The 72,089-nt window shown below is 40.9% G+C and overlaps 1 protein-coding gene and 1 pseudogene across 1 annotated transcript; one reads left to right on the top strand and one right to left on the bottom strand.

Annotated features, from left to right (window-relative positions):
- Positions 1 to 5,139: 5,139 nt before the first annotated feature.
- Positions 5,140 to 12,379, bottom strand: LOC145418722 (uncharacterized; annotated as a pseudogene).
- Positions 12,380 to 23,162: 10,783 nt separating this feature from the next.
- LOC145418721 (uncharacterized) lies at positions 23,163 to 47,083 on the top strand. The gene is made up of 4 exons (XM_080287057.1): positions 23,163 to 23,237; positions 24,588 to 24,789; positions 38,864 to 39,016; positions 46,881 to 47,083. Exons 1-4 carry the CDS (start codon positions 23,163 to 23,165, stop codon positions 47,081 to 47,083), a joined length of 633 nt encoding a protein of 210 aa, XP_080143183.1.
- Positions 47,084 to 72,089: the final 25,006 nt, after the last annotated feature.

Raw genomic sequence — 72,089 nt, 5'->3', positions numbered from 1 at the left:
GAGGAGAAGGGGTGCGGGTGGGGTGAGGCTCTGGGGTTTAAAGAGGGGGTAAGAGGGTTGGAATGGGGGTTGGGGCAGGTGTGGTGAGGAATGGGGGTGGGGTGGGATAAGATTATGGGTTTGGGAGTTTTGGTGTGGGGTTTAAAGATGAGGTAGGAGGTAGGGATGAAGGGTTAGGGTTAGGGTGTGGGTGGGTGGGGGGAGTGGGGGTGCAGAAGAAGAGGCGGGCACCTGGACATATTGCACTTCTATTGCATAATGAATCATCATTTGCAGAGCATGAAGCTTGGTATTAATTCACTTAAACTTTCGTGCCACTGAAAATGAAGGGGTGCTTGTGTGTGAGGGGAAGGTGAGAGGAATTTGTGTGTATGAATTTTTTCTTATAGTGTACATAAAAACATGGGTGCATTTGTAATCTGTGCTTATGTCAACGTGCGTTTTCTTTCTTTATGCAGGAAGAAGGAACCAAAGGCCAGGAGCCCACAAATGTTCCATCCAAAAGAAACAAAAACAATACCAAAGACAATAGCCAAATTCAAGATCCAATTATTTCCGAGATGCCTGGACACACTGCGTTTGAAAGACCGGAGATCATAGGAAGCGATACAGCCAGACAGAGGGAGACAGTTCCAGAGTTGACCCATTGCATAAATGAAGGACTGGGAGTAATGGTTAACTCATCCATTAGAGAGTTGGACAGAAAAGGGATGAGAGTTTGTTCCTAGATGGGTGCTATGAATCCTTCGTAGAGATGGAGGGATGCAAACAGACAGTTCACTGAAGACAGTGACCATTGAAGGTAGCAATAGAAAAGAGGTAAAGATGCAACACTGTGCCAAAGAGACAGGTTGAAGGGAGCCAGTAAGAGGAGGAGAGTTAATGAGACGAAAAGCCTTTGACTCCACCCTATTGAGAAGAGCTGTATGAGGGGAGCCTTCCCACACATGAGAGTTGTATTCCACACAGGGGCGAATAAAACCCATGTATAAGGTCAACAACTGTGCGGGGGTGAAGAAGGTACAGAGTCTGTTTAGCACACCTAATCTCTTGGAAGCAAATTTCACAAGAGATGTAATATGATCTTTCCAAAATAAGTCGCGAGTGAATGAAACCTCAAGCATGTTCAAGGATGATGCAAGACCGAGCTGGATATTATTAAACATTAGTGGGTACTCTTGTGGAACATTTTGTCGGGTTGATAGGTGGAAGAACTGAGTCTTTGGTGCATTAAAAACCATAAGATTATTTTTACCCCAGTCAGAGATACGAGCCAAGTCAGAAAGCCATAGCCTAAGCCCTTGTTTTTGGAGAAGTAACTCCTGAGATGGACGTTGCAGAAACCGAATGGAAAGGTGAAGGGTGGAATCATCAGCATTCAAGTGGATAGGATTAGATGTACAGCTTAGAAGGTCATTGATGAATAAAAGGAAGAGAGTTGGTGATAGGGCAGAGCCCTGAGGAACACCACTGTTGATAGATCTAGGAGAAGAACGATGGCTGTTTACAACAGCAGCTATAGAAATACCAGAAAGGAAACTATAGATGAAGGCACAGATAGAAGGATAGAAACTGTAAGAGGGAAGTTTGAAAAATAAAGATTTATGCCAGACTTGATCGAAATCTTTTGAGATGTCGAGGTGCTATGGCGAAACCTTTCACCAAAGTCCCGAAAGGAGGATGACCAGGAGTCTGAAAGGTAGGTGAGAAGATCGCCAGTGGAGCATCCCTGACGGAGCCCATACTGACGATCAGAAAGAAGGTTGTGATATTGCTTTAATTTTTTCTTGTTAAGAATTGACTTGAAAACTTTAGAGACACAGGATGTTAAAGCATTTGGACGATAGTCAGAGGGTTGGAAATGGTCACCCTTCTTTGGGACTGGCTGAATGAGAGCAAACTCCCAGCAAGAAAGTAAGGTACAAGTTGATAGACAAAGATGAAAGGGTTTACCTTGGCAGGGTGTAAGCACAGAAGCACAGTTCTTGAGGGCAGTAGGAGGGACTCCATCAGGCCCATATGCCTTGTTAGGACTGAGGCCAGTGATGGCGGGAAATACATCAGCTGAAGAAATTTTGATGTCAGCCATGAGGACGTCAGAGGGGAAAGTGATGGAGGAACAGCACTGGGGGGATTGTCTAAGGTGGGGGTGGAGGAGAAAGTCTGAGCAAAGAGATCTGGCTTTATCAGTAGAAGAAATAGCTACAGAGCCATCAGAGTAGAGAAGAGAAGGGAAGGATGATAAGGGGAAAGTTGTTAAATAGGTTTTTGGCAAGGTGCCAGAAGGAGTGAGAAGAATTCCGAGTTGGAAGTTGAGAGCATTTAGTACGGATGAAATTATTTTTAGCAGAGCAAAGAACAGACTTGGCACGATTCAGGGCAGAACCATAAAAAAGATGTGTGATTCAGGGGGTGGGTTGGCTCTGGTACCTTTTATAGAGCTTTCTCCTTGTTGTGAGCAGCATTAGAACATGCGTGATTAACCCCTTACCCGACCCGGAGCTGTCACTACCGTGAAGCTCACTGCATAAGTTACCATGCCGCAGGGCATCACTTTTTGAGACCCAGGGATTTTTTAAATCGCCTGGGCTTTCAAGTGCTGTCTTTTTTATCATCCATCAGTACTGCCAGTGTGTGGCTATGGTTAGGCACTGCTACTATACCTCTAGTACTCGCATCCAGTGTTACCAGATTTAGCCATTTTTTCTGTGTTCGCTAGCCTAGCCCCACCTCCTCTCCCTTACCCCCTCCCCTGCCTTGCTACAGTTTGGCTGCGCTTAACGCAATCCAGGCCGTTTTTCCATTCGCTTTTTTTCCATTGAAATGTACCCTATCCCCTATTTTCATTCTAAAAAATATATATAAATAAGGGAAAAGGCTAAATGATACTGCCAGAATTGGCCATGATAGTGGCAATTTATCACGTTGGCAGCACCCCCACATGCACTTGGTAGCTAATTTTTCCTTGTTCATTACCCATTGAAATGTCCCTTATGACCTATGCTCATACTAGGAAATATATAAAAAGGGTAAAGGCTAAGTGATAATTTCCATTAACCTAGAAGTAGCTAATTTATTGTGTGTTGTCTAGATTTCTTGCCAATCATTTAATAGCATATAAATAAGCAGTTGTCACCACATAGACATTGTCAACACTTGTCTGCCCATATCCCCACGCTAGTTCATTGTTGTCTATCGAGGTGACAGTATGTCTGACCCACATACCCGTCCACTTCCAAGCCCCACTACAAAGTAAGTCAGAGAGCTGCTATCCCCCGGCGGGAAAACTGGCACGGTGTGGTCCAGCCATCCACGCAGGTAAAGGAGTTAAAAACAAGGCTTTCTTGCATTAGTCAAAGGATATGGAAGGAAGAAATATATGCTTCCATGCCAGAGAGAATAACCTCTGTAAATGTGCACAAGACATACTCAGATGGTTCCTGGCCATGGAAACAATAATCATTCCAGGGAAAATCAAAGAAGTACTGCCTGAGGGCCTCCCAAATCAGCACGCTCCCAAAGTGCCACAGACAACGTTTTTTTGGAGAGTCCACAGGCCATACAGAAGTGATAGGACAGGTTAAGGCAATAAGGTTGTGATCAGAGGAGCCCATTGGAGAGGAAAAAAGATTAACAGTGTAAACAAAGGATTAGTTGTAAGGGAAAAGGTCAAATATGTTGGAGCTCTCTCCAAAGTGGTCAGGGATATGGGTAGGGTGCTGTACAAGAGGCTGCTCTAGGTCATTGCCAAGAATAGAAAAGATGTAGGCTTGTTCACCAGGAGTAGATCACTGAAAGGGAGAGGAGAGCCAGATTCAGTGAGTGAACATTGAGATCTCCTAGAAAGGAGATTTTAGAGAGAAAGGAGAAATGGATAGAATGTGTTCCATTGCAGGGAAGTAAAGTAGTCAAAGATTTTTTCTTAGTTAGTAGAGTTAAGGGATAAGTAAACAGCACAGATATATTTAGTCAGAGAATGACAGGAAAGCCCGAGAAGCCAGAGAGTAGGAATATTCAAGAAGAATCAAGTTCAGGAAACATGAGAGCAAGATAAGTCGTTGCGTACATTTACACAACAGCCACCTTTGGCTCTGAAGTGAGTATAGAGAGAAAGTAGGAGGTACAGAAAAGGGTTTGCCTATCAGTTGCCTAAGACAGCTGAGTGTCAGTTAAGAAGAGAAGGGTGAGGTTTAGAGGAGGATAGATCGTCCTCAACAGCAAAAGGATTAAGAGTGAAAGGCCGCGAATGATCCAGAAAATAAGAAGTGAGTCAGAGCAGTGGTTCAAGCAGTTCCTTGAGTCGTCACTGGGAGAGAGGGGCGGATATTGGGGGTATTTATGGTTTCCCCCCCCTGGGGACACCGAGGCTTGAGATTTACTGGTCGCCATTTTTCTAATAATTTTGAAAAGAGGTGCAGTGTGTGCTGTGCATGTACAGTAGTTTGGTGTTGACAGAGAAACTTGTGTTGGAGAGCATGTTTGCCTACTCTCTGTGTTACTGAAACACTGAAAAAAAGTTCCAGCAAAGGAAGATGGTCAGGAACTAGTCCCGAGGGGCTGATCAAAACGAGAGCTCCAGCTCTCCCTATCATCAGCTCTCCATCCACCTTGGGAGTATCTGCCATGCTGGGCTGGTGCACAGCAGTCTACTCCTTCAAGTGTGTGTGTGTGTGTGTGTGTGTGTGTGTGTGGGTGGGTGGGTGTCGGTATCTTTAATTTATCTAAATTTACTTTTCCCATGGTGGGCATCTAATCCTGTTCAGCAAGCTCCTCGCCCCCGTCTCACCCTGCCTCACTCTACCTTGCCTTACTCTGCCCACTGCCTCACCCTGCCCTGCCACTGTCCCACCCCGTCCTGCCTATCCCACCCTATCCTGCCTCACTCGACTGCCTCAAATTTCCCTCCTTTAGTCTCTGCATCAGTCTGCCTTGCTTCCCCTTCCCTGCTTCACCTTACTCTGCCCTGACAAGCCTTCCCTGCCTAACTCGCCTTGCCTCACCCTACTTTGCCTTACCCTACCCTGACTTGCCCTACTCCTGGCATCCCTATCCTGCCTGCGCCCCTGTTTTGCTCTACCGTACTCCACCCCTGCCCTGTCTCTCTCTATCCTTCCTTACCCTACTCAACCTCACCTTAACCTAGTCCACCCTTCCTTCCCAAATCCTACCCTGCTCTGTCTCACTCATAGCTTTGCCTCATCCTGCCATGCTTCCACTTACCTTGCATCACACTTCCCATCCTACCCTGCCTGCCTACCCTGCACTGCCTCATCCTAACCTGCCACACCCTCCACTGTCTCTTCTTACTCTACCTCACCCTACCCTGTCTCACCCTGCCCTTACCCTACCCTGCCTAGCCCTGCCTTACCCTACTCGGCCTCACTCCTGCCTTACCTTACCCCCGTATCTCATCCTACCCTGCCTCACCCTCCCTCCAGCGGTCGACTATTATCTGAGTGTCGCTTTTGTGCTCTTTTCCCCTGTTTTCAGTCCCATACAATATTTTTTAATGTCCCCCTGCATTTTAAGTCCCTCTGTATTCAGCATTCCTCCCGTGTTTTCTTTTAGTACTGGTTTTTTTGCATCGGTCTTTGTTTACACACACACACACACACACACACACACAGATAGGTAGTAAGATAGGTAGATACAGTAGGAACAATTCTTCTTGAAGGTATGTCTAGAGAGGGAGGATTGTTTGGATTGAATATGTGTGTGTGTGTGTGTGTGTGTGTGTGTGTGTGTGTGTGTGTGTGTGTGTGTGTGTGTGTGTGTGTGAGAGAGAGAGAGAGAGTCGTAGGATTTTGAAGTGTTAATAATTATAACTTCGACTCAGACCCATATTCGTCGGTTAAGGAAGTTCCCCAAACACCTCTTGAGTTTTTTACGTTTTGTTATTCCACACTCGCTTCCTATGATGTGGAATCTTGGATTAGGTATCATGTCCATGTCCGTCCGTCCATTACGTCCGTACGGCAAGTGAGTCCGTTCCACGCTGGATCTCAGAACCCATTTGCTGGAATTTTCTTACTTACTTTTGTATGATTGTAGGACCATATAGGAAGTTGATGACCGTCTTTTTTGAAATTTTGGAAAAATCCAAGATGGCCAACATACAAGATCACATTTTCTATTTTTGAAACGTTATGTGAACCTATTGGTTTACCTTTTGGTTTACCTAAATAGGAAGTCATGTATAAAGTGAGTCTAATATATGCCTTATTTGATTTGTGACCTTCAGGGTCATTTTTGGTTGAATGTCACCCTGTTGCACAAATGATATGAGTCGCTCCAATATTACTTCCATCATATTTACTGGGGATTTTCATACATGTGGCATTGACAGACTCCGTCAGGTTGAATCCATTTTCCAGTCTATGGGGTATGGGGTGGGGTGAACCAGTTTATAAGCAAGCCAACACAGATATCAGCAGGAATAGTTGATCTGCTATTCACCAGTATCAAAGGTCCTCACGTTGCTACTGTACCACTGTATTTTACTGATCACTCAGCATATGATTTGTTTAGTATTTTTAAACTGTTGATGAATATTATATTTAGATTTGTACGAAACAGTTTACGAACTGTGTATAAATTTGTTTGCATAATTACATTCTGACTATTAAAAAAGGCATGAACTACATAAGAAAATGTCAAGAATATTTAAAATATGATAAAATAATAAAAAATAAGAAGCGAATAAATAGAAGAAAATCAGTAACAATATAAAATATACAGAGAAACAAACGTAGATGTTCAACGAGGTGATCGTTTATAATGGATCATTAGCACAAGTAGTGGCGGAAGGTCCAGCACAAGTAGTGGCGGTGGGGGCCAGCAATAAAGTAGGTGGCGTAGGGCCCGCACAAGGAGTGGCGGGGGCGGGGCCAGCACAAGTAGTGGCGGGGTGGGGGCCAGCACAAGTAGTGGCGGCAGGGCCAGCACAAGTAGTGGCAGGGTGGAGGCCAGCACAGAAGTAGTGGCAGGGTGGGGGCCAATAGCACAATGTGGCAGGTGGCGGGGTAAATGGGGGCCAGCACAAGTAGTGAGGGGTGGGGCCAGCACAAGTAGTGGCCAGCAATGTTAAGTAGTGGCGGTAAATAGCACAAGTAGTGGCGGGGTGGGGCCAGCACAAGTAGTGGCGGTGGGGGCCAGCAGCAAGTGAGTGGCGGGTGGGGGCCAGCACAAGTAGTGGCGGGTAGGGAGGCCAGCACAAGTAGTGGCGGGGTTGGGGCCAGCACAAGTAGTGGCGGGGTAGGGACCAGCACAAGTAGTGGCAGGGTGGGGGCCAGTACAAGTAGCGGCGGGGTACGGGCCAGCACAAGTAGTGGCGGGGTAGTGGCCAGCACAAGTAGTGGCGGTAAAATGTTGGCCACGTAGTGGTATGTAGGCCGCATTAAGTAAAGTATGAGGTAGGGGCCAGCACATGTAGTGGCGGGGTAGGGGCCAGCACAAGTAGTGGCGAGGAAGTGGCCAGCACAAGTAGTGGTGGGCTAGCACAAGTAGTGGCAGGGTAGTGGCCAGCACAAGTAGTGGCGGGGTAGGGGCTAGCACAAGTAGTGGCGGGGTAGTGGCCAGCACAAGTAGTGGCGGGGTAGTGGCCAGCACAAGTAGTGGGGCCAGCACAAGTAGTGGCGGGTAGTGACAGCACAAGTAGTGGCGGGGTGGGGGCCAGCACAAGTAGTGGCGGGGTAGTGGCCAGCACAAGTAGTGGCAGAGGTGGGGGCCAGCACAAGTAGTGGCAAAGGGCCGCCACAAAACAACAACAAGTGGCGGGGTGGGGGCCAGCACAATTAGTAGCGGGGAAGAGGCACTACCACATCTGCATATGAAGCATTATTATTATTTTTTTTTTTAACCAAATGTACCTACACCTATCTTAAAGTCCTAATTATAAACATCAAATTCATTTAAGTTTACTGGTAGATTGAAAGACAGATATGTAAGAACAGCAACTCTAACAACAACACAGCATGAGTAAAACAACTGTACAAGCCTGTTTAACTGTTCTCCATATAATTGATTTTGTTGCACTAGCCAATACAATAAGTGATTCATCAGTTTTTTTTTCTTCCTCGAAGTGGAATATAGTCTCTCTGGCACTTGTTTATTACACAACACTGTCCTCTTCTGTATGTTGTATAAACCCTTCCAATATCGCCACACTCCGCATAAATTATGTACAGAGGGATATTAATAACAAGCCTTATCAAAAACTAAATCACCAAGGAAGAGGTGTTACTGAGACTTCTTAACTGACAAGAAGACGGGCCAGTGTCTTGACAAGAAGACGGCCCAGTGTCTTGTACAATGTCTCCTTAGCAAAATATGAAGAGCTACTTATTTCCACATTTCTCTCTCTCTCTCTCTCTCTCTCTCTATTGTTTTTTTTGTTTTTGTTTTTTACACTTTCGCTCACTCTGTTTTGAGGAGGTGACATTACATTTCTTTTTTCTTCGTCTTCTCCGGACAGGCTGTGATGGCTGCCCGGTGGCTATGGGCGGCCCTTTCTACCCTGCTGGTCACACTGGCACTACTACTAACACCGGGTAAGAAAAGAAAAAAAAGATAAAAAAGAATTCTTAGGCTTCTGTGATTCTCTCTCTCTCTCTCTCTCCAGATAGGCTACTCTTTTCATCTTAACTTGGCCCAGATTTTCGTCCATTTGCAGCTTATATCACGAGGATCACGGGCTTGAGAAGGACACTGATACCTCTTTTCTTCGTGACCAGCATCGTTGTCCAGGCTAGAAAACCTTAGGCCTTGTCTTTTAACATATTGTAGTTTTCATGACTGTTTCTAGACTACTTTTTGTGCTGAATCCAGATATGATGAGTGCCAGACGTAAAACTTTGAGTTTTTTTTTGTAAAAACGCAAAAATCCAAGATTACTGCAAGGAATCCTATGAAACGCTGAGATTGAATCTAAATGGTTGTTAAAGGTGTAATTTGTTATATTTTATATTTTTGTTGAGAAAACAATCAGATAATATTACTAGAAATATGGCAATAATGATTTATCCATACATGAAAAAGTACACAAACACACACAAGGGATGAGGCTATGGCACACCTAATGTCTGACTAGGCTCGTGTCTCTGAGTGGCAAAATAATCTTGTTTTTAATGCATCAAAGACTCAGTTTTACACTTATCAACCCGTAAAAATCTTCCACAGGAATACCCACTAATGTTTAATAATATCCAGCTCAATCCTGCATCATCCTTGAACATGCTTGGGGTTTCATTTACACGGAACTTATCTTGGAAAAATCATATTGCATCTCTTGTTAAATCTGCTTCCAAGAGATTAGGTGTGCTCAGCCGACTCCGTGCCTTCTTTATTCCTGCACAGTTGTTGATTTTATACAGGGGTTTTATTTGTCCCTGTTTAGAGTACAACTCTCTTGTGTGGGGAGACTCCCCACATACTGCTTTTCTCAATAGGATGGAGTCAAAGGCTATTCGTCTCATCAACTCTCCTCCTCTTACTGGCTCCCTTCAACCTTTGTCTCTTCGCAGCGCTGTTGCCTCTTTATCTTTTTTCTATCGCTACTTCAGTGATGACTGCTCCTCTGAACTGTCTGCTTGCATCCCTCCACCTCTATGACGGGCTTTTAGCATCTAGCAACAAACTCTCATCCGTTTGTTGTCCAACTCTCTAATGCAAGAGTTAACTGTTAATCTCAGTCCTTCATTTACGCAACGGGTCAACTCTGGAACTGTCTCCCTCTGTCTGTATTTCCTACTTCCTATGATCTCCTGTCTTTCAAATGCAGTGTGTCCAGGCATCTCGAAATGTATGGATCTTTAATTTGGCTCTCTTTTGTATTGTTTTTGTTTCTTTCTTGGAAGGAACGTTAATGCAGGCTCGGCCTTTGGTTCCTTCTTCCTCTCATAAAAAAAATAAGTATAACGGGTTATGATTGTTCAGCTCTAGAAATCAATTCACGAAATTAATTCTGACGAAATACAATATTTATTATAATATATTCACACAATTTTTATTCAGACTTATCTCCACTGTTATCACTGCTGTCCATGTTCAGTTTGAACGGATTATGACAGCTTGCTTGGCCCCTGCATTTACAGAAGTCTGAGCATGGAAGTGTAATTTTTGTGCATGGACAGTGTGTCGTTTTGCAGCCACTTTTGCAGCCACAGCTGACGAAATTTAGCACTTCATCTGGTGCAGCTAACTGTCCAGGCAGAGCATACTTTGGTCGCAATTCTTGTCCATTCATTTCCCAGCCATGCTGCAGAGGGTCCAAGTCAAGAGGCGAAACCATGCCTGCTGATATCCACAAAGCTGTTTGGAAATGGGCTCGCTCACAATGTAGCTTAAATGCACCTTGAGTAGGTGGAAGGCTGCTCAGCTTTGGTGGTACATTGTTTACCAGGAAGTTTTCTCTTGAAAATATTAGCAAGCATGTGGCATAGTGATATCTCTGGCTCCTGCCCATATAACTAGGCTACAAATTTCAAACAAGAGCTAGTGACGTCATCTGGTGATGCTGCAACATCACCTAGAAGAAGCAAACCAGTGAACTTTTCAAGTGTTCTGAACACAGTTGCCTCGCCAATACCAGCAAATGATGAGACTGCATCACATCCAGTTAGGGCATGAGCTCCAAGAAGGTTATGGATGACTGTAGCATGCTTATTGACCACCTCATTGAAACTGATGACAGTGTACTTTCCAGAACATGACTCCATGGTTACCTTAGCTGTAGTTGGCAAGCCATTGGTTCGTGAATGCAGGTGATGTGCAAGGATAAGAAGCACATCAGCATCATCAGATACAACCCGAATTGGTGAAAAGCCTGCAGAAGCTTCATGAATCATGTGATATGCCATGATGACATCTGCCTCCTCATGTGTTACTGCTGTCTGCTGTGGACCAATCCCAACTTCTATTGGATGTGGATCAGGGCCAGTCACGATGATGCATTTTCCTTGTGGGACCTGAATGGAGCACAACTTTTTTACAATCATATGGACGACCTGTTCTTTGTTTGCACTTACATTCAACACGATGGCCTGTTTGGGTAAAGGCGATTTGTCTGTCAGCTTGAGCACACTACTCAGTCCTTTTTGTCGTGAGGATCGACAGCATGACTTTGTGCTCAGCTTATAGTATCTGTCAAACACCACATGAAGGACTGATGCTGTCTCACTGTATCGCATGATTCTGGACACTGCAGTGCTGATGAACGTTGAAAGCTTTGCAGGTAATGCTGGTCAAGGAATTGTCCACAACAAAGCACAGCCATCTAGGATTACTGCCACTGGATGTTGACAGTGCCGTATTCCATATACCATCTGAAGTTTATTCTTGAGTACAGACTTGCTGCTTGTCCTCATTTCACCATTCTCCTTAAAGAGAGAAGTTGGGTGTGGAGCCAGTTCATGAGAGAATAATCTCTCTATGGCAATGGTCTCTGTTGATGATGCCATTATTGCAATGATGCATGCATAGATAAATTCAGTATCAACAATGGTGTGACTTTGCCCAACCTTAGTAGTACGTGTCGTTGCAGCTGCTATGGTCTTGAAATTTCTTTTCAACTTGCTCTGGAAGCCTGATGGCCATTGGCTCTCATATTCTAACCATTGGGCAGTTCCGATTTCGAGGCAACAATGAACATTAACTATAAGATCATCAACAAATCACCCAGAAAATATATCAACAAGACCAGAGAGTGGATGCTTATCATTGTCAAATGTGTCAGTGCATGTTGAATGAGCATCATGTATGTTCATTCTATCAGTCACATCTGCCGTGATGCATGTCATTTGCTCCTCCTTGTGGGATGTTTTGTTTGTTAAATATTTGCCCCACAAGTGGGGCACAGGCAAACAAGAGCCCGTCAGAGACAAGCATTATAATTTAAGCACAGAAGCAAAAAAAAAAAAAAAGTCGAATAGATCAGTGGCTGAGTGCCAGTTAACGAGGCGGAGGGTAATCCCTGACAGTTTGTATGAGGACTGGGAGGGATGTGTCGCCCACAACCTTGGTGCATCCACAATGTCGTCACGGGAGCGAGCAAATCTCCCGTCTAACTGAGCACGGAGCAGAGTGGTGACCGGGCATTCGAGAATGTAGGGGCAGAGTGGCTCAGCTGACTGTGTCAGGCAATGGGGACATGGATCAGCCTCCACACCAGCAATCTGCCCGTAGCACAAGAACCCCAAGCGCAATCGCCGGATCCTCACAAGTAGATAATTAGGCATGCCCGGGGGAATCGAAAGCGGGGAGTAGGCCGAAGCCGCAGCATACCATGCGGCTGAGCGAGAGCCCTCAGTGACACATTGTTGATGATCATCCCTGGTGCGCCTGCCAGTGGTTTGGGCCACACCCAAGAGAACACGTGAGACATTAGGACGGAGTTGGAAAGTCACCTCTGGGAGCAGGGTAGCCGCTCGTGCAGCTGCATCGGCAAGCTCATTGCCCGCGATGCCAGCATGCCCGGGAACCTAATGAAAAGTCACTGAGCCTCCTTGCTGCTGGATTAGAAAGGACACAGTGTAAATGTCAGTAAGTAAGACAGTATGTTCCATGATGGAAAATGAATGCAATCGCTGAAGGGAAGAGAGGGAGTCAGTATGTATTGTCACACTCAGAAACCCGTGCTGATGGGCATGCCACACGTTGCTACCAGCTCTGCCTGAAAAGCGGAGATTCCCGAGGAGATATGCCAGGATTTCATAATGTTTCCACAGACGAACGCCGCTCCTGAAGAGCCATCTGTGTCAACTGACCCGTCAGTGTAGTATGCCGTCGAAGCAGGAGAGTGCAATGCAGCAATCCTACTGAGCTCCTCCTGCCGGAGGATGGATGGAAAGGAACGGCGAGGTGGCATCGCTGCGGGAAACAAAATGGTAAAAGGAGGAGACGTCCAGGGAGATGGAGTAGAAAATCCCAGGCATGGCTGGTCAGGTTCTTGACAAACCTCTGGGGCAGCACCAAAATCGTGTATGGTCACAGCGGTGGCCTGAGCTCAATCATGGTGGGGCAGTGGGTTGGGGGGCCGACCTGGTAGCTGCCATAAGAGGACAGAGACTGGTATAAGGGGCCGGCAGTGCACAGGTTGTAAAGTTATGGCTGTAGTTCGCAATGCGACCTGATGGACAAGGGATGGAAATCCACTTTCCACACACAAGTTCACTAGGCATGTCCAGCGGGAAGCGCCCAACATAACACACTTCCAGAGAATGAGCTACCTGGGGGACAAGAGTGGTAAGGCAGATCGCACTGTAGTCAACCAGAGAGAGGATAGCATGTGTGTAAAAAGTGCGCAAGACTGCATAGGAAGCCCCTAGGCTGCGTTTAGATAGGTAACTCTGTGCAGAATTGCATGTGGCAGCTCACTCCCCCTTTGCTGAACTTTTTCAGTGTCTCAGTTACACGGAGAGTAGGCCAGCATGCTCTCCAGTACAAATTTCTCTAACTATCTACACCAAACTTCATGCACAGTACACACTACACTTCCTTTTCCAAAATTCAAAAAATGGCGTCTCATCACCAAGCCTCGGAGTCCCCAGGGGGGGGGGACCATAAATGCCCCCACCATCCGCCCCTCTCCTGGTGATGACTTTTCCAAAATTCAAAAAATGGCGTCTCATCACCAAGCCTCGGAGTCCCCAGGGGGGGGGGACCATAAATGCCCCCACCATCCGCCCCTCTCCTGGTGATGACTCGAGGTGCCTGGAACCACTGTCTGACTCACTTCTTCTTCATTTCTGCAACATTTGCGGCCTTTCCTCTAACTTTTGCTCTGTTGAGTACCATCTCTCCTCCTCTAAACCTCACCTTCTTTTTCTGAGACTCAGTGTGGTAGGTCTCCATATTATAATTGCAAACCATAATAGATAGATAGATAGAGAGACAGATAGAAGCAGGAAGTCAAATGATGAGAAGGTGTTGTGTCTGCGAGAATCCAGCAGTGCTAAACATGCTTACACACTCTTAACACTGAGGAAAGCTGACGACAGCGGCCAGTAAGGAGATGATGCAGTTAGCTGTCAGCAGTCCTCTCGTGAGAAAGATCTGGTAACCATGAGGAACATACGTGACACACCCCTGCTACACCAGATTTTAGGAAAGAGAGTTTAGAAGGAGACAAGCGACCCTAGAGAGAGGTCGAGACGGAGATTAGCCTTAGAACAGAAAGAGAGAGAGATAGCGAGACAGGGAGGTAGCTACCCGGGACTTATACTCTTATACCTGTTTAATATTTCCAAGACAAATAAAAATAGTCCCATACTATTCTTTACCCCTCCCGTCACTACATGACATCTGGTGGGGAAACTACTACAAGATATAAAAGCCGCTCGACCACAAGTCTAAAATATACTTCTCTACAAGTAACTACAAAGTCTTTATGACATTTGGTGGCAGCGGTGGGATACGAACCTTGTCTACGAATCAACATTAAATTCCTACAAAATATCAAGATTGAAAACAACCAACAACATCAGCTCCTGACAGTATTCTCTCCATCCAGCCCCCTCCGTCTCCCAGATCATTACGCTGATGCAGAGGTCAAGAGATCACTTGACGCCTTGCAAGTAGCTTAACGACAAACCAGCAAATCTGCGGACATCGTCTCCGAATTAAAAGCAAATTTCTACAAAAGCAACCGAGACTACAAGATTAGCTTCAGTTCTACATTGAATCCTACAAAATACAGCCTACAGTGCAAATAGTCTACAAGTCTACGACGAATAAGCGAACTACAGCCATCTACATTCAACTACAATTAACAACTCTACGTCGTCTGTATAATCTTCTACACGCACCTACAAGAAGCGGCAGTCTTCATCCCACAACGAGTAAATCACAAGAAAAAAGGACCAAGAATACATCAAGAAAAGAAAGAAAACAAACAAACAAACAAACAAACAAACGGAGAGTGAGAGACGACTCACAACTCATAACCACCAGACCTCACCCTCCTCTCTCTGCTACATCCACCCAACCCCCACCGCTTATGCAGGTGTGAAGAGGTCAGGACGACGAAGCAAACACCAAGTCCATATTCACAACTCGTCTTACTCACTCGTCTTCACTCAAGTTACTCATCGCTACTCATTCACTCACCACAGCTACCAGTGTGGGAAGCCGACGTCACCATGTGCTGAGACGACAACACGTCAATCAACCCGTGAAGGACAACGCTATCACCACGTGCAACACCACTCACACCATTCTCACCACGGTAAAAATTAGTGAGTTACATAGTTACTTCATTTATACAATACACAGTGATAGACAATAAGCTTCTGCACAAACATATAAAACGTGTTGTATAGTTACAACTTAAATTCATATACCTACTTCAATTATCTTCATAATTCAATCATTAAATACTTGCACCAACAATAAATATTCTACACTGTATATATTCATTCATTTATTATAACATTTATTTACTACCAACGAGTGTTACCATTTATACCTACGTAAAATACGTGTTTCATACATACAACTATACATCATTACATCTACAAAGTGATAAAGAAAATATACAATCACAGTTACTCAGTGAGCAATTAAAAGAACTGTATTAAACATTAATTAATTAAAGCTACCTAGTGGAAACATATAAATTAAGTTACAAGGTAAACTAGAGAAAAGAAAAAAATGGCCAACACAAATGCCGTTAGCAAGAGTGAACATCAACACAATCGTGAAGACAATGATTTCCACACAGTGCTGACACACATATTACTCACGATAGGTACAGGTGAACAACGAGTCAGTGTATATAGTTAATACTGTTTATATGTATATATTTTTTATATAAAATAATAAAATATGGGACTATATAATATCATTTTATAGTATCTGTGTAATATAAACTAAACTTTAACAAAGTATCTCAAGGAACTTAGTCAGCAATTATGCAACCATGAACAACATGGAAAAAATCGTACACAAGCGAAGAAAGGCAAACTATAGAAAATCAATACATACACACAAAAAAAAGAAAGAAAGAAAAAAGAGAAATAGAGTAAGATCACATAACAAACAAATGAAAATAAGTGTAAATGTTAATACATAAGTCAAAATACCACATAAACTACAAACAAAAAAGCAAATTGTTGTCTCCACATACAAGTGGCACGAAACATCATCACTATCATCGACCGCAGCATATGTTAGGACTGCAGTTATTACAATTATGTTACTCCATATTACAATTATGTACCTACAAACGATATGTAACAATTATGTAACGACAAACGATTGCATTATGTTACACTTTGCCAATTATGTAACAGATGCATTAACAAGATGTAACTTTTATGTAACTTTAAATACAATTATGTAACTACAATCGATATGTAACAATTATGTAACGACAAACGATTGCATTATGTTACAATTATTACAATTATGTACCTACAAATGATATGTAACAATTATGTAACGACAAACGATTGCATTATGTTACACTTTGCCAATTAACAGTTGCATTCACAAAATGTAACTACAATTATAAGGCCAACACAAAAATGCATTAACACAATATAAGTCATACAATTATAGCACAATTCTGTATTACCAGTATCATCATACAAGTTAGGTGAAATATTAGACATTACTAAAGCGATAACTCAAATATGTAATGTATAACTTAGCAGTATTACCATTGCACAATTATATGCGTACGTCTGTTGTACATGCACGTCTTACAAGTGTTATACAACAACCATTGCATTTATTCAAATATGTATACAACTTATTTAAAATGTAATATTACTGAATAATCACTATTTACTATGAATAATATATGTATACAATATTCATACAATTATGTTACTTTACAATATTATGTATTTCACTTAATTAGCTTATAAGTTCATTATAATGTATATATAATATGTATTAATATGTTATGACTATTAAATGTCGATGGTACGCCATTTTTGCGCGGCCAAGCAATGTGGTAGGTCTCCATATTATAATTGCAAACCATAATAGATAGATAGATAGAGAGACAGATAGAAGCAGGAAGTCAAATGATGAGAAGGTGTTGTGTCTGCGAGAATCCAGCAGTGCTAAACATGCTTACACACTCTTAACACTGAGGAAAGCTGACGACAGCGGCCAGTAAGGAGATGATGCAGTTAGCTGTCAGCAGTCCTCTCGTGAGAAAGATCTGGTAACCATGAGGAACATACGTGACACACCCCTGCTACACCAGATTTTAGGAAAGAGAGTTTAGAAGGAGACAAGCGACCCTAGAGAGAGGTCGAGACGGAGATTAGCCTTAGAACAGAAAGAGAGAGAGATAGCGAGACAGGGAGGTAGCTACCCGGGACTTATACTCTTATACCTGTTTAATATTTCCAAGACAAATAAAAATAGTCCCATACTATTCTTTACCTCTCCCGTCACTACATGACATCTGGTGGGGAAACTACTACAAGATATGAAAGCCGCTCGACCACAAGTCTAAAATATACTTCTCTACAAGTAACTACAAAGTCTTTATGACATCAGCTGTCTGAGGCAACTGACAGCAAACCCTTTTCTGTATCCTCCTACTTTCTCTATATTCATTTCAAAGCCAAAGGTGGCTGTTGTGTATATTTACGCAATGACTTATCTTGCTCTCATGTTCCTGAACTCGATTCTTCTGAATTCTCTACACTCTGGCTTCGGCTTTCCTGTCATTCTCTGACTAAATATATCTGTGCTCTTTACTTATCCCCTAATTCTACTATCAAAAATTCTTCGACTATCTTACTTCTACGATGGAACACATTCTATCCATTTCTCCTTTCTCTGAAATCTCCATTCTAGGAGAATTCAATGTTCACCACCACCTTTGGCTCTCCTCTCCTTTCGCTGATCCACCTGGTGAACAAGCCTACATCTTTTCTATCCTTAATGACCTAGAGCAGCTTGTACAGCACCGTACCCATATCCCTGACCGACTTGGAGAGAGCTCCAACATACTTGACCTCTTCCTCACAACTAATCCTTCTGCTTACTCTGTTAATCTTTTCTCTCCGTTGGGCTCCTCCGATCACAACCTTATCACCTTAACCTGTCCTATCACTCCGGTACGGCCTGTGGACCCTCCAGGGAAACGTCGTCTGTGGCATTTTGGAGCCACGGACTGGGAGGCCCTCAGGCAGTACTTCTTTGATTTTACCTGGAATGATTATTGCTTCCATGGCCGTGAGCCATCTGAGTGTGCCTTGCGTATTACGGAGGTTATTCTCTCGGGCATGGAAGCATACATTCCTTTCTCATATCCTTTAACTAAAGCAAGAAAGCCTTGGTTTAATCACGCTTGTTCTAATGCTGTCCGCAACAAGGAGAGGGCCTACAAAAGGTACCGGTGCCAAACCACCCCTGAATCACATCATCTTTACGTTTCTGCCCGGAATCGTGCTAAGTCTGTTCTTCGCTCTGCTAAAAATAATTTCATCCATACTAAATGCTCTCAACTCTCCAACTCGAATTCTTCCCGCTCCTTCTGGCACCTTACCAAAAACCTTTCTAACAACTTTACCTCATCATTCTTCCCTCCTCTTTTCTACTCTGATGGTTCTGTAGCTATTTCTTCTACTGATAAAGCAGATCTCTTCGCACAGACTTTCTCCTCCAATTCCACCTTAGATAACTCCGGTGCTGTTCCTCCATCACTTCCCCCCTCTGACTTCCTCATGGCTGACATTAAAATTTCTTCAGTTGATGTATTTTCTGCCATCACTGGCCTCAGTACTAACAAGGCATATGGGCCTGATGGGGTCCCTCCTGTTGTTCTCAAGAACTGTGCTTCTGTGCTTACACCCTGCCTAGGCAAACTCTTTCGCCTTTGTCTGTCAACTTGTACCTTTCCTTCTTGCTGGAAGTTTGCTCTCATTCAGCCAGTCCCAAAGAAGGGTGACCACTCCCAACTCTCCAACTATCGTCCAATTGCTTTAATGTCCTGTATTTCAAAAGTTTTTGAGTCAATTCTCAATAGGAAAATTTTAAGGCATCTTTCCTATCACAACCTACTTTCTGATCGTCAGTACAGGTTCCGTCAGGGACGCTCCACTGGCGATCTTCTCACCTACTTTTCGGACTCCTGGTCATCCTCCTTTCGGGACTTTGGCTAAAGCTTTGCCATTGCACTTGACATCTCAAAGGCTTTCGATCGAGTCTGGCATAAATCTTTAATCTCCAAACTGCCCTCCTACGGTTTCTATCCTTCTATCTGTGCCTTCATCGCTAGCTTCCTTTCTGGTCGTTCTATAGCTGCTGTTGTAGACGGCCATCGTTCTTCTCCTAGATCTATCAACAGTGGTGTTCCTCAGGGCTCTCTCCTATCACCAACTCTCTTCCTTTTATTCATCAATGATCTTCTAAGCTGTACATCTAACCCTATCCACTCATATGCTGATGACTCCACCCTTCACCTTTCCATTCGGTTCCCGCAACGCCCATCTCAACAGTTACTTCAACAAACAAGGGATGAGGCTGTGGCACACATAATGTCTGACTTGGCTTGTATCTCTGACTGGGGTAAAAATAATATGGTTGCTTTTAATGCATCTAAGACTCAGTTCTTACACCTATCAACCCGACAAAATCTTCCACAGGTATACCCACTAATGTTTAATAATATTCAGCTCAGTCCTACATCATCCTTGAACATGCTTGGGGTTTCATTTACTCGGGACTTATCTTGGAAAGATCATATTACATCTCTTGTAAAATCTGTTTCCAAGAGATTGGGTGTGCTAAGCCGACTCCACCCTTTCTTTACCCCTGCACAATTGTTGACTCTATACAGGGGTTTTATCCGCCCCTGTGTGGAGTCCAACTCTCATGTGTGGGGAGGCTCCCCACATACAGCTCTTCTCAATAGGGTGGAGTCAAAGGCTTTTCGTCTCATTAACTCTCTTCCTCTTACTGACTCCCTTCAACCTCTGTCTCTTCGCTGCACTGTTGCATCTTTATCTCTCTTCTATCGCTACTTTAATGGTCACTGCTCCTCTGAACTCTCTGCTTGCATTCCTCCACCTCTATGACGTGCGCGTAGCACCCGTCTGGCAGCAAACTCTCATCTCTTTTCTGTCCAACTCCCTAATGCAAGAGTTAACCGTTACTCCCAGTCTTTCATTTATGCAACAGGTCAACTCTGGAACTGTCTCCCTTTGTCTGTATTTCCTGCTGCCTATGATCTCCAGTCTTTCAAACACAGTGTGTCCAGGCATCTCAAAATGATAGGATCTTGAATTTGGCTCTCTATTGTATTTTGTTTGTCTCTTGGAGGGAACTGTTACTGCGTGCTCATGGCCTTTGGTTCCTTCTGCCTCGCATTAAAAAAAAAAAAAAACCTGACATACACTGCGAAGGAGAGTCTGCTGTTGAAAAAGACCCGCTAGCTACTGGTGGAGTGTTACAATTTCAAGTTCATGGCCACCATTCCTCAGAGGGAATTCCGGAGGGCAGAGACCAAAAGGGAGGCACTTGGTCTTCTCAAGGTTGACCTTCAAACCAAATGCGCTACACCTAGCATGCAGCATGGAAAGAGCAGTAGGAGCTTGAGTGAAGCAGTCCCTCCTCGAGAAGACCAGTACCAGGTCGTCTGCATAACACAGTAGTGTTGTGCCCAGACCATAGTCTGTGTGTAATAACCCTTCCACTAGTATATTAAAAAGTAGTGGGCTTAGCACACTCCCCCGGGGGGGTGCCATTACTGTGGTGATAAAAGGGGGAAATATGCCCCTGAAACCTGACCCCCGCCTTACAATTAACAAAAATCTCACCCACCCATGGCAACAGCCGGCCTCCAATTCCCCGGGCAGCAAGGGCTGCCTGAACGGCAAGTGGGTTAGCCAGTTCAAACGCTTTCTCCAGGTTGAGGAAGACAGCCATCCCCCGTCGACCCCGAAGCACCCCGAGGAAGGATGCAAGGCAGTGGGTCACACTCCTGCCCTGATGGTAGGCAAAAATCCTTGGGTGCAGTGGTCCGAGACGCCAGGCAAGGCGAGCGCGCACAACCCTCTCTGCCATCTTAGCAACACAACTAAGAAGGGAGATAGGGCGCATGGCGGTGGGATTGCGGGGCTTGGGAATTGGGTGGATGACAGCTGTTTTCCACGACCCAGGCAATCGGCCCTCAGACCACGAGAGATTAAGGAAATCAAGTAGCCTCTGCCACAATCTCCTGCATGAGTGAGAAGAGAGTAGGTTAGCCCATCGAGCCCGGGCGCACTGTCCCCCCTGTGGCTTAGCGCTTTGTAAAGTTCCCCACTGGTGATCGACAATCAGCGGGGTCAGATCTAGCACAGGCGGCCTGGATTGCCGTGAGGTGAGAAGGAGACAGCTGTTCCTGAAGGGCACATACAGGCTGTGGGAGATTGTGGGATGTGGAGAGATCTGCGAAGTGCCGTGCAAGGCGACTGGCTTCAGCAACAGCATCAGGATGAGACGGCGGGCGAGGAGGACAGGGATCGGAAATGGACCGGATTCTCTTCTACATCTTACAGAGAGTGGAGTTAGAATCCAAGGTTCTACACCACCGTATCCACACCTCCTCCTGTATGCAGTGCTTCTCCAATGTAAAGTGGCGCGTAACTGCAACCAGGTACCGACAGTGCAGGGATGTTCGGTGCAGTCGGTACTGCTTGCAAGCCACGCTGAGCCGGTTGTTCAATTCCCTGACCCTGTCACAATAAATCCAGCCATCTCAATAGCACTTCTCCAATTGGCTCCGCAACGGAATAGTGAGGGAGGCAGCCTAAGAGAAGGCTTGGGCTACTTGATCTGCCCTGCTCTCGAGGTCCAGGGCAATAGGAGATGCCTCAAAAGCCACAGCTAAAGTGCAGCCAAATGCCATCCAGTCAGCCCTACTGAGGTCCCACCGTGGTGGAGGAGGTGATGGAGGCGGTAGTGGGGCCGCTGGCAGAGTGACCTCCAGGGCAGAATGGTCACTTGCAAGGTGAGGGTGCAGCGACCATGTTGCAAGGCCTGCAAGGGGGGAGGACACAAACGCCAAGTCCAGACGCCACCCAGCAATGTGTGTGGCCTCGGCAGTGTCATTCAGTAGGGAAACACCACCCATCTCCTCCAGTACTAAAGAGATGTGCCGTCCTGCATCGTTGGACCGAAGAGGCGAAGAAAGAAGTACGTGGTGGGCGATGAAGTCGCCCCCAATATACACAGCTCCCCTGGCAGCCTGGGAGAACAGTTCCCCCAACTCCAGGGTGCTTCTGTGGCTCCAGCATACATTGTATACCATGAGGGGCGACGTCTCCAGGTGGAGAACCACACCCTGTACCTCCACATCAGGCCCACAGAAAGGAGGAGGGTCACAATCTGTGCACACGATTTGCTCCTGAACCACAGTGTGACGCCACGAACATACAGGAGGAGATGGGTGGTGTAGCCCGAGAGAGAAAAAATGGAATTATCTGGGAGCAGGGTCTCCCGCAGGAGAATAACATGAGGGCAGTCTCCCCTTGTGGGAGGTGACAACATGTTGAGCTTCTCCATTTTCATTACTTCCAGGTCATTCATCAGCTGTGCACATGTGCTGTGAGGTAGTGCCCAAATGGCTAGAGTGGATTCATTCAATGTAGATCCTATGATGCCAGATGATCCTTTGCCATATGTAGGTGGTCTCAATGAAGAGATCTGACCATATAGCATTCCATAGGCCATCTTGGTGATGCATGACATGCCCTCCAGACACAAACCTCTTCAGAAGTTCGGGACCAAGACGTTGCATAGACCTTAAATAATAGAGCCCATTGCGCGCATAATTGACATGACCTGATGAAAAAAAAAATGGGAGCATCTTTTCCACTGCAAACAAATGGAGTGACCAGTCACTTTCCCTCTCTGCTCGAACAAATGTCACCATGATCAATAGATGTTTGATGAGGCTGTCCACTTATAGCTTGGTTGTGTTACTTTCCTGGCTTTTGGCATCAAGGTATTCATTGAGCTTCATTACTGTGTGAAGTTCCTGACTGACCAGTATTGGACGCAAAAGGCCCTCTACAACAAGGCGCAGTGCTCTTACATTTTGGGGGAACTTTTTGCTAGAAAGCAGTTTAGGCACTCCGGCAAATATAGACTTTAGAATAGCTTCAAGGCCCCTTCCTGCCATCAGTACACCTACAGCACCTACAATGCTCATTAGCATGTGCATACCGCCAACCCTTGGGACAAATTTACTAAAGAGGTTGCGGTCCACCCAGGTTATGCTAGAGCTGCTGGTCAGTGGTGAATATGGTCCATTTTTGTCCAGTTAATGATGTGAGGTGTTGACTTTTAATAATAGCAGTTTTCATAGCGTCTGGTTCAGTTGGTATAATGTCCAAAAAAGGTGCATAAGCAACGCTTGTTTTTTGGCCAGGTTTTTTACCTCTTTCCCTAGCAATTTTGATTGCAACTATAAATTACAGCATCTTTAGTTTTTTTTTAATAATATGCAATAATGACCAATTTGGTAATAATAAGTAATAATGAAGTGTAAAATTAAATTAATTTTACAAAACTCCATACAAATTTGTTAGTCTTGGCAGAGTTCTTGCTCTAGATAGGTATAAAAGGAGATAGCCAATGCCTTTTTCTTTGATTTTATATTCCTGCTTTAAAGAGATGTCTACAAAAACGCTCAACTTTTATCGTCTGGCACTCATCGCATTTGAAATCAGCAGGTCGAAATTGTCCAAAACCAGTGTAAAAAAAAAAAAAAAAACTTTATGTCCAAGTGCAAGGCTCACTCAAAAATCGTACTTTCTTGCCTGGACAATCACATTCTAACGTTGCAATTTAACGTAGCGTTTAAGATGGAGGGATTGCAGTTCTAGATAAAGTTAAAGTAAAAACAGTGCCTATAGAAGCATAGCAATGATAAAGGTTCTCTCAAAATATTTATCCATACACATGCACACTTACACACACACACACACACACACACACACACACACACACACACACACACACACACAGTATATAGACACACATACACTTATATATGCATAGTGCATAAACACACACACACACACACACACACACACACACACACATACACATACTGCATATAGACACACATACATTTACATACTCACAGTGCACACACACACACACACACACACACACACACACACACACACACACACACACACAGCAAAAATATGGGATGCAGGCTAACCACAGCTAACAGGTACAATTGTTCCTTAAATTTCCTCCATCGATTTAGTTTTTCATGCATTCGCTCACTCTCTTTTTCGCACAGGCTGTGATGGCACATCGGTGGCTATGGGCGGCCTTTTCTACGCTACTGGTCACACTGGCAACACTACTAACGCCGGGTAAGGAAAAAAGAAAACAAAAATCCTAGGTCTCTCTCTCTCTCTCTCTCTCTCTCTCACTTGCGTCCAAGTGCCAGGTTGATGGGAGGAACGTGAGCTGGATTTGTTCTTGTTCTGGATTTTGTTTTTGTTAGTAAAGAACTTTGGCAAATAACACTCAAGTACTTAACCCTAGAACACAAACCCTGGGTGAATTCCACCTGACCCACATGACGTCATTGCCGTTGTGTATGGTTCCCGTGCTCCCAGGGTTACCAGTCCTCCAGTAGCCTCATTTGGCAGCCAGTTATGGTAGAGGAAGGATACATCATCACTGTCTGCACGTGGGTCTCTGCTGTAGGCCTTGGTTTGTATGTGCAAAGGCTGAAAACCAAAGTGAACATCGGGTTTCCACTACAGGAGCAGGGGCATGGCAACCCCTTCATTGGTGTCCCAAAGGACCTGGGAGGACGTGAGTGGTTTCCCAAAGGCACATGCTGAATTTTGGGGGGAGGTGATTTTTTTCGTGAAATAAGCCAAAATTTCCCTACGTTTAGTCACTATTTTTATTACTCAGTTTCCATAACAAAGTGATGTGATTTTCATTCCTTTGTAATATTAAATTAAAGTACAAAGCCTAAAGTTCCTTCTTGTACATTTATTTTATCTAAACTCTATTTAGTAGTTTTTTCCAATTTTCCAATTTTGGGTGAAAAGCACCCGGGCTTTGTGATAGCGTTACTAGAAAGAAGGGTTTGTGTTCTAGGGTTAATAATAACAACACGTATTTTCAGGGGTTATACTCTCCTGGACCCACCCTACCACACCCCCACCTGGCCCTACCCCACCCAACCCTACCCCACCCCAATCATGCACCAGCTCGAGGTGTTCCAGGCTTAGATTCGCATCCCAAAGAGTTTGAGGGTAATGGAGTAGAAGTAAAGATTCTCTCTCTCTCTCTCTCTCTCTCTCTCTCTCTCTCCCTTTCTCTCTCTCTCTCTCTCTCTCTCTCTCTCTCTCAGCTGAATAAAATCATCAGGCGTTAGCATGAGAGGACTAAGACCCGTCTTCTCGTCAGGTAAGGAGGCTTCCCTAACACCTTTTCCTTAGCGATGTATTTTAGTTTGAGGCTGGTTAATATCCTTTTATACGTTACTTATGCAGAGTATGACGATATTGGAAAAGGTTTATATAACATAGAGAAGGGCAGTAAGGCGTAATAAGCAAAACGAATCGCTTAGGAAAAGGTGTTTGGTGAGTAATATGTAGTAAGCAAAATAAATCACTTAGGAAAAGATGAAAGGAACTTCATTATCCAGAGGAGGACAGTAAGGTGTAATGTACAAACCAAATTGCTTAGGAAAAGGTGTTGGGGAATATGGGCTTTAAGTATTAATATTCATCAGCATCTTAGCAATTATTCATGCTAGGAAATGAAGGAGATTATTCCGAGTGTGAATAACTTATGCCTGGTGAATAATGAATGTGTGTGTGTGTGTGTGTGTGTGTGTGTGTGTGTGTGTGTGTGTGTGTGTGTGATGAGGGAGCCCAGTGGAATGTTGTTAGTCATCATCATCATCACTACCACAACCATCATCAACATAATTATCGTCTTCATCACTACTATCACTATCATTATCATCACTACCACTACCACTATCATCTTCATCATTATTACCACGAGCACTATCATCATCACTACCACTACCACTATCATCATCATCATCATCACTACCACTACCATCATCATCATCATCATCATCATCATCACCTTATAACTCTTTAATATCGACATAGACTGCACGAATAACACACAAGACTATAGTAACGGAGCAGAATCAGAAATAAATCGTTATGGAAGAAGAGTTAGGGAGCTGCTATCCACACGAGAATACCGTCAATGGTTTTCCCCTTCCTTTCTTCATCATCACTTACTATTTTCATGAATCCTCAACACTTGTTTACAACTGACTAGTTTACTTCATTTACTCTCATGATATCCCTCAACTCTTTTTTACAACATTTTTTTTTTTAATTAATACGTTTAATATCTTCATGTTCCCCAATTCTTTTTTACAACCGACTTAATTTTTCATTTATCAATACAGTTCCTACCTGACTGTCATTCGTCTGGCAATCCCCAACAGCAGGTTTATTGGCTATTTATTTTCTTGTTTTGGCTAATAATAATTCTCTTGTCACATTGATCAGGTTTGCCTCTATAAGTGGTTTTTTATTTTTGCATTATTTTTTTTATCTTTTATTAGGATTTTTTATCTGTCGTGAGTCCTTCTGTCATATTTCTCTATTTAAACTATGGTCAAAAAAAATTTTTCTGGATTTAGAGAAGATGGCACTCTTCCTCACTCTCTCTCATAATAGATCATTAAGAAACTGGGTGCTGAGTTATTCAATATATTTTCTTGATTTTATTTTAATTCACTGCAGCGTCAAAGGCTTAACAGTACAATAGGTTTCTGAGCACTACAATGGCATTAATTGAAATTCTCTCTCTCTCTCTCTCTCTCTCTCTCTCTCTCTCTCTCTCTCTCTCTCTCTCAACAGTTTTTTTTTTAGGTAATTGGGTGGTGAGTTAATATTTTTTCTTGATTTTGTTTTAATTTACTGCAGTGTCAAAGGCTTAACAGTACAATTGATTTCATTACACGATAAGGCATTGATTAAAATTCTCTCTCTCTCTCTCTCTCTCTCTGATCTAAAACTTTCTTAATTAGAGAACAAGTCTTCTTATTATTATCAAAGCCAGACCACGTTCAAAGAAAGTCTCTCTCTCTCTCTCTCTCTCTCTCTCTCTGATCTAAAACTTTCTTAATTAGAGAACAAGTCTTCTTATTATTTTCAAAGCCAGACCACGTTCAAAGAAAGTCTCTCTCTCTCTCTCTCTCTCTCTCTCTCTCTCTCTCATACGTACTGCACACATTAATTACATCCCTCTACTGATATAAACAGACATTATTTTCCGAGTTGGTAATCAGGTCTACTAATATCAAAGCGAACGAACCAGAAAATGATACTGACCTGAGCTGAAATGACCCCACCTCTCACCTCCCTGTCGTGAGTTCCCGGTTACTGAGTTTTATCTGATTCTGCTGCATTTTTTTTTCTGTTTTTCTTTTTGACACCACCAGACATTTATATTAAACAAGAATAATTTTTGACTATATGTAGTGCTTTACGATGTCACCTCTCACCTCTCTATGTCGTACGTTCGCCGTCTTTCTGAATTTTATATGATTTTGCTATAGGGCTAGCGGTGCAGGGTCCGCCCGGTCGCTGTCAAGCGACTGTGGTGGCAGCGACTGTTACGAATTCCATTCATGCTCGTCAGCGGAGAAGTGCAGGCATATATATGTGATGTCTATCGCTCCCCCAATGTTTCTTCAGAACCCAGTGCATTTGACTTCATATCCACACAGTTGAGTAACCTTAACTTTGCTCTTAGCACCGGAATTGCCAATTTTTCGTGATTTTAACGTAAATTGTTTAGCATGGTTATTGCACTCTGCCGGAACTGATGATACTGATCTAGAATGCGAGCTGTTTGCAGAATCATTTAATTTCAAGCAGTTGGTAAAGCGACCAACCAGAATACCAGATAATCCTGACTATAATGCCCATCTCTTGGACCTATTCCTGACAAATAATCCATATCAGTACAGAAGTATTGTCACCACTTGGATCCTCCTACCAAAATCGCATCAAAACCTCACTACTTAGCCCCCCAAACCTCCCTGTTCTAAACCTCTCAGGGTGATCCGATGGCACCTTCATAGGGCAAACTGGGATGGATTTAGAAATCATCTCACTGACATACCATGGCAGTATTTCTTCTCTAGTGATGTAAGTTCTACCCAGTCCCACACAAATGACAATACTAGCTGGTATGGATTTATTCATACCAAGTCAACAGCTCACTAAAGGATCGAACTCTCCAAAATGGTTTGACAGCAATTGTGCCAGAGCAAAGGCCCAAAAGTCATTAGAATATAACTCTTACTTAAAATAAAAACGTCTGAATCACTCTGTCAATTTAAAATTGCTAGAAACCTTGCAAAAGCAGTAATAAATCTCACTAAATCAAACTTTCTTCCATGCCAAGCATTAAAAAAACATAACAGTCCTAATGACAATAAAATATTCTGGTCAACTCTCCATTCTTTCAGTAACAACTTTAACAAGTCATCACCCATTCCCCCACTTAAATCTTCAGATGGCAACATTACAAATGACATGCATGGTAATGCAAATATCCTTGCCAGTACATTTGCCAGAAATTCTACCAAAGAGGATGTCAGCCAGAATGTCCCTGCACTAGACCTTGACTCTCCCGAAATTGTTTCACTTAAAATTTAGACGAGCTATCGGTACATAAAATCCATCCTAGACAATTTACCTACCAACACAGCTCCAGGTCTAGATGAAATTCCTCCAGTTCTTTTGAAAAAGTGCATCATAGAACTCACCACTGTTCAAGCTAAATTATTCAAAATATACATACGTACTTCTTCAGTCCCTAATTCATGGAAAAAAGCCAATATCCATCCAATTCCAAAGAAAGGAAGTTCCTCTGACCCCTCTGATTACATACCAGTAGCTATCACGTCATTTCTTGGTAAAGTATTTCAAATTGTAATTAACCCGCGCCGTCCCGGGGACGTGAATTAACGTCCGCACATGATGTGCACTCATGTCCCGGCGACGTGAATTAACGCGGCAACATTGCAAGTTGCATAATTTTCACATTTTTCAAAATTTGCGCCTGATTTTTGTTTCGCCCGCCTACGCAAGCCTCACCTACTCGCCACCAGGCGGATAATCCCCTAGACCCAGATTAACCCCACCTGACCCTGTGATCTTCCACTTACCTGTCAGCAGTCACCCAGGTTGGACATGGCGCATCGTGAGCTATCAGACAAGGAGATACAAGTCGCCCTGGATACCTTTACAGGGGATAGTGATTCACCCTGGACGACGACACCCTCGATGTCAATTACGTGCAGCCTGAGGAGGTTACCAGCAGCAGTGATGAGGAGGTCCCTTCCCCAAGGAAGGTCAAATATATAACATATAGGAGGGCAGGGGACGGCCAGCCTGCACCACATGCTGCATCTAGGCAGCAACACATACCATCAGATGAGGATGAGGACAAGGACAAGGAAGCAGTACATGGTGGCATATTTTCCTGGCTGGGGAAGGAAAAGATATCGCCACGTGCGACTGGGACAGACGTCACATCGCGACTGTTCCACAGGTATGTTCCTTCTATGTGTTCTGTGGCAGGAAGTAGTGGTGTGGGGATGGTTAGGGCAGCAGAAAGTGAAAGTGTTGGGGCAGGAAAGCGCAGACAGATTCGTGAAAGCGAGAGTGATGTGGGGGAGGCAACACGTCCACGTGGTGTTCGTGTTAGGCGTAATGTGAGTTAGCGGAAGGTGAAAGCACTTGTCTAACATGTAAAGGGGTAATATGTTATATTGGAAGTATTATAAAAGGTGAATAATTAGATTTCGAGTGACCTGAACTCACGTGGTTACGTTATTGCTATGCTCATTCTTTTCGTAAAGCATGTACATCTATAAAAGCAATTGTATAACATGTAAAGGGGTAATATGTTACATTGGAAGTATTATAAAAGGTGAATAATTAGATTTCGAGTGACCTGAACTCATGTGGTTACGCTATTGCTATGCTCATTCATTTCGTAAAGCATGTACATCTATAAAAGCAATTGTATAACATGTAAAGGGGTAATATGTTATATTGGAAATATTATAAAAGGTGTGTGGAGTGCAACGTTGCTCTCTGCCTGCAACCGTGCTTCCGTGAGTATCATAATAACAGCCACTATTGAAAGTGTGTGCAATGTGGTAAGGCCTGTACACACGCGATAAAGTGTCGCTCAGTATCATAATAGTGCCATGTTATCTTATGTGATACTAATCATAGGAGGTTGTATAGTTACTGTAAAGTTAGTATGTAAGTTGAAAAATAGTCTAAGTTGAAAGTCACAAAACATACAGTCAGTAGATAAATAAGCGCTAGGAAGAATTCTGTTCATGGTGTAAGAGGAGTGGGAAATTCCCCAAGGGCTCTAAATTTAGCCACCAATTATGGGATAAGCTGACTCCCAGTGTACCACCATCCCACCTCACTCTCTCTCTCTCTCTCTCTCTCTCTCTGTATATATATATATATATATATATATATATATATATTAGGATAAGGCTTACTGTAAATCGTGTACTACTGTGAAAGCAAATGTCTAACATGGAAAAGACCAGAATGTAATGTGAGAAGTACTATAAAGGGGGAGAAAATAAATTCAGAGGTGAAAAAATAATGACATGACATGATTTACCTACGTAAATTAGCGCTACTTCTATGCTAATTCTTTTCATAAAGCATGTACTTCTGTAAAAGCAATTGTCTAACATGTAAATGGGTAATATGTTATGTTATAAGTAATCAAAAAGGTGAAAAAATAGACTCTTAGTTGAAAAAAGCATGAAAGACCAAGTTGTCACTTGGTAAATAAGCGCTATTCTTATGCTAATTCTTTTCGTAAAGCAAGTACATCTATAAAACTAATTGTATAACATGTAAGTGGGTTATATATTATGTTATAAGTAATCTAAAAGGTGAAAAAATAGAATCTGAGTTGAAAAAAGCATGAAATAAAATGATCTCACTTGGTAAATATGCACTACTTTTATGCTAATTCTTGTCATAATGCCTCAAAATATGTACAGACAATTATGTAAAGTTGAAAATGGTATGATGTTATTGTGGAAGTAATATGGAACATGGAAAAATACAATAGCTGATGAAATAACGATGTTTGATATCCATCGGTGACATAATCGACCGATTTCGCTAGGGTCGCTTAATGGTACATACCTTATTTCTCATTTTTTTCTGTATAAAACCCAATATACTTCTGGTAAACATATTTCCAACATATGAATACATGATAATAAACGTATACTGCATCAGTTCAGAGTACCCGTGCCATCATAGAAAACGTACGGCGAAAAGACTACTCATAGAACATGGCAGTACCTGTCAAACTTAGGTGCTCCAGGTAAGCCATTTCTGGACCCAAGTCTTTGTGATTTTCCTTAGTTTCTGACCAAAAGCGAATATTTGAGCAAAAAAAAAAAAAGGTCCAAAAAAGCCGGGACTGGGGCGGACCAAAGCTCAGAAAATGTCGGGATTGGGTGGGTTAATAAGCAGATACTTAAACACCTTAAATCCAACAACGTAGCCTAATTAGCGATAGATGATATGGCTTTCGCCATTAAAGATCCACCATTGATATAATCAATCTCCTGACCCACACTATCCATCAGTCAGTTGAGAAACTCATGCAGTAGCCCTTGATATTTCTAAAGCTTTCGACAGATTGTAGCACCGTCCCCTTGCCATGGACTAACTTGTTTTGTTCCTCATCCTTCCTCATATCTCAGTGATAAAAAAAAAAAAAAAAAATAGATGATGTATATTCCAATATCCACTCAGTTAACGCCACCATGCTACATGGATCAGTTCTGGTGCCAACCATATTCCTAATTCATATTAATGATCTCGTATGTCACTTACAATCCCATTCATTCATATGCAGATGACTCAACATTTCACAGTTCATTCACGCTCAAACACCCATTCACAAAGTTAAACCAGCCACATTTCAGCAAAATTTTCACCAATGACCCCCCCCCCCCCAATCCCAGCGGATTTTTGATTTTTTTTTCTTGGCTAAAACCTTCGCTTTTTATGAGAAATATCGAAAATTCAGAGAGAAAGTGCTCAGTTTTGTTTAGAAATACCATACAGGTAAGAGTACCATTACCTTGGTACCGTGTTCTCTCAGGCCAGGCTCTAGAGAAAACGGTTTCTATGCGAGGGGTAACTATTCCAAACCATTCATAACTTTTTTTTTTTTTTTTTATGTGTCCGACTCTGGGCATAGGCTTCACAGCCTGCTATCAAGGCCCAGCAGTCCTCCTACATACCATACACCTCTACATGTCACCACTTTGGTGCCAACACCCACCATCCATATTGAATACATGCTAGGGCTGTCTCATACAGGACTGGTGTATTGGTGTTAGCGGGGGTATTTTTACGACATGTCGGCGGGTCTTCTGGTGGATCAGTAAAGTCTGATTTAATGAAATTCAAATCCATAAACTGTTCCCTGCTCCAACGGGATTTGAACCCGGGTCCATTAGGACTACAAGCCAACTCTCTACCAATTGAGCCACGAATTTATATGTAGTACAAGATTATACTGGTTTTCAGACAGTACTATAGGTGATATAAGCATTGTTCACTCACCAAACACATCAACATATGGCACCTTCTTTTACGACATTACTGCCTCATCACTTCTGCTTGTTTCTTCCTCTGGCATATTTCTTCCTTTGTCCTCCACCTCAGGAATCACTCTCACCTTGAATTTCGTCATTGGAAAGACCATGGTGCGACATGTCTTTACTGGTCAGGTCACTGCTAACAGATGAATTGCCTAGAAAATGGTGTGCGGGGGGGGAGGTGGGTCAGGTGGGGCCAGGCATTATCTCCGCCAGGCGTTAGGTAGAGGAAGGTCTCCCACATATGCCTACCAAAAATCACCCATGAAACTTGAAAAATATGCAAATGACGGACCTCGCAATTGCAAAATGTATGGCTACGTTGTTGGGTGTCACCGTGACAAAATGTGGCAACGTATCCATATGTTGTCGGGACGCCTCGAGTTAATATCTCTGTATCTCAAATCAGTGCAACCATCTCCATAAATCAAGACTTATCAAAGATCACTGAATGGGGACAAAAATAACCGTGTATCATTTAATGCTAGTAAAACCAAATATATACAGTTTACTAATGCACAGATATTGCCAGATTCATATAGCAGCTTCAATACTTCTAATACTCCTATCTCTAAAATATTGAAATTCTCGGTGTTTCACTTAACAATACCCACAGGTGGATTTCTCCTGGCAGATCACTTGCTAAAACTGTCTCAAAGAAACATGGAATACTGTACAGGGTCGGTAACTTCTTCATAGACAAGCAGTTTGCTATTATTTGTAAGAGTCATGTGCGCATTCAGCAAGAATATTGCTCACTCTTGTGGAATGGATGCGGAGAGTTGCACTAAAACAACTAGACAATATTCAGAAGAAAGCTGTTGGAATTATTAATAATCCTGCTATTACAAAAAAATTGCCTCCCCTACAAGTAAGAAGGATTGTTGCCTCCCTTGCATTATTTTACAGATACTTTTCTGGCAAATGCTCAGACGAAGTTGCGTCCATTGTGCCACGTCTCCATGCCTTCCTTCATGCTACATGGGCATCTGGTAGCACTCATGACCGAAATGTCACAAAGATATGTGCAGAACTTCTGCCTATCAGAAGCCTTTTATTCCCTGAACTGCATCTCTCTGGAACCCACTTCCCAGGAGCTCTTTCCCCTCAAACTTCAACTTACACCTGTTCAAGTCCAAGTGTTCCAGATTTTTTATGAATGGAGGACGCCAGTAATCTATTGTATGGATTATGTTTTTATTCATTTCTTTTTCATTCCTCTGTTCTGTTATTTATATTAAAAAAATCGCTTTTTGTGTGCTTTTATACAGGGTAACCCAAAATGAACGCAACCCATAAAAGTGTGTCATTTATACAACTGATAAGAGATTTTAGATTTGCATTCATGTTAAGCTGAGTTGATAACAAAACGGTCCTGAAAGTTTGGGTTCTGCAGTTCCTATGGTCTGTTTTTTATGACGTTTCCAAAATGTGTTCCAAATGACCACCTTGACATCGCAGGAGCTCCTGAATGCAAAGTTGTCAGTTACACAGACACACTCCTCTCTTGAGTTAGCTCTGATGTTGGCCTTGATTTCTGTTTTCAGGTCTCTGATTGTCTGGGGATGGTTTTCACAAACGTGATTCTTCAGATAAACCTACAGATAAAAACCTCGGGGATTCAGGTCAGCTGAGTGTGGGTCCCACTCAGGGTCACACCTCCTTCTGATCAGTCGATCCTTTGAATCGTTGCCGCAGCCACATCAACGTTTGGTTTGCGGTGTGTGGGGTGGCCCCATCCTGCTGGAACCACTTCTCCCCATGAATGATTCCCCTACGTCTTCCTAGTATTATGGCTTGCATTCATTTTGGGTCACCCTGTACCACAAGATGGTTGTATTAAACTAGAATATTTTTTTACGCTGCCCAATGCTTTACGACGCCACCTTTCACCTCTGTATGTAGCACGTTCCCCATTTTTCTAGGATTATGTGATTTTGCTGTTTTTTATGTGTGTGTGTGTGTGTGTTTTTTAACTCCAGGCGATAATACTGAAACAGAATAATTTCTTGACTGACCAGTGCTTTGACGACGACGCCACTCACCTTTGTTTGTCCTACTTTCCCCGCCTTTCTGAATTTTGCTGTATTTATTCTCGTTTTTATGTTTTTTTTTTTTCCACCAGACGAATTTATTATAACTAGATTTTTTTTTTGACGATGCCCAGTGCTTTAACTATGCTACCTCTCACCTCTCTGTCTCGACCGTTCCCCGTCGTTCTGAGTTTATGTTGAATTCACAGCATTTTTTTATATTTTTCTTGTTTTTTTTTTGGTTTTAATATTACCAGACGAATTTATTATAAGGAGAATATTTCTTGACAATGGCCAGCGCTTTACAATGTCACACCTCACTTCTGTATGTACAGGGTGGGACAGAAACATCTGACGGTTTTTAAAATGTTGATTTCGTTACAGGTTTGGTTCGTTGGTGACTTTTTGAGTCTCACAGTTCACTACTTGGAGTTTAGTCAGCATGGATCGTTGGTCTATACAGGAGCGTGTTGTTCCAGTAGAAAAGTTCATCAAAAAAACTTGGCAACGGCTATACAGCGGGCGTTTCAGAGACATTTTAATACACGAATCTCACCTTCTCGGAACACTGTGTCATTGTGGGTAAGGAAATGGCGTGAAGATGGTTCTGTGCGAAATTCAAATCATCCTGCCCGCCGTTGATCATCCTGTACACATGAGAACGTGATCCGTGTCCCAGACGCCATCCACAGAAGCCCAAGATCAGCTCGATGCCATTCCCTGGCACTCGGGATTAGTCCTCGGAACCTACGTCGGATCCTGCATTGTGATTTAAAACTAACATATCAGCTTAAGCACAATATATTTCTGAATCTTTCTGTGACTATAATAAAATTGTTTAACTAACGCACTGGTTTAATAAAAAAAATAGAAACCGTCAGGTGTTTCTGCCCCACCCTATAGTATGTTTTCCGCTGCTCTGATCTGATACGAATTTGTTGCATTTTTACTTCTTTTCGTTTTTGAATGTGAATAAAAATCGTGTTGAGATAGAGTCCTGAACGATGCAACTTCTCTCCTCTATTTGCAGTGTGTTTTCCGCCGCTCTGACTTTATTTGAATTTGCTGTGTTTGTTTTTGCCTTGTGTGTGTGTGTGTGTGTGTGTGTGTGTGTGTGTGTGTGTGTGTGTGTGTGTGTGTGTGTGTGTGTGTGTGTGTGTGTGTGTGTGTGTGTGTGTGTTCTAGTTCGTGCATTTTCATGTATTTTTGTATGAAACATTCCCAGTGACGAATTTGGATACAACCCTGGGGAGTCGTAGTCTTGCCTCTTCCACCTATCATCAGCTCCCCTGCAGAAGGACCGTGCCAGATCCATTTTCCCTACAGCTCAAAGGACAATAAGGACAAGGCAGGGGATTATGACCGTGACATTACCTCGCCCATCGACCATATAATCCCTTGTTTCGACACCCCTGATCCTAATGATATCTCAACCAAGTCTCCCTCATCTTAGCCAGCAGAGGAATGTGAGAAGCAGAGGAGGTGAAATACTAGGCGAACATTTGTATCTATGGGCAAGGAAATATATCAAGCCTCTCTTTTTTGTCTGCATTTGTACCTTGGATGTGATCTCTCTCTCTCTCTCTCTCTCTCTCTCTCTCTCTAAGCCGCTTTATGTCTCATTTCCTTTTCCCCAAATTAACGGAAAAGAGACTCGTTATTCTTTTTTCCTAGCTTTCTCTCTCTCGACACACACAACATCGTGTCACATAATAAAGCAGCCAAATGTACTCAGTGACTTAATTATTTGCCTTCCATTTTGTGACCTCGCGTTGCAAGGAACTGAAGCGGATGATGGTCATTTGCAACTCTCAACTAATCTGCATTTCGCCCCAGCGCACGCACACCGAGCACAAGCGAGCACACACACGTACACACTGAGTTACTCCCCCCCCCACACACACACGCAGCCGTACAAAGCTCCTTTAAAACTCCTTTGCGCAGTTACTTCGAAAATTGTCTTTTAGTAGCACAGGAAAAATATGAACGTCATCATCATCATCATCATCATCATAATCATCATTGTCATCATCATCATCAGGCTGAGTCAGTCTAATGCAGAACAAAGACCTCTCCCACTTATTTATTATTTACTTTTCTTCACTGTCCGCCTGTTTCATCCAGTCCCAGCGAATCACCGAATTATATATAGGTTTCATTAGTTATTTCCTACGAGGCTTTTACCATCTGACAACAGCAAGAATTTGTAACCAAGGTGACGCTCCGCCATGTTTATGTGGGTAAATTAATCTAAACAAATTGGAATATTTTTACCTCTAAGTATAATCCCAAAATCCATGCAGTAGTAGTAGCTGTAATCCCAGGCATATCTGAACATGAACTCGGTGGGCTGCATACTTAAGTTCCCCTCCTCTTGCGGTCCACCATCCCCTTTCAGTGGGCATGGAGAGCGGGAGTTGAGGGATGTTTTTATAACCAAGCAGCAGAGCCAACAATACTCGTTTTACTCTAACTTGGCCTAAAACTGCCATTTCTCCATCTTGAATTCCAACTTGTGGCACCATATTAACACTAGATTATGGTGCTAGTCACGAAGATGTGTTGTGGATAGGATGTAAAGTCGTAGTATTGTCTTTTCCAGTTACTGACCTTAGCGAAATAAGCTACGATAGGACGAAAATCTGGGCCAAGTTAGTGTGAAAGAAATATAGTCATACGGATGCCACCGCAAGAAGGCTCCCACTCCAGCACCAGACACGCCATGCAGTAAATCAGGGTGTTTATTATTTTGTACATTTAAATCCTTTTATTCTAAATTGTTCTAATCTTCTCTTTTAATCCCCAAATTCTGAGGAGAATAAACCCGTGCAACCTGGGCGTGTGTTGCAGAGCCTTGCGTGTGTTGCAGAAGGCGGAATCTCCTTTTCTCTGCCAGGTGCTTAATTCCTCCCTTTGTCCTTTACAACGAGGTAAAGGGCCCAGCTTTCTCGACCAGCAGTTTACATTAAACTGAGCCTTGTGATTGTCTGGGCAAGGGATGAAACTGCTGTTTAGACGAAGGCAGTTTTTATAATGTGTGAGATGGGGGTGGGGGTGGGGGGATAGGGAGAGGGGTGGGGGGATAGGGAGGGGGATATGGAAGTGAAGGGGTAAGGGTGGGAATGTGTGTGTGTGTGTGTGTGTGTGTGTGTGTGTGTGTGTGTGTGTGTGTGTGTGTGTCTGTGTGTGTGTGTGTGTGTGTGTGATGCGCGCCAGTGTGAGATGAAGCGACAGTTCATCATCATCATCACCACCCCCACATTTTACCTGATATCCTACCCAATTTTCCTACCCAACATTCTTACCACATTTTCCTCCTCCTCAGGCCTCAGCGTGGAGGGTTTCCTTTGCAGTTACTTTCCTCGAATCATCATCATCATCATCATCACCTTTCCTGATTTTCCTGCCTCATTTTCCTACCCCTCCAGGCTTCAGCGTGGAGTGTTTCCTCTGCAGCTACTTTCCTCGAACAATCATCATCATCACCACCACCACATTTTTCCTGGTCCTACCCAATTTTCTTACTATATTTTCCCGATTTCATACCCAGTTTTTATTTCCATATTTTCCTGATTTCCCAGCCATTTTTTTTACTATATTTTCCTGATGTCCTACCCAATTTTCTTACCATATTTTCCTGATTTCCTACCCAAATATCTTACCTGATTTTCCTGATTTTTCTCTCCCTCAGGCCTCAACGTGGAATGTATCTTCTGCGGCAATTTGCCCCAAATAATCACCTTCATCACATTTTTCCTGATTTCCTACTCAATTTCCCTACCCAATTTTCCTACCAGATTATGCTCATTTTCCTACCCCTCCAGGCCTCAGCGTGGAATGTTTCCTCTGCAGCTACTCTCCACAAATCACCATCATCATCATCAGCATCATCATCGTCATCGTCATCACATTTTTCCTGATTTCCTACTCAATTTCCCTGCCCCATTTTCCTAGCTGATTTTCCTCATTTTCCTCCCCCACAGGCCTCAGCGTGGAGTGTTTCCTCTGCAGCAACTTGCCCCAAGTCATCATCATCATCATCATCACATTTTATCTTGATTTCCTACTCAATATTCCAACCCAATTTTCCTACCATATTTTCCTCCTTTTCCTGCCCGTCCAGGCCTCAGCGTGGAGTGTTTCCTCTGCAGCTACTCTCCTCGAAGCAACAGCTCGAGGATAGACGGCTGCATGGACGCCAACTTCACTGAGGAGCAGATCGAGTCCGGATCCTGCGACTTGGGCTGTGAATCGGTGACCGTCTACGATATTAATGGTGAGAGTGTAAGCTAGCTCTAATTTCTCACACAAGGGATTCTCTCTCTCTCTCTCTCTCTCTCTCTCTCTCTCTCTCTCTCATTACCACTCGATGCATCATATCCATTCACTACCCTCATTCTGTTTACATCATCTCACCAAAAAAGAAACATCCTTAAACTTTTTTTCCTTTCTCATGTTTTCTTTCTCTTTTTTTTTTTTTTTCTGCATTTCTAAGTTATGAGTTTAATTAACCACTCTCGCTTCAGGTTTATAGGTCAATGAAAACCTTTAAAAATGCGTGAACGACCAGTGGACTTTAATTTTCTTTTGTTATATGCAAAGGGTTGGTTATTGAAGACGATGTGATAAAGGTAATAATAATGATACTAGTACGTATAGTAATAATAATAATAATAATAATAATAATAATCTATTTATCTATTGCCAGAAAATTAATCCAGTAAGGGGTGGCCACAAACAAATCGCCTCCATGTCGCCCTATCCCCCGCCATTTCATTGCCATGCTCCCAGCTCACACTCCTCTTTCTCATATTCCTATCCACTCCATCCCTCCATCTCATTTTTGGCCTCCCCTCTGCCCCTCCCCCTCCACCTCACTCACACACTCTCCTCGTTAGACTCTCACTCTCCATCCTCTCCATATGGCCAAACCACCTCAATGTGTTTCTCCTAACGCTTCCTGTCACATCCACATCCACACCACAAGGATGCTTCACTTCCTCGTTTGTCAGTCTATCTCTCCATGTGACTACACATGCACCTCTCAAATAACTCATTTCCACTGCTCTCACTCTTGACTTCTGTCTCTCCAACATGGTCCAAGCTTCACTTCCATACATTACAATTGGTAACACAATACTGTCAGATATTAACTTTTTAACTTCCATGCTCACTTCCCTGTTTCTTATCACTGCTTTCAAGGAACCAGCAACCTTTCTTCCTTGTTGTACCCTTTCCAGCACTTCACCCTCTAAATTTCCATCCTTACTCATCACACTACCCAAGTACGTAAACACACTCACATTTTCCATTTCCTCCTCATCTAACTTCACTGTACATTCACTGACTTCACTTCTCTCGAAGACCATAACTTTACTCTTCCCTACATTCACCTTTAGATTCTGTTTCTTACATACTCTCCCAAATTCACCCACCAAGCCTTGCAGCTCCTCTTCGTCTTCACTTAACAACACAGTATCATCTGCAAACTATAGTACAGGGAGTTTCCAAACACTGCCCTCTCTCATTAGGGCCACTACAACATCCGCTGCCCAGCCTTGTATCTCTTTTATAACCCCATCCATATACAGATTGAAAAACCATGGGGACATGACACATCCCTGTTTCAGTCCAACTTTCAAATAGAAAAATTCACTCTGTTCACTATCCATACACACTGCAGCCTTAGCACCCTTATACATACTCTTCACGGTATTCAGCTACTTCCCATCTTTTCCATATATTCTTAATACTTTCCACAATCCGTGACTATCCACCCTGTCATATGCATTCTCAAAGTCCATGAAGGCTGCATACAACTTCTTTCCCTTCTCTAGAAACATTTCCACTATAGGTCTAAGAATGAATATCTGATCTACACAGCCTCTTCCCGTCCTAAAACCTCCCTGTTCTTCTCCAATTAATTCCTTTGTTATTTCCCTAACTCTGTTAATAAGTATCCTACCATATATTTTTCCCATTACACTAAGAAGACAAATACCCCTGTGATTATCACATACTTCTTTTTCCCCTTTTCCTTTGTACAGGGAAGTAATTATACCTGACTTCCAGTCCTCCGGGACTCTACCCTCCTCCCAGGCCAATCTGCACATCTTCCACATCCATTCTACTACTATCTCTCCACCATGCTTCAGGATTTCACCACACACTCCATCAATTCCTGAGGCTTCCCTATTTTAACTTTCTTTATTGCTTCCACATCTTCCATCCTACTGATTTCTTCCTCTCTTCTCACATCTCTCTGTTTCCCAGCCATTCCCCAGCCACTTCTACTCGCATTACTTTCATTCTCTATGTTCAACAATTCGTTAAAGTGTTCTCACCATCTACTCACTTTTTCTCCCTTCTCCACTAGTAATCTACCATTTTTATCTTTCCCCAGCTAACTTCTTTGGCACCCTGTCTAGCTCTCTTTACCTCTTTCAAGAACATTTTCTTACATTCCCTCCACTTTACTCTGAAATTCCTTCCAAATTCCTCATCGACTTTCTTCTTTCTCTTATAAATATTTTCACCTTTGTCCTCCTCTCTACATACAACTCTCTCTTCCGTCTCTCAACTTCTTCCACACCCCTGTTTCTCATCCACTCACTACATGCTTTCTTCTTTTGTGCACAGCCTGTCTCACCACTTCATTCTGCCATGCTGTTCCCTGCATCCCCTTCCGTCTTCTCTTCACCCCACACACCACCTCACATGTTGCACAGATTTCTTCTGTGAATATCCTGCATACACCTTCCACTTCCCCCATCACATCCAATCCATATTTACCCAATCGCTCCTCGACTTCTCTCTTATATTCTGCCTTTTTCTCAACCTCTTGTAACCTTTCCACCTTCCTTGCATACACTACTTCCTCCTGTCCTTCCCTTCTTCTACTTCTCCATTTCGTTTGAACACTGATTCTGACCACCACTTGGTGGTGGTCAGAAAGTCCACTCCTCCAACCTCTATATACTCTAGCATCCATTACACACCTTCTCATCCTGTCATCCACACACACATAATCAATCATAATGATGGTAATACTGCTACAGTACTGCCAACACTGCTGTTGCTTCTTCTACTGCTATTACTACTACTACTACTAAATTTAATTCAGTAATTAGAAAATTTAAGAACGTTAATGCACAGACGTTACTGTATTTGTTTAAAGCATACTGTGTCCCTGACTATGGTTTAAGTCTTTGGAATATGAAAGATATGCTTAGAAGCAATGTATTCAGAAGCTTTGAAAGTGCATTTGCAAATGCTCCTAAGAAAATATATAATGTCCCAAGATTAATAAGTAATCATAGTATATCCAAGGCAGCAGGACTCCTTTTACTTAGACACCATGTTGCCCTAGTGCAAGCTAGGTATTGTAAAGCCCTAAGTAGAAAGAATAATGCGGTTTTTAGGTTATTTTATCAGTCCTCTGGCCACCATGTTCCTCGTTTATTGAAATATTTTTATGATAAATTTGAGATAGATATATTGGATAACTCTGTGGACATTATAAATGCCAGAATTCAGTGGGTGCAAAATCATGAGGAAATAATTGGCGTGGAGTTAATGTAAATTTTGAAAAAGATGTATAACAGTTGATACTGAGTGTGTTGGTATGCAAATTGTATATATTGGATTTATTTTTATTTTTATTTTTTTTTAATCATTGAAATTGGATCAACTCCTCGATCTGATTGTTAAGGATTTATTTATTGTAAATATTTTATTAAATTCAGTTGTAAAGGAGTATCTATAGTATTTATGATGATGAAATATATTATAATTTATGTATCACGAGATACGAAATAAAGACGATTGATGGATTGATTGATTGACTAGTACTACTACTACTACCACTGCTACTACTACTACTGCTGCTGCTGCTGTTTCTGCTACTACTACTACCACTACTACTACTACTATTACTACTACTACTATTACTACTACTACTATTACTACTACTACTACTATTATTACTACTACTACTACTACTACTACTTACTACTGCTGCTACTACTACTACTACTACTACTACTACTAATAATAATAATAATAATAATAATAATGATAGGAATGATGATGATGATGATGGTGATGATGAAGAAGAAGGAGAAGAATGATGATGATGATGATGATGATGAAGAAAAAGAAGAATAAGAAGCCTAATACCCCAATAAAAACCTTTCATAAATCATAAACGAGTAAAGGTAACAAATTCATCTTTATTATACCTCTTAGATAAAGTATTTAAGCTTTCCAAATTCGTCTCTTGCTACAGTCATTTGAGATTTTAACGTACTCGGCTTGAATAAGGTTTTTCGTTTGTCATTTTTGTTAAGGAGAGAGAATAAATTTTGGCATGGTAAGAGAGGAATGGAGAGGATTATAATTAAGGATCACATGGAGAGATAAAGGTGTCACATGGAGAGATAAAGGTGTCACATGGAGAGATAAAGGTGTCACATGGAGAGACAAAGGTGTCACATGGAGAGCTAATGGTGTTACATGGAGAGTTGATGGTCTCACATGGAGAGACAAAGGTGTTACATGGGGAGATAAAGGTCTCATATGGAGAGATAAAGGCCTCACATATGGAGAGATGATGGTCTCACATGGAGAGATAAAAGTGTCATATGGAGAGATGATGGTGTCACATGGAGAGATAAAGGTGTCACATGGAGAGACAAAGGTGTCACATGGAGAGACAAAGGTGTCACATATAAAGATAAAAGGGAGCTTCCTGGATAAGGGAATAGAGGAAAGTAGAGGATATAATCAGTACAGTCCAAAAGCATAAATGGATGTGGGCAGGTCACACCCTTTGTAAAAGAGATAACAGATGAACAACCAGGTAACTGAGTGGCAGCCCAGAGATGGAGTGAGAGGAAGAGGCAGACTGAGAACGAGATGGAGAGATGGAGTGAGAGGAAATGGCAGACAGGGAACAAGATGGAGAGATGGAGTGAGAGGAAGAGGTAGACAGGGAACAAGCTGGTGAGATGGAGTGAGAGGAAGTGGCAGACAGAGGACAAGATGGAGAGATGGAGTGAGAGGAAGAGGCAAACAGAGAACAAGATGGAGAGATGGAGTGAGAGGAAGTGGCAGACAGAGAACAAGATGGAGAGATGGAGTGAGAAGAAGTGGCAGACAGAGAACAAGATGGAAAGATGAGATGCGGAGATTTGCTGGGATTGGATGGAACAGGCTGACAGTAAATAGGTCAGAGTGGAGAAAAGTGAGAGGCTTTCGTCCTGTTTAGAATAATGGTGATGATGATGATGATGATGATAATGATGATAATAACGAAGCCGATGACGATGATGATGACGATGATGATAGTGGTGGTGATAGTAATGATGACGATGATGATGATGATGATGATGGTGGTGGTGGTGGTGGTGGTGGTGATCATGGAGATGGTGATGATCATGATGGTTGTGATGACGATGATCATGATGATGACGATGGTGATGGTGATGATGTTAATGGTGATGATGATAATGACGATGATGGTGATGATGGTGGTAATGGTAATGGTGGTGATGATGATAATGATTATAATGATGATTATGATGATGAAGATGATGATGATGGTGGTAATGGTAATGGTGGTGATGATGATAATGATTATAATGATGATTATGATGAAGATGATGATGATGATGGTGATGGTGAAGTTGGTCAGTGTGGAAGGGAAATACACATAAATATAACAACCGTAAGTAGTTCTATATGTAAGTACTGATAATGAAGCACAGCCTGGAGTGGATATGTTAATAAGCTTAAGTAGACTGGCAATTATTGTTGGTTGGTCTCAAAGTGGGTTAGTGTATTAGGGTAAGTAGGCCCTCTGGTAAGTAAACAGACATGCCTTGGAGTAAGCCAGTGAGTATATTGGTATAAGTAGGCCATTGTATAAGTGAATTAGTGTGTGGCGGTAAGTAAGCCTGGATGTGTTAGCATATCACAATGTAAGTAGGTTAGGTTATCAGTGTGGGTAGGTTAATATATCAGGGTTAGTAAGTAGGTTAGTATATCAGTGTATGTAGATAAGTATATCAGTAAGTAGGTTTCTATATCAGAGTATGCTACCGTAGTATATCAGAGTATGTAAGTAGGTTCAGAGTAAGTATACCTCCAAGTAAGTAAACAAACAAGTATGGGCGTAAGTAGGTTAGTATATCAGAGTAAGTATGTAGGTTAGTATATCAGAGTAAGAACGTTAGTATATCAGCGTAAGTAGGCAGTGTTTAGCGTGGGTTGTATCACGTTGAACATATTAGGGTAATGGGTTGGAGTCCGCAGGGAAGGCTAGACATACATACATACATACATGTGCACCGTGGACTGTTAATACTGGATACAAGGGGGATACAAATATGATACATAGATGATAGATGTATGATACAGGACACACACATACATACATACATACATACACACATGTGCACCGCGGACTGTTAATATGGATACAAGGGGGATTCAAATATGATACATAGATGATACATGTGTGATACAGGACATACACTTATATACATACATACATACGTACATACATATACTTGGCTAGACCAGATGAATACAAGAAATGTGGCGAGGATACATACATGATACATGTACAGTATAATACAGTACATGTCACACACATGACTTCTGTGTGTGTGTGTGTGTGTGTGTGTGTGTGTGTGTGTGTGTCTGTCTGTCTGTCTGTCTGTCTGTCTGTAGAAGAATAAACTTTCAAAAATATTTGGGAAAATTCACGAAAACAATAAAAGTTAACTACAACTTCTTCAACAGTGCAGTGTCAACATATTGGAAAGTTTTACCTTGACCTGCCTTAACCTACCTTGACCTGCCTTGTCCTACCTTGACCTGCCTTGTCCTACCTTGACCTGCCTTGACCTACCTTGACCTGCCTTGTCCTACCTTGACCTACCTTGTCCTACCTTGACCTGCCTTGACCTGCCTTGATCTACCTTGTCCTACCTTGACCTTCCTTGACCTTTCACTTCAAAAATTGACCACTTATGGCCTCACTTGCACCAGGACGTGTTAACATAACCAGGAAGTTTTATGCAAAATGCAGTGAACATTTGACGGTTTCAGGGACAGTTTTATCATGAAATGAGAGAGAGAGAGAGAGAGAGAGAGAGGAGTGAAATATAAAGTGAAGACCGAGGATGAGATGGAGTGGAGAGGTATATGATAGAGGGGATGTTTGAGTTGGGGGGAGGGCAGCGTAATGGCAGAGGACAGGGCGGCATGGAGGCGATTTGTCTGTGGCCACCTTTTACGGAATTAAGGCGGCTGGCTATAGATAGAATAGATAGATAATACAAATCCGATGAAATTCTAAAGAACATTTTTATAAGTAGCTCTAAAGTAAACTTCTATAAAGTAATTATAATAAAAAGAGATAAAGTAAAGATAAAGAGATAAATATATAAATGAAATACTGACAAAGTAATAATAACGTTAGTTCAGCAAATAAATTACTGACCAAACCTTCAGTGATTTTCTCCCTTTGATTATTCAGGCAAAGTGTTGTTCATGCAGATTGGCAGCACATTACCTATGCATGCTGAGTCTCTCTCTCTCTCTGGATAAGGTTTTATTTATCAGTAATATACTTAGTAGTGGTAGTCAACAGATTAGTATACAGTATGTGTTTGACTCTCTCTCTCTCTCTCTCTCTCTCTCTCTCTCTCTCTCTCTCTCTCTTCAGTTTACTGATATGTGAGTAAGACACTGTTTGTGAGATTAATGTTGACAGAGAAGCTAGCTCTCTCTTTCTATTTCTGTCTCCATTTTCTCCTCTCTCTCTCTCTCTCTCTCTCTCTCTCTCTCTCTCTCTCTCTCTTGTAATATTAAGCCTGGACCATCTAAAAGGAATACAATCGTCTGTGTGGTCCATAGATCCTATTTAAGCTGTTTTGGCGATTTTTAACACCTTTTCCTTACCGGTTTATTCCATGCATGGCACTCATGATTCTCTTATTTGCTACAATCCATATTAAAAAGAGGTAAAAAAGCGTGCCAGCAAATATTAAAAGCGCAATATGCAAAATAAATCGCTAAGGAAGAGGTGCTAGCAAGCCTCCCTATAATCTACCCCTCTCCTTTTATCCCAGGGGAGATCGAGAGCTTCCACCGAAACTGCGCCACCAACGACACCATCATGACCAACACGTGCGAGACCTACACCACCCGGGTCCTCATCCGCCGGGTCTGCTCCTGTGACTTCTCCTACTGCAACTCAGCCTCTAGTCTACGGTGGACGGGGCCACTAGTGGCAGTGTCTCTAGCGGCGGTCCTCCATCTGGGGTCTACCTGACTCCCCCCTGATGTTAACTTCTCCATTTTCGTTTTCATTATCTCGTTTTTTTTTTTTTTTTAAAGCTGTGACTATCCTTTTTCTTTCCCTCCTTCTTCACGTGTTTTCCTGTTTCTTTTTTCCGTTTTTTTTTTTTTTCCTTCTTGGTCTTTTTCCTCCCTAGATGTAGTTCCATCTGGGATATACACGAGTCACTCCCTAATGTAACTTCCTCACTTGTATTTTACCCTCTCGTTTTCTCTAAGCCTTACCTGTTTCTTTCTCTTTTTCTTCACGCCTTTTTATTTCTTCCTTCCTTCCCAGATCTTTTCTGCTCTATGGGGTAGTTCACTCTCTGTGATCTAAATGAGTTTGGCCTATTGTACTTTCTCTACTTTTTTTTTTTAGTCTGTCCCGTTTTCTCTAAGCTGTCCCCATCTAGTCTCTCTTCGTCCTTTTTTTTTTTTTTTTCCTGCTTCTTTAGTCCATTTGTTCTAACTGGTGTCCGTATGAGTCTCCCTTGATGTTCACCTGATCCCCACTTTCTTTGCTTTTCACTAAGCTCTTTTTTTTCTTTCTATCTTTCAATTTTCCTTTTCTCCCTTCATTCATGTTTCCTCCCCTCCTCCCTCTCTCTTCCTGTCTTCCTTTCTCAGCCTTTTCTTTTTTTAGATACTGCCCTCAGTCATGGATTTATATGAGTTTTCCAACAGGTTTACATTCTCTCTCTCTCTCTCTCTCTCTCTCTCTCTCTGTATAAGAGAACTTAATCTTCTTTCCAAAACCCTTCTGAAAAAGACTGCCCGCCCAAGTGTTTGGGAACTAGAAGTAGAGAGAGGAATTAGGAAGGAAAATAGAGAACAAAACAAAGAAAGGAATTGGGAAGGAAAATACAGAAAAAATAAACAAAGGAATTGGGAAGGAAAATACAGAAAAAATAAACAAAGGAATTGGGAAGGAAAATAAACAGAAACTGGCAAGGAAAAATAAAGAATGGAACAAGGAAAAATAGATACACTGGGAGGGAAAAATAGAGAGAAAAAGAGAGGAATTGGGAAGGAAAAATAAAGGGAGGAACTGGGAAGCTTTACAATTGCAACTATGGAAGAGAGAGAGAGAGAGAGAGAGAGAGAGAGAGAGAGAGAGAGAGAGAGACTGAGTGAAGTGAGCCAAAAAGAAATGATATTTGAGATTAGATGAGCCAAGTTAGCCTTGTGAGAAGAGATGTGAGATGAGTGAAGAGTGCCTTACAACGACTGACAAAAATGGATCAGAGAGGAGAAGTGAGTCGAGGTGAGAAGAGATCTGAGATGAGCTGAGAAAAGTGAGATCATCTGTGGGCTAGAATTCAAAGACAACGCTAAAATCTGGAAATCTGGATGTCTGGAAACATTACAACTACTGGAGCTGTGAATTAGAGAGCAGAAGTGAGCTGAAATGAGACGAGATGTGACCTGAGAAAAGTGGGATCGTTTGTGAACCAAAATTATAGAAGAATGTCAAATTGTGTAAAGATAAAGGGCTTAAAATGACCAGAATATTGGATAAAAAAGGTGAAATGAGATGAATTGAAAGAATGGAGATATGCTGAGGAAAGTTAAGTTAGATGAGCTTAGTAATTAGAGCATAGAAGGAACTGAAATACTGGAATGTTAGAAAACCTGAGAGTTATCTAGTGAGTTAGCTGTGTGAAGAAACTGAAATAATATAACCTGTGAAAAAGAGGGGAAAAAAGAAGCATTGCAATCTAAAATCTTGGAACCATTGAAGAAGTTTCAGTTGAAATAAATTGAGTAAGTAATGTTCAATATAATTGAAAAATCCGAAAGAATACGAAATTGAATATCTAAAAGCCGATGAGTGAATTAATGCGAGATGTATCCTATTTTAGAGTGAAAAAGAATATACCATAAAATTTGGAAATATGACAGCTTATGAGTAAAATGATATATGCAGAGTTTGAAAACTGGAAAAAAAAAAAGAAAGAAAAAACGAAAGAAATTGGAACTAGGCAAATCAATGTGTAAATTTAAATGTATTACTGAGTAAGAAGAAAAGAACATTATCAAATCAGGAAGCTCTGTACGGTAATGGCTGGAAACCTTAATCATAGAGTGAGCTGAGATGAAAAAAAGCTTGGCGTGAGATGAGTAAAATGAGATGAGAGAGCTAATTGATGTGAGAAATGCTTGTGAGTTTGAGAGAAAGGAAAATCTGAAAATACAGAGGCACAGAGAGTGAGGGATGAAGTTAGCTGGGATGAGTAAGGTAAAGTGAGAAGTTGAAAATGAATGAAGATGAGTGAAGTAACATGAAATTCCAGGTTTGAGAGAACTGTAAGTAATATGAAGAGACTGAAGCAAGAGATAGGAAGTTTAAGACGAAGAGGGTGAAGTGAGAGGAAGTTTTAAGATGAATGAGTAAAGGAGAGAAGGGTAGGGAAGTGAAAAGAAGTTCTGAGATGAAGTGCTGTTGGTTGAATGAGGTGAAATAAAGTGTAAAAAAGTGAGGTGAGGGAAGACTAGGCTTGAGATGTAGTGACAGAAAGCTAAGGGAAGTGATATGAATTGAGAAAATAAAACTGAGGTGAAATAAAGTGTAATAAAGTGGGGTGAGTGGAGGAAAGGCTTGAGATGAGGTGTATAAAATAAAAGGATGTTAGGGAAGAGAAATGAAATTAGAAAAGAAAAAAAAAAAAGAAATTTGAACAGAGTCATTTTGTGAAGAAAAATGTCAACAAAAACTATAAATAGTTGAAGTGAGGGAAGAGACATGAGGGGCGTGAAGTGAGATTGATACCCCATCACCCCGATGGCCTGTATATTCTTGTTATCTCCGGACGGTTTTATTCAACTCTTCTATACTCCTTTCCCCCTAACTTGGCCTAAAGAATTGCCGTCCTTCCATCTTGAATCCTGCGATGTGGATTAGATTACCACTAGAATATCATGCTAGTCACGAAGAAACGCAATACAAAGGATGCAGAGCCGTAGCACCGTCCTAGTCCCTAAAATATCCTGCTAGTCACGAAGAAGTCCAGTGGAAAGGGTACAGGTCCGTAACACTATTTTCCTACCACTAAGTCACGTGAAGTAAATAAGAAATATATATCTGAGGTGAATTAAGGGGTTGAATATATTGTTACTTTCACTATGTTTTTTACTGCTAAAAATTTCTTCCCTGGCTCAATAAAACCGTCTGGAGGTAGCAAGAGAGAGAGAGAGAGAGAGAGAGAGAGAGAGAAATTCGTGCGTCCATTAAAACTGGAGAAAGATTTTTTTTTTATTTCTGTCGTGCTATTTCCAGACGACTTTATACATCTTTAAGACAGACCCATTTTTTTTCACCGTAGGGGTTAGGTAGAGTAAGTAAACCATTCAGGACGAGTAGCCTTTTTCCAGAGCTGAAAAAAAAATCGTCTGGAGGCAGCAAGAATTAAAAAAACGTCCTTGGATTAAAAAAAAAAAAAAAATCTCAGTAGCAGGTGATAGGTAGATGGAGAGGGACCTAAGATTTGTAACTGTAGGATGATACAGGTTTGGAGATACTCAGTGACTTGTTCCCCTTCTTTTTTTTGCAAAACGAATCCTAGTTATGGAAGGTACAGTAATTTATTGTAAGTCTGTGAATGCAATTAAAGAATTCGGATGGTTGACAGGAAAACATTATTTTATGTATAGAAAGAATCAGAGAGAGAGAGAGAGAGAGAGAGAGTGTTGGGCTGCTCTCCGGAAATTATTAGGTAGGGTTGCTTGACTAGGAGTTTATTGAAAGTCTTTTTCATTATTTCTGGCATATCTGGAGTGTATTCACTTTTTTATGGCTGCTTACATGATCAGTATTGATGTTAGATGTTGAATCGTGGCCACTGATAACTGTTAGAAATTTGAGTCAAAGGTCAAGCTGAACAACAGTTCTGATTTGGTATAATAGTTAGAGGGGTGAGTAATTTGATAAGACCATCTACCACAGCTGCAGCACTATACTTAAAAAAAAAAAAAAAAAAAAAAAAAAAAAGAGAGCTTCCTTGAAAACAGCACCACTTTGAAACACCACTGTGGTATGTCGGGAAAGCCAAACAACCATTTCTCTTTGACTGGTATAGTTAGAGGGATAAGTACTTCGACAACACCATTAATGCAGACAGTCACTTCAGCACCATTGCTAAGAAAATGTGTCATTCTTCAAGACAACATCACTTTGAAACAAGCTTCAAAGCAACATTGTGGTTATAAGTACAACACTTAGAATCAAAACCATGCTTCGAAGCACCACACTTCAAAACAACACCACACTTCAAACCAACACATAATTTCAATGCTACACCACACTTCAAAGCAACATCACACTTCAAAGCAATGCCACACTTCAAAGCAATGCCACACTTCAAAGCAATGCCACATTTCAAAGCAACACTGCACTTCAAAGCAACACCTCATTCAAAGCTGATCATGTAAGCGTCCTTTGCTTCATGAGTTTGAGTGCCATAATGAGTTGTTAGAGGCCCAGGTTCGTGTCCTGTCACTGTTACGAGAGTGAGTTAGATATTTCCTTTTGTATTATCCCATTTACTAGTGGGTTACGATGATGATGATGATCATCATCGTCATCATGATCATGATATATTTTCCCATTTAGTAGAGGGTTAGGTTGATGATGATGATGATGATATATTGTCCCACTTATTTGTGGGTTAGGATGTTGATGATGATGATGAAGATGACGGTTTTTAAGAGTGTTTTGAGGTTTTTATCTTTTGAGGCTGATTTACAGGATGCCTTTTAAAGTACTGTGTTCAGTCAGAAGGAAGTATTGCTAGAAGATAGAAGATCGAAATATTGACAAAAGACAACTCGTAATCTGACACTCCACACAAGCAACTGAATCACTCCTCCTTCTTGAGCATATTATTCAGGTGAACTAAATATATTGGTATGTCCACCTGATGCACGTATGCTTGGAACAACTTTTTCTTTGAGGGGTGGGAGGAGAGGAAGCATCCTTTGATACACTATAAATTGAAACAGTACTTCAAATCAACATAATACTTCATAGCACCATAAGGCTTCGAAACACTGTGCTTCAGAACAATAGCGTGCTTTGAATCAATGCCAAGTCTCACAACAACACCTGACTTGCAACAACATAATGCTTTAAATGACTCCAAAACACGATGCTTCAGAACACCGTAACTTCAAAACAACACACCCAGTAATGCTGCAGATGATTATGCTTCAAAATTGTATTAGGTAAACCATTCAAAATAATGTAACTTTAAGGCAACACACCCAATAATGCTTCGTAATGCTTTAGAACGTCACTTTGCTTCGAAATTGCATCAGGTAAGCCACGAAAACAATGTAACTTCAAAACAACACACCCAGTACTATTTCAGAATATCACTTTGCTTCGAAACTGCGTCAGGTAAGCCATCAAAAATATGTATCTTTAAAACAACACACCCAGCAGTGTTCCAAAAATCCTGTGCTTCAAAACTGTGTCAGGTAAACCATTAAAACAACATATCTTCAAAAGAAGCCCAGTAATCCTTTAAAACTTGAGTGTTTGGAAACCACATCTTGTGAATCAGCTTCTGCTTTGTTTGCCCACCTCACTATTTTGGCACGTCACTCCCCATGTGGGAAGCCGTCCACTTAACCCTTTCAGTACCAGGACGTCCTTCATTCTTGCTGACAACAGACGAGTTTGTTCAGCTTGGGATGGGACCTCTAGTATGATGGGAGGGGTTACTATTAGCTGTACTCCTTTTACTCTAACTTGGCCTAAATTTGCCAACTCCCTATCTCGTTTGGTGAGTTGTAACACAAGCACTGGAGTAGGATGCTAGTCATGAAGAAGTGCTATGGGGAGTATGGTGAGATGTATTATAGTTTACTTCTAACACTGATCTATATGTGAAAACTACAAGAAGAAAATCTGGGCCAGGTTAAAGTGAAAGAGGTATAGTTGTGTAAGACATTGCTCCTAACTTACCTGTGTGAGAGAAAAATCAACAGAAAGAAAATCAGCGCCAAGTTAAAGTGAAAGAGGTATAGCTGTGAATGACATTGCTCCGAACACCTCACCCATCAACCCCTCCTTCATTAGAGACCAAGCTGAAGGAAATCGTCTGAGAGCTAGAGTGAAATTCGTATATCCTGGTACTGAAGGGTCGAATTTTCCTTTCCAGCAGAAAGAATCTCACAGCGGATTCCCGGCGTGAGGCTAGCTCCTTCATCCCAAGGACGTCTTTAATTTTATTCTTGCTACCCTACACTTTTTTTTCTTTTAGGAGAAATGTCAGGTCATATAGGCAATACTTAACCACTGAAGTTCGAATGACGGTGGTAATGAAGGCCGTATGGCAGATCGAAAATTATCGGTGAACAATTGGCGCGAAACAATTTGACAACACAGACGATAACTGCAGGAAATTGCCTGATGATTATTCACCACGCTGATACAACGTGCTTTCACAAGGCTGACACACAGCACCTGTACAGATTTGGAGCCATTACAATTATACGCATAATCAGATGATAATGGAATTCACAACTTTTATTGATCTTTATAAAATTCATCGTACCCCTTGTGTGCGATACTTTTTTTTATATACTCCTTTTTTTTTTTTTCTTTTCTAAATGATGGACTTTTAATGGGCATACATATTCCTCACAGCTCTCGAAAGTCTCTGCTAATTTTCATAATCAAATTACTGAGAATAACACATGAAATATGACACAGTAGTCAAGGGGTTAGGGCAGTGATTCTCAGTCTGGGGGCACAATAATAAACACAAATATTATTACTTATTTTGATTTGACTGATGATAATATGCTGTATGTTTACAAGCAGCAATAGCGAAGCTGGTATTTTTGTATTAATTTGTCCGTCTGTCTATGTTTCTGTTAGCACTCTAACTTCGCAACTGCTCAAGATATCATTACAATATTTTACAGATGTGTAGCAGGGAAAAAAATCTATCACGAGTTCGAAACTGGTGAAAGTAGTCCAACGTCTGTGCGTCTGTTTTTTTTTTTTTTTTTTTTTTTTTTTTTTTTCCAACTTCTGGGCATAGGCTTCACAGCCTGCTCTCAAGGCCCAGTAGTCCTCCTACATACCATACACCTCTCTACATGTCACCACTTCGGCGCTAACACCCACCGTCCATATTGAATACATGCAAGGGCTGTCTCATACAGGACTGGTGTATTGGTATTTGCGGGGGTACTTTTACGACATGTCGGCGGGTTATCTGGTAGATCAGGAAAGTCTGCTTTTATGAAATTCAACTCTTTAAACTGTTCCCTGCCCCAGCCGGGATTCGAACCTAGGTCCATCAGGACTGCAGGCCGCCTGTTACCACTATAAATTTGCAACCGCTCAAGATATCATCACAAATTTTTACAGGTGTGTAGTAGAGATGAAAATCCCCCTGCGAGTTAGAAATTGGTGAAAGTAAGCCAAGGTCAAGGTCATATTCCGAGCCGCGCCAATTATGTATCGGCTCCCGGCAGGTGTGATTCCCCCTTTGAAGGGGCTCCAGTTCTCTTATTAAAATTGATTTCCTCTGGCTACATTTCTAAGTCAAACAGCTTTATTGTTCATTACTGTTTGTGGGGATCGGGGCAATGGGGGAATAAAACTGAAGGGGCCACTAGGAATCTGATAGCTGTTTAGTAGGGGTAGTAGTAGTAATAGTAATAATAGTAGTAAAGATAGTAGCAAAAATAGTAGTAACAGTAATGATAGTAGTAATAGTAATAGTAACAGTAACCGGGGAAGTAAGGCTAAGAATTGCTGGAGCATGGGTTAGTGCTCAGCTAGTCATGCCATAGGTTACACTATTTTGTAGGGGAAAGCTGTGTTGTGCTAGACTTGCAGTGTGTGTGTGTGTGTGTGTGTGTGTGTGTGTGATTTAGTTGTAATAGGAAAAGATGATGGTAATAGGAAGAGACAGTGTTAACAAGATGATGGTAATAGGAAGAGACAGTGTTAACAAGATGATGTTAATAGGAAGGGATGATGTTACCGGGTATGGGAAAGATAAGGTTTTTCTTAGTGATATTCAATCGTCTAGGGGTAGCAAGAATATAATAGGAAAATGCATCACCGGCGTGAAGAGGTTAATGGTAAAGGTCGTGTTCTAAGTGGTTGCGGAGGTCACTTAACAGCTTTTCCATAGCGATTTTTTCTAAACATTACCCCTGAATATCGTCCTCCATATTGTTGTCTCAAACTAAGTCGATATTAAAGAGATATTAAAAGAGATAATTAAAGAAATTTTAAAAGAGAGAATTAAAGGAATATTTAAAGAGATTATAAAAGAGAATGTTAAGGTATAATAGACAGAATAAATCGCTAAGGAAATGGTGCTGCGACATCTCTTACGCCATCTAGACTGCGTCCCCATATGTTCTGCTGCGGGAGTGTCTTAAATGCAACAGCGTAAGGTCGCGTCCGCACCAGATGCTTGCGGGTGCGGGCGGGATTTTGGCGTCACTGTTAAGCATATATCGATGTAATTTGAAGGCTGGTTATCTCCTAGGCATGTTGATTTAAAAGCCATCGTATTTTTACAGGTATTAATTTTCCTAGAGATGCTTTTCTTGTAGTTTTTCGCTCATCTTCTTGTTATGAAAAAATATGGGAAGAAAATTTTTGTTCACATTGTATTGTTAAAAAAGAAAGAAAGAAAGAAACTGAGTTTTATTGCTCATCTTCCCATCATTAAAAAAAATAGAAGTTGAGTTTTTCGCTCACCCTCCTATTATAAAATAAATTATTCGATTTTCTCTCATCATCTTACTGTGAAAAAGGGAAAATCTGGGGAAATGAGTTTTTTGCTTGTCCTTAAACTATGAAGAAAAAGGAAATTCGAAACTATTTCTAGGATAATGAGTATGCGTAATCCATATTAGGGCTAGCCTCAATGGACGCGGCTGGTGCGGGCGGGAATTTATAGGGTTACAGTGATAAAGATTTCCCACCTGCACACGCCCTCGCCCGCCAACACCCACCTGCACCAGCAAACTTCTAGTCTGGACGCGGACTTGAGAGGGACGCCTTCACGTGATGGCCCCGACAAAACAGGGTGTTGGAGTTGCCCGGTTATAAAAACATCCCTCAGTTCCCTTTCTATCTTCCGGAGAGGTGGACAGTAGACTGCAGAATAACAAACTTCAGCCTGCAGTCCACCAGGTTTAAGTTCAGATGAGCCTGGGGATTAATTACTACTACTACTACTACTACTACTACTACTACTACTACTACTACTACCACCACCACCACCACCACCACCACCATTACTACTACTACTACTACTAATACAACCTCCCCCCTCACCCGGCTGCTGGTACTACTATTACCACCACCCCACTACTTCTACTACTACAACTACCACCACCCCCACTACTACCAGTACTATTACTACTACTACTACTACGACGACGACGACGACTACTACTGCTACTACTACCATCACCACCACCACCACCACCACCACCACCACCACCTTCACCACCACTATTACTACTGCTACTGCCACCATTACTTCCACCACCACTGCAAGTTTTATGGCACAGTTAATCTAACCTAACTAAACAATTTTCTGGATACTGAGACAAAAACAGCGTCCTTCGTGCAAGACAAATGTAAACACAACACAAGTATTCAAAAGGAAAATAAGAACTGAATTCGTGAGAAAAGTTTATAGAAAGAAAAAGCGATTATTTTATAAGACAAATATAAAATCCCCTCTTTTTATTTTTACCTTTTTTTTTTTTTCGTACAAAATCCATGAATATTCAGTCCTAAAAATTCCTCAGCTTGATGTGTCTTGTACTCGTGTATATATACATAGATTTATCGTCGTCACTGCCACATCATATACCGTAGTTTCGTTAGCTTCGTTGTCTGCCTAATATCTGTTTCCTGCTATACTACTTTAACTTGGCCTAAAATTGCCAACTCTCCATCTTGAGTATTCAGTTTTAACGTTAGATTAACAGTAGAATATTATATTTGGCCAAAGAATGTTCCCTTATTTGTAACAATCGACTAATACTTACAATATGTCCTAAAATTGCCATCTCTTTATCTTGAATGCTCAAATGTAGCTAATGATTAGCACTAGAGTAGGATGCCAATCAAGAAAAAGTGATATGAAGAGGATGAAGAGCCATAGCATCATTATTATTATTATTAATATTAATATTTTTATTTTATTTTTTTGCCACTGACCTACGCGAAACAAGCCACAAAAGGAAAAAAAAAATGGTCCAAGTTAAGGTGAAAGAACTATTGCAGAAGTTTACATATGAGTTAATAATATTCTCATATATCTAACAATTCTAAGAAAATGCCGATTAAAAAAAAAAAAAAAAAGGAAAAATCATAAACTACCAGTTAAGAAACAAGAGACAAAGGTATAATATGGCAACTAAACCGCTCAGGAAGAGGTGTTAGGGTGCCCTCCAAGCTCACGAGAATACGGTTTTAACACAACTACTCCATGTGAAGTTCAAAACCACGATCAGTAACTTAAAATGAGAACAATCCACTTGCTCTTCACCTCCAGTTCATTATTATTATTATTATTATTATTATATTACCGTATTAATATTATTAAATCCCCTTTACACTGGGTCTTCGTTAGTAGTCGCACTTTATTTTTTTGTACGTTCTTCATCTCCAGGATTGAATATTTTCATTATTATTATTATTATTATTATTATTATTATTATTATTATTTTATTATTATTATTATTATTATTATTATTATTATTATTATTATTATTAAGCACCATTTCCACCGGGTCCTCGTTATTAGTTTTTTTTTTTTTTTTTTGCCTTATGCAGTTTAGTGGTAGGTGGGGACGCTCACCATCCACTCACTCGATGTAGTGCTGCTCTCGGGTGACTAGCCTTTCCTCTTGTCTTTCCTTCTTTCCTTCCTTCCTTCTGCTTCTGTCTTTTTATCTATCATTCTTTCCTCTTCCATCTGTCTACGGGTGACTCTACACTGCGTGACGCGCCATGTGGCTTCCTGTACACCAGGAAACCATTTACTATGCTGGGTGGTAACCATAAAACCAAATTATGGCTCCTGGTGGTTTATTGGGTACTTAAAGCGCTCCAGTCGGACTGAGCTTGTGCAGGGTTATATCCAAGGCGAGGCTGGAGTTTATTGTTCACGTAACGCCAGTCAGGGATGAATGAAGCTGGTCACTCTCATCTTAAATGCCAGGACCAACTTGCCTAGCCCCGGGCTCCTACACCCCTCATGGGGCAACACAGGATTGGATGATGATGATGATGATGATGAACGCACTTACTGTACATGAAAACTGACTTTTAAAAAGCTAAGTTCTTTAATTATATCTTTTAATTTATTTTTAAATCAATGTTCATCCTGCTAAATAGAAAAATTGCTTATCAGAATTTCCATAATCAATGCCCCGTGTCCTATTGATTTACCTTCAAAAATTTGGAACCTGAATAAAAATCTGTTATTGTGGGTCTTCTTATAGGGGAAATTTAGGACTGAAATGATTATCTCCCTTAATAACCCTCGTGCGGTCGATAGGCGCATTATCATCATCATCATCATCATTACTATTATTAGTATTATTCATATTATACCTCACTGCTACCCTAGAATGCTGAATTGACATTTCTCATTAATTTACAGCACCAAATAATAATAATAATAATAATAATAATAATAATAATAATAATAACAGTAGTGTTATTTTTTAAATCACACCCACTACTAATATTAATTCACAGCACCAAATAAACGACAACAACAACAACAACAACAGTAATAATAATAATAATAATAATATTATTATTATTATTATTATGATGATGATGATAAGTACGTGAAAGGGAAGAAAGGTTGTTGGTACACTGAAAGCAGTGATGAGAAATAGGGAGGTGAGTATGGAAGTTAAGAAGTCACTGCATGATGGTATTGTGATCCCTACCCTGACGTATGGAAGCGAGGCGTGGGCATTGCAAGAGGGGAACAAGTCAAGAGTGAGAGCAGTGGAAATGAGTTACTTGAGAGGAGCATGTGGAGTGACGTGGAGGGACAGGTTGACGAATGAAGAAGTGAAGGAACGTTGTGGGGTAGATGTGGATGTGGTTGAAAAGATTAGGAGAAATACACTGAGGCGGTTTGGACATGTGGAGAGAATGGAGAATGAAAGACTGACTAAGAGGGTGTATGTAGGTGAGGTGGAGGGAGGGAGAGGGAGGGGTAGACCGAGGATGAGGTGGAGGGATGGAGTTGAGAGGTATATGAGGGAGGGGGGGGTGAGTTGGGGGGAGGGGAGTCAAATGGTGGGTGACAGAGTGACTTGGAGGCGTTTTGTCTGCGGCCACCCTTTGCGGGATTAGGGCGTCGGGCTATAGATAGATAGATAGATAGATAGATTATTATTACTATTATGTAACCACGAGTAATACCGTGGACTCCTTTATTAATACCGCCACACCAGCTCCCACACCAGTAGTTACGCAGTGCTATGAATTGTGCCACAAATGAGTATGCTCATTTTACTTTGCCATGTAGTACGGGGGACGAGGTGGGCTGGGAGCAAGGCAGCGCTTAGGAAAGGGCAAAAAGGTTGGAATATTGGATTAGTGGATTTTTATTATTATTATTATTTTTTTTTTTTTTTTTGTGAAGTTCTTGAAAAGCAGATGATTTTTTAAATGCAATGTTCAGAAAGTAGGTGATTTTTTTTTTTTAATGGAATGTTCAAAAAGTAGATGTTTTTTTTTTGAGATTTTCGAAAAGTACATGATGTTTTGTGAAATGTCTACAAAGTGGTCTTTTTTAAAGTTAAGTGGATTTTTTAAAGCAGACGATTTTTCTAACGGAACGTTCGAAAAGTAGATAATATTCTGTGGAATGTTAGAAAAGTAGATGATTTTTTGTGAAATGTTTGGAAGCCAGATAATTTTTTAAATGGAATATTCAGAAGTGGTTTAGTGTTTTTTTTATTCTGACGTGTGTAGAGTGTGTTAACTTTGGATATGCAGTAATACAAAATGATAACATAAATTCAGCAGAGTAAAAAGAAAAGAAGATAGTAAAAACAATGGTTAAACTGTATGGAAAGTGGATTTTTTTTTTTTTTTTTTTTTTATGTTCGAGTTGATTGTGTCTGAGTACCAGTATACAATAATAGTAAATAATAAGCATAAATTTAGTATTTTAACAAAAAAGTTGAAATTTGGGGAAAATTTATTTTTTTTAATATCTACCTGCTGAAATTGTTTTTACTTTGATAATGCTGTTATAACAATAAAATAATAAAGATGCATCCGGTATGTGAAAGTAGTGATGGTGGTTAGGCAAACATGTCCATTTTAGAAAAATGAGTGGAAAGGTTAATGTGTTATGAGAGTGGAATATTTATGCCATGTGCTGGACTTGTGCTTTTTCTCAGGATACAGTAGCAAAAATATGTAAATTAAATCAGCATATGGAAATAACTAAAGTGGTAAGATTAATATTTTCAACTTAAAATAACTGATGGAAAGAATACCATGTTCAGAGACTGGATTATTAATATTGTACATGTGTAATAAATAAAATAAAAACAAATCCAGTTATGTGGCAATAAAACGTGAAAAAAATGATTAAACTGTATTTGAAATGTAACTTAATTAATCCAATAACTGAAATTAATGTGGAAAAATTTGATTATTAATTTGTCCACATGCAATAAATAAATTAAGAAAAAAATTCAGTAAGTGGCAACATGAAGGTGTGAAAAGATTAGTATATTTGGAAAGTAGCTAAATTAAGCCAGTAATGTAAATAACTTACAATGAAAGTAAAATGAATTATTAATTTTGTCTATGAGCAGTAAATAAATAAATAAATCAGTATGTGGCAATGGAGGGGCGAAAAGCTTAGTGTATTTTAAAAATAACTAAATTTAACTCAATGAATTATTTACTGTAAAAATAGAATGATAAAAACAATTTTACCTGTGAGCATTATCGTCCATCCTTTTAAATAACCATAGCAATGTGAGACAGGATACATGTTATAGAGTTTCCTCCCCATGCCGAGCACTTTTCATCGGTACATTTTTGCCGTTATTAATTTATTTAATTTCATGACTTTTTTATAATTATTTTCTTGCTCCCTTCAGACGATTTTCTTCAGTTTTCGGAGGAAGTTCTGGTTGTAAAGAGGTTAATAAGGGTAATTTTTTACCCCTTTAATACAAATTATTTCCATTAAAAAAAAAAATAGCTTGGAAGTAGCAGAAATAAGACATAGAAAATGTTCAACTGAAAGAATAGTCCATAGTAAATGACAAATAACTGCCAATTAAAATGTTGTTGTTACCTATAAAGCTAACTTGCCAATTTCCACCAATACAAAGGACCAGTTTAAGGATAAAGTGGTCCGTAATAATTTTCTTATAACTCCTTCAGTGCCAGAGCTGTTACTAGATTAAAGATTTTTGTTCAGTGTTAATAAGAATAGAGATATGGTCAAGAGAATTGGTGTTAGAAAGATTTAAGAATCACAGTTGTAGTTTAGCTACGACACATGAGCTAATGATGGTTATAACTGTGAAAGGATAGTGAAAACTGTGAAGGGATACTGGAAACTGTGAAAGGGTGGTGAAAACTGATGAAAGGCTGATAAAAACTAAAAGAATGATGAAAAGCATGAAAAGGCTGATGAAAACTATGAAATGTTGATGAAAAACTGTGAAATGATAAGAAACAGTGAGAAGATGGTGAAAACTGTGAAAGGATACTGAAAATCGTGACAATAGAGTGAAAAACAGTAAAAGGATGGTGAGAACTGTGAAAGGTCAATGGTGTTAGGATTTGGTGATAATCATGTGTGATATACGAGAAGCATCCCACCTCGCCCCCCTCTCACTACGCTCTGTTCACTTTAACTTGGCCTAAAATTACCATCTCTTCCCATCTGCGAAACCCTTAGCTGTAACAAGTGAACAGAATACGGTGCTAGTCACGAAGAGGCGCTGAGTAAAGCATGTAGGAACCACTGTAGAATTGTCTTTATGCCATTGAGCTGCAGAGAATGTTGCAAAATGTTGAAATACTTGGCCAAGTTACGGTAAACGAACTATATGTACAGTTTTGATACCACCCCCACCATTGAAATGATCCTCTTTTTCAAACCGTGTCATAGGTGAGAAATAAATAGATTTTATATAAAGAATACAGGTTTGTAATAAGCTGTAAAAGAGACATATATGTAAAAATTTATGTAATATACTGAATAAAGATTTTTCTCCCTTTCTCCCATCTCTCCTTGGTTACCTGGCCAAGGGAAGATTTATGTGTATCTCACCATTTTTTTTTTTTTTTTTTTTTAACCCAATAAAATTTGACAATGTCATTAAAGATAGTGTATATTTATCCTGAGAATGGTTCAGAGACTGCTTGGCTTTATTATTACTTATCATAATAATACTAATTATTATTATTATTATTATTATTATTATTATAATTATTGTGTTCCCCTCCCCCCCGTTATTTTCCATCTATAAGTGTCTCAAGTCAGCCAGGTCACGTCAGAATGATGCGGGGTCCTGCCGCTTCACTATTTCGTCAGGGAAATCTTTTTCTTTATAATTTCTATGGAGTATAAACTCAAGAACCTTTTAAAAATCTCTTCACATCTGCCTTAGTCACTAAAGTGTATATTTTGCGGGCAACCCTATATAATTTACCAATACTACCCAAGGATACTGGAGATGTCGGATCATTTACAGTATTCCCTCAATTAACCGATGCAATAGAGCCAAAGGCATATCTGGATAGTGGCAATATCCAGATAATGAAAAATATCCCCCTTACTATACCCAGACCCTACCTATACCCAACTTCCAACCTATACCTAACCTATTTGTACAGTACCTCTGCTTATTTTGCCAGTGTTCTCCGGTAATTCAGGCATATTTGACATGAAAACAAACATAGGAATATCCAAAATAATTTTAAACACCAAAGAAGACCATGCAAAAAAAAAAAAAAAAAAAAAAAAAAACGTCCTGTATACTGTACTGTATGAACAATACCTCTTTTAATTTTGGCACTGATTTCAGGTCAATCTGCCATATTTAGACATCAAAACACACACACATAGAAATATCCAAAGTAATGCTAAACGCTAAGAAATCCATGGATTTTTTTTTTTTTTTTTTTGTAACTACCTATATGTACAGTACCCTTCCAAATTTTAGCAGTTTTTTCCGGTCATTCTGCAATATTAAGACATCAAAACATATCCCTATTATTGCTAAACACCAAGAAAACAGTGCATAAACAACAAAAATCCACAAAATAACAGAAGACGTAAAATCAGGTATCTTTCTGTGACATGAGTGATAGCTGCTCCCGGGGCGCGCGCACACACACACACACACACACACACACACACACACAAATCCACGGCCAAAAATGCCACCAGAAATGGGTTATATTTGTATAAATGATATACCCCCATCTTCACTGGTGTTTATCCTATAAACTAATAAAAACACAGAAAACTGATGAGTAAAATAACAAAACTACTGTGGAAATAAATGTGGTTCAAGAGTAAAACTTATATTCATAAAACTTCCCTCCATCCTATGGTAAAATCTGCCTGCACCTTGCATGAGTTAAGAATATATCTAGATGCACATTTTCATGAGCTTTCTCGTAGACTTCGCGGAATTTTGATACGACCAATTGTATTCAAATACATTGCCAAAAAATTTAAAAGCTCATGGTCCGTGCTTTCAGTGAGAAGGAAGGGAGGAACTGAGGGAGTGGGGGGGGGGGAGGCAGAGCAAGCAAGGCAGGGTGAATGGAAGAGTATGGAGGAGGGACGGGAAGGGGGGGGGGACGAGGCCGTGGGCAAGGTTTTCACCCTTCTGTCACAAGGTGAAAGGGCGCTTTCACCTGACTTGTGGCTTGCTGTCTGTGTTACACATATGGTGGCAGTTGGGAAAGACTAACCCTGATGGCAGACTTTGGACATTTGGTGGGGATGCATATTGGTGTTTCGACGCTGCTTGTGAGATACGGTCAGTATTACTTGGGTGCTAGGGTTCGTAGGGAGTGAACAGACCATCAAGCTACTTTGACCATTCAGTACAGAGGCAGACGGACATTTTAGCTCAGGTTGTGGGTTATATTCTATATCCTGCACACGGCTAAAGCCTAGCAGCCATGATACTGATTGTTTGAACATGTCGGCTAGCCGGCCAAAGTTCTTAGGGACTTTTACATCCTGATAATTGTAAGTAAATTCAGATAATGGTTTAATAGAGCTAAGGTCCACTATCTGGATTATGTACAGGTCTGGATACTGCAGGTCTGGATAAATGAGGGATTACTGTATATGTTTCGAAGTAAGCTGTTAATTTCCACAGATATACAGTAGACGAATTCACAACGAGGCTCTCCAACAATGTTTGACCTAAACTGCAGTTGTGGAGGAGTTTTTAATGATAAATCACTAGTAAATATCACAAAGGTTATTGATAATGGCTCACCTTAATATTTCAAGAGTATCTGGCACATGTTTATCAAATATCTGACTGAGCTAAACATTCCACCTAACCTAAGTCACGCATTCATAGGAGTAAAAAATGTGAAGCATTAAGGGATACATCAAGAGAAAAGGGACCTCGCATGAAAAGGTTTTCAGATATTAATACAACACTCAGGTTTGAATGACATTCCCTGACGAAAGCTTCGGCTAAAATCTGGCTTTGCATAGCCTTTAAATACTAATCATCTATTATGAGCAGTGATTTTTCTTGGGGACCTGAGTTTACTGGAGGGTCTATTATATCTCTGTGCACAAAAGCTTTACGACCAATGCCAGGCTCATCTTGAAGATGATAACTTACACCAAAGATAATTATTTTTGAAAACTTTTCTGCATTGATTTTGATGAGTTTAGATATCAGTACTATTTTTCTGGCAGGAGCACGAAACATATCTGCATGTTCTGTTGTATAAACGTTCTCCATGGTGTTTAAACACTGAAAGATAACTAAGCTGTCCTCACCTAATAAATAAATCATGAACACTGGCAGACACTTAATTTAGAAAAAAAAATTCCATAAAGTGTTCTAATGATGATGATATACAGTATATTGGGATTCTGAATACAAATTCACTCTGCTATCTGTGAAACAAATGATACAAACACCCACATAGGTCATGAAGTAGCTTTCCTGTCTAGGAAATATTGTCCCCAACATTTTTTTTTTCTTTATCATATATCACTGGACCCTGTTCTCTTGCGTGGAAAATATCTTTCTTCTTCTTCTTCGTCTGCATATACTTGAGCCAAAGGATGACCATAACTGACTGACTAAGTAGGTGATAAATAATAATGTTTATCTTCAAATTCGCCCAACCCTGTTTACTGATAGCGTGGTGATCTACTCCTGGCGGTTAGATATACTGAAGGCTGTTACATAATGATTCTTCTTGGTGCCCAGTAGACTGTCTTTGTATCCTTGATGTTTTAAGTTTTTCCTGTCATAACTAGGAATACCCTTACCAGTTATCACTTCTGTACCTGACTGCAGGAGTAAGTTGTATAATTTTGGCTTCAGACAACATGCTTTAACTATCAGTTTCTCCCCTACCTCACTTTTTAACAGACCCAACTGTCCTTTACGTGCATCACTGTACAAAGGATGCTGGGGACATGTATCTATTCAGTCCAAACGAGGATACCTTTGCAATTCACTGAATATATCTTCACACTTTTTTTTGTTTTTATGTGTCCGACTCTGGGAATAGGCTTCACAGCCTGTTTTCAAGGCACAGTAGTTCTCCTACATACCGCACACCTCCACATGTGACCACTTCGGCACTAACACCCACCGTCCATATGGAATACATGCTAGGGCTGTCTCATGCAGGACTGGTGTGCTGGTATTAGCAGGGGTATTTTTACTACATGTTGGCGGGTCATCTGGTAGATCAGTAAGTCTGATTATTATGAAATTCAAATCCTTAAACTGTTTCTGCCCCAGCGGGGATTTGAACCTGGGTCTGGTAGGACTGCAGGCCACCTCTCTAAGTAAAAATGCAAAGCTGTAAGTACCTGAGTACACTGGTTTTACTTTTTCCCCATAGTGCTTTTTGAGAACTTCATACCAAAAATAATACATCTTCACCTTGGCCAACTCAAGAATCTGAAATCCCACAAAGTGGGGATGAGACAGTTGTATCTTTGGAGACTGAGAGATGGTTATTACTCAATTTGCTTTGAAGGATATCACCCTCCTGAAGAAAGGACTCCTAACACTTTTTAGGAATTCTCTCTTGTTTCGGCAAACTTCAGTACTGGTTGTATATTTCTGGGGATTAAATAAAGTTTTCCCAAACAATGAATCTGACATTAGTTTGAACATAGATTTTTTTGTCATTAGTAGACACATTATCTCTTAGTTGAATGTTTAGTTCTGTGTTGTTTTTTAAATATGGTTCCTGTCTAAAAATGAACAACAAGATCACCCTAGATAATTGCAACCCGTGTCTCATAACTTGCAGCAATGGCAGAGCTATAAGATAGTTGTACACTGCTGAGTGAGAAGCTACAAGTTTTTAATTAAATTTAGGATACTTTCTTCCTTCCTTTTCTTATAGCTGTTTAGAATAGGATGAAAGATCATCATAAGTAGTTTGTTTTTCTTTTTTCTCTCTCTCTAAGCCAAGAGGAAAATCATCTGTTAACTGATCAACCTCTGCAGACACTGATAGAGTGCCACACAGAACTCAGTACCTAGTATGTCAGTAGGTTGCCCTTCAATTCCCTTATCAAGTAATGTTTTCATCTCACTGTCATTAAGCTTCTTTATATCACCAATGGGAAGTGACCTTGTCATTATAGAGGCATAGGGTGAATTAAAGTCGTAAAAACTTTTTAAATTTTGAAGTATCAATGGCAGGGTCAAAATCAGGATTGGTGAGTTTGTTGTTAGCTCTCATGAAGTGGTGAACACCAGTAGTGAAACCACCTCGGATGTTATTCTGAATGAGGTGAATCAAATATCTACCACTGATATGATGAACTTCTGTTTTTGAAGATTTCAGGCTGCTATCAAAGCTGAATGAAGGGAGGGAAACATAATTAACTATCCAAATGGTACTGTTGCTGCAAAGTTCCACTCCAGTTTGTAAACGTATCAGCTAGTAGACTACTGTCTACTTCCAGGAACAACATGAGATAGTCCTTCAAACAAGAGCATCATGCCATTGACCAGACTTATCATACATGATCATACTTTTCCTCTGTAGTGCAGCTTCCTTTTAATGGATGTAAAATGCATCAGTGGGTGGTAAGTTATGATTTTCGGGCCTATCAATCTAGGAAATATATTCATATGGAAATATGAATTTCCCCGAGTATTCCTTGGTGATTTTGGGAGAGTTAACAGACTGAATGTGTACCTTAGCCAAATCAGCAACACTCCCACTCATAAAACCATAACTATCAATGAATCTCAGCTTGCCAATATCATCCCTAAAAAGCTTAAGTGCCTCTTTGCAAAGCAAAGCAAAGGTTTTCGTTCATTTCCTTAGTGACTAAGCCAATGCCATAACTCATATTTGTGAGTGATAGTAGTTACTCTATTAGTTATCTTTTATTTGTATATTACGTTCCATACACAGAGCCCCTACATATTTGTTAAATTGCCTATAGTGTAGATGATGTCCGTGTTTGCCAGCACCGTGAACAAATGCTGACTCATATAACTGACACACCATTTACCTTTGAAAGTTTTCCTCATCCTCGTCTGTCATATGAATGGGAATTTTTTTTGGCTTTATAACTGTTCAAAAGAGAAAGTTACTTTATCTGTGAAATTTGGAGTTTCATCTGGTCCAATATATGTTTATGAATCTACTAAATTATCATTATTCACAATTATAAAAGCATATGCAATAGCGTGATGTGTACATTATGATCCTTATCACCCCCATCCTTCAGTTGGGTTTCAAAATCACCGAAGCATACAAAAACAGGAGACGCTATTTTCACCAATTTGTAAATTTAATGGTGAAACCTGGGTCAGGAACTACTTCTTTTTTTTGGGGGGAAGAATCAAAACTGAGAGTGATAACCGTCTCCTCCTTCCCAAGAAATTAAGAAAAACACTCATCACAGAAGAAGAGACTCAGTGGTCGATGTTTATATAAAAATGCCTGAAGAAATTTATTCAAATCTATTATCAGACAAGGCTGTTGTTCTCTATTAAAAGTAAATTTACTTTGTCCTCATACTTCTTGCTTGCTTCTTATTCTGACTATGGCTAATTCAAAGGGATGTTTATACTGACTGAAGTTCAAGCTATAAACATAATGCTTGATTGGTTTTGAGATTCAAAATGATCAAGGGAGTAGCCTACCATGAAATCTCTTTTCCTCAAGGAAACTTTATCAAAGTACTACATTTTTCCCATGAATTCACTGGACGCTGCATATCCCTCCATTTATTATGGATAGAAAATATCTTGTGAGCGGCCAAGCACTGTATTATACAAGCATCTTTAGTTTCACCTCTTATAGGTCGAGGATTAAAGATCTGGTTACCTCGATTTAAAAAAGGATTTTGACAAAGTTCCACACAAAAGGCTCCTTCAGAAGCTAAAGGCACATAGTTTCAGTGGCAGTGTGCTTGGGTGAGTTGAAGATTGGCTCACTGAACGAAAGCAATGAGTTGTCATAAATGGCGAAGAGTTAGACTGCATAAACGTTACAAGTGGAGTGCTGCAGGGCTCAGTGTTAGGTCCTATTCTTTTTTTTCATATACATAAATGATATTGATGAAGGATTATGTTGTAAGATGTCAAATTTTGCCACCGACGCTAAAATAGGAATCAGAGCAGATACTGGTACAGCATTCCCGAGGCAGGGAATTCAGAGAAATCTTGATCAACTGTTTAAATGGGTCCAATCATGGCAAATGGATTTCAATATTAATAAGTTTAAAGTGCTAAATATTGGCAGTAAAAATGTAAGAGCTAGCTAGAACATTAATAATGTCCGACCTGATAGGGTAAATCATGAAAAGGACTTAGGAGTTATAATGACGAACGATTTGAAACCATACAAACAATGTACAGAAGCTGTGAAAAAAAGACAATAAATCGATTGGATTCATAGGTAGAGCATTTGAATATAAATCTGATACTATCATCCTCACTTTATATAATTCCTTAGTACACCCGCACTTGGATTATTGTGTTCAGTTTTGGTCACTGTATTATAAAATGGATATGGAGAAACTTGAAAGAGTACAGCGAAGGATGACAAAGATGATACGTAGATTGAGAAATAAACCATACAAGAAATATTTAGAAGCTCTGAATCTCTCTATCCTAACTAAACGGAAGTTATGAGATTAAATTCAAGTATTCAAAATATTCAAAGGACGTGATAACATGGCCGTTGAGGAATACTTCACAGTTGATCACTCAAATTAATTTAGAGGCAATGGACATAAAAAAAACTGGCAAAGATTCCAGTCGCATGAAGCTAAGCATTTCTTCTTTATTAGAGTTGTAAATATATGGAGCAAATTGCCCTCCAGTGTGGTAAACTGTGATACAGTACCAACCTTTAAAGGTCACTTGGATAAGTATCTGTCATCTAACTCCCAGCTTAATATATTTACTCCTGAACAAAACAATTGTGTATATTATATAAACTTTTTTTTTTTTTAGAGCCCAAATCAATTTATCAAATGTAAATATAGTACACACACAGACTAGGATATAGGCAGATAGCCCTGAGTTAACGGTCACTACTCTTACTTTCGACCTGTGATGGGCTGTGGATCACGAAGGGTCGCTGTTAGTTAAGTAACCACTATCGAGATTTCTTTTAAGTACCAGGGGTCATTGCTTCAGGATGTGACTTGTGTACTTGTCCCATATGAGAAAATTCCTTGTCTCAGTGGAGTGAACGGAGCTGGGGCCTGATTGACTGTTGCCTACTTTGAAAGCACCAAAGGATGTTGCACCATCCCTGGACATCCACACAACATTTTCCACACTGTGTGTACAAACATCTCGTTAACTCAATGTACCCGAACATAATGTCGTGCCTTAGTTATTTATTATTTGATTATTCATTATACATTACTACTTTCTCTTTCAGGTTATTCAGACTAGTAGCTTATAGATGAAGTATTATAGAATATAACTTTTCCTTTCAGTCTCTCCTATGAAATTTCTAAGTCAGATGTGCAATGCTGCATGGTGGTTTTTCTCACTTTTTCCTGCCAGTTTTAACTGGAGGGTTTAGAGACAGAGGGAGCCTTCTTGCTTGACTATTCTTATCCTTCAGCATGTAGAATTAGAGGTTGTAGTCATAGTCTACTCTGTAACAAGCAGCCTTGAAGGGACCATAAGGTCTGTTGCTGGTTGCTTTCCTTTGTACTCCTTTGTACTTTGTACTCCTCTTACTCTTGTGGGGAATGCTACATATGTATTGTCCCTGTAGATCGAGGAGCGACATTTTTTATATTGTTTACGTCAGTGTATTTGGTGTTGTCTAATATGAAGCCACTTCCCGCTGTAGCAGAGGAGACATTTTCTATGTGATTTAATATGTATTGTTTCAAGCCCTCCAGTGTTTGTCCTATAGTACTGAGAGTAATGAACACTCATGGAGTGTGAATATAGTGAGTTCTGGTTGTATCTTCCCCCTCTAAAACAGGTTCCCGTCTTAAGTGCCACCACTAAGTTTAATTATGTCAACAGATGCCGCTTGCAACTGCCTCATTACATTTTAATATGATTACTGAAAAATGTAGCAAATCTGTTAAGAACACTACAGGGTCCTGAGTGTAATCTCATGGTGGGCTAAATCCAATTTCGTTTAGTAAGCTGTCAAAAATAGCCTTCTGCTCACTACTGTAGGTAGAGATGATGAAGGTGTATCCCCATCGTCTGTGCTATACAAGGTGTAGCCCTATCGTCTCTGTTAGTAGATGGTGTAGCCCTATCATCTCTGCTAGTAGATGGTGTACCCACATCGTCTCTCTGCTACTAGAAGGTGTAGCCCCATCGTCTTTGCTAGTAGATGGTGTATCACGACTATCTCTGCTAGTAGAAGGTGTACCCACATCGTCTCTCTGCTACTAGAAGGTGTAGTCCCATCGTCTTTGCTAGTAGATGGTGTATCACGACTATCTCTGCTAGTAGAAGGTGTACCCACATCGTCTCTCTGCTACTAGAAGGTGTAGGCCCATCGTCTTTGCTAGTAGATGGTGTATCACGACTATCTCTGCTAGTAGAAGGTGTACCCACATCGTCTCTCTGCTACTAGAAGGTGTAGTCCCATCGTCTTTGCTAGTAGATGGTGTATCACGACTATCTCTGCTAGTAGATGGTGTACCCACATCGTCTCTCTGCTAGTAGAAGGTGTAGTCCCATCGTCTTTGCTAGTAGATGGTGTATCCCGACCATCTCTGCTAGTAGAAGGTGTACCCACATCGTCTCTGCTAGTCGGTGTATTTCCAGGGGGATGGGGTCGTCTTAACTGCTTTGAAGTTCCTGCTACTCCACCTGTGAACAACAGTGTGTGTGTGTGTGTGTGTGTGTGTGTGTGTGTGTGTGTGTGTGTGTGTGTGTGTGTGTGTGTGTGTGTGTGTGTGTGTGTGTGTGTGTGTGTGTGTGTGTGTGTGTGTGTGTGTGTGTGTGTGCGTGTGTGTGTGTGTCTGTGTTTTCCCTAAGGTTTCTTCCTCAAAATGTTGAACCATTAACAATTAGAAGTATGGAGAGTATTCACTCATCAGCGTTTAAGATTACTTACCTTGTAAACAGGACTGTCTGTGATAGTGTTGGCTGAAAATATATGCAAATCGCCCAAAACCTTGGCATTTCACAGAGATGTGGGTGCTTTTGGTGTTAATCTTACTCCCGCTCTTGTTACAGCGGGTTTCTTGTCAAACCATGATGAAAGGGAACCCAGAGACCCACGCTCGCAT

This window comes from Coenobita brevimanus, chromosome 116, assembly GCF_032717465.1.
Source record: "Coenobita brevimanus isolate Jiangsu-jjx chromosome 116, ASM3271746v2, whole genome shotgun sequence".
NCBI classification, from domain to species: domain Eukaryota; kingdom Metazoa; phylum Arthropoda; class Malacostraca; order Decapoda; family Coenobitidae; genus Coenobita; species Coenobita brevimanus.
The sequence above is the reverse complement of the archived record's forward strand: the minus strand, read 5'-3'. Positions and strand labels throughout refer to the sequence as shown.

Excerpts from the sequence above, each read along its gene's own strand:
- LOC145418721 (XM_080287057.1), top strand. The coding sequence starts at position 23,163 with ATGTGCATACCGCCAACCCTTGGGACAAATTTACTAAAGAGGTTGCGG. Across the intron at positions 23,238-24,587 it reads AGGTTATGCTAGAGCTGCTG|GGTTACCAGTCCTCCAGTAG; the intron begins GTCAGTGGTGAA and ends CCGTGCTCCCAG. Across the intron at positions 39,017-46,880 it reads GACCGTCTACGATATTAATG|GGGAGATCGAGAGCTTCCAC; the intron begins GTGAGAGTGTAA and ends CTTTTATCCCAG.